At 32.3% G+C, this 72,089-nt stretch overlaps 2 protein-coding genes, 3 long non-coding RNA genes and 2 pseudogenes across 5 annotated transcripts; 1 reads left to right on the top strand and 6 right to left on the bottom strand.

Annotated features, from left to right (window-relative positions):
- Positions 1-11,593: 11,593 nt before the first annotated feature.
- LOC122281755 lies at positions 11,594-12,197 on the bottom strand. Its single transcript, XR_006230309.1, has 2 exons — positions 11,995-12,197; positions 11,594-11,889 (listed from the first exon to the last, which is right to left on the bottom strand). It is a non-coding gene; the product is annotated as an uncharacterized LOC122281755 (long non-coding RNA).
- Positions 12,198-14,155: 1,958 nt separating this feature from the next.
- On the bottom strand, positions 14,156-22,088 carry LOC122281716 (putative leucine-rich repeat receptor-like serine/threonine-protein kinase At2g19230). The gene is made up of 13 exons (XM_043093458.1): positions 21,827-22,088; positions 20,468-20,993; positions 19,389-19,876; positions 18,217-18,349; positions 17,914-17,985; positions 17,531-17,602; positions 17,364-17,444; positions 16,837-16,994; positions 15,853-16,058; positions 15,629-15,755; positions 15,458-15,520; positions 15,166-15,355; positions 14,156-14,807 (listed from the first exon to the last, which is right to left on the bottom strand). The coding sequence occupies exons 1-13, from the start codon at positions 21,999-22,001 to the stop codon at positions 14,381-14,383; spliced, it is 2,718 nt and encodes a 905-aa protein (XP_042949392.1). The 5' UTR covers positions 22,002-22,088; the 3' UTR covers positions 14,156-14,380.
- Positions 22,089-35,166: 13,078 nt separating this feature from the next.
- On the bottom strand, positions 35,167-36,213 carry LOC122300853 (annotated as a pseudogene).
- Positions 36,214-45,957: 9,744 nt separating this feature from the next.
- LOC122281701 lies at positions 45,958-54,933 on the bottom strand (annotated as a pseudogene).
- On the top strand, positions 47,721-50,486 carry LOC122281709. Its single transcript, XR_006230306.1, has 4 exons — positions 47,721-48,082; positions 48,188-48,236; positions 49,205-49,355; positions 49,674-50,486. It is a non-coding gene; the product is annotated as an uncharacterized LOC122281709 (long non-coding RNA).
- A 10,522-nt stretch (positions 54,934-65,455) lies between the features above and the next one.
- Positions 65,456-66,326, bottom strand: LOC122303291. Its single transcript, XR_006240648.1, has 2 exons — positions 65,861-66,326; positions 65,456-65,751 (listed from the first exon to the last, which is right to left on the bottom strand). It is a non-coding gene; the product is annotated as an uncharacterized LOC122303291 (long non-coding RNA).
- A 1,090-nt stretch (positions 66,327-67,416) lies between these two features.
- LOC122281692 (inositol oxygenase 1-like) lies at positions 67,417-71,115 on the bottom strand. Its single transcript, XM_043093429.1, has 11 exons — positions 70,754-71,115; positions 70,151-70,253; positions 69,284-69,365; positions 68,972-69,176; positions 68,717-68,776; positions 68,576-68,628; positions 68,321-68,443; positions 68,166-68,235; positions 68,006-68,084; positions 67,812-67,893; positions 67,417-67,706 (listed from the first exon to the last, which is right to left on the bottom strand). The coding sequence occupies exons 1-11, from the start codon at positions 70,782-70,784 to the stop codon at positions 67,680-67,682; spliced, it is 915 nt and encodes a 304-aa protein (XP_042949363.1). The 5' UTR covers positions 70,785-71,115; the 3' UTR covers positions 67,417-67,679.
- Positions 71,116-72,089: the final 974 nt, after the last annotated feature.

Here is a 72,089-nt window from a genome sequence, read left to right as displayed (position 1 = left end):
CGGGACTCCTCGTGCACCCCTGACATGGAAAGGTGAGATGAAACGGTTCGTTTCATTTATGAAATAAAATAATGATTAAACTTAAAACTGAAAGAGGTCTCAAACTGAAATCATAGCGCTTGCTTCATATTTCCTGTAAAAAGTACAGATGGCATTCAGCGAGCCTTCCTCCTCAGTTGGAAACGAGACTGTCGTCCCATTTCGTCCTCCCATTCTTTCTTCCTTAGCTAGAGACCATTGTTCCCTTCCCCAACTCGAGTTCGATGTTCCTTTCCTTAGCCCTAAATGCCTTTTTCTCTTAGGTATACATATTATATTCACTTTCACAATTTTTTTGTTCAGAATATATGTTTCTTGTGGTCATCTTTTTTGTTATTTATGTTGTATTTGAGTTTCTGGTTGGTTGCTTGGAAAATGGGGGTGGGGGGATGTTATGGTTACTGGAAATAATGATGTAATTTGTGTAGCATAATAGGGGAGCGAAAAAACATGATTTGGATTGTGGGTTTTTATTTTTGCTCACTAAATGTTTGATTTTAGGCTCACCTAGATTGGAATTGAGAAGAACAATGTGCCGGTGGTGGAGGAGATGAGCCCGACGCCGTTGGTGGTGACGACAAAAATATTTGGCTCACACGAAGTCAATGACAGCGGCAAAATCTTTCACTTTTGAATTTCTTAACTCTTCGTGAAGTGCAGAAATCATTTATTTGGAACGAGGTTAATTTGGTCATTCGGTTAAGCTGATATGGACAAAACGACAAAGAGAGGGGTGCACGGGGACTGCATTCACGGACTGTACCTAGCACGCCTCGATGTTGTAATAGTGGTATTCGTCCGCCTTAGTAGAGGTTATGAAAAAATTGGTAGGTCTGTTTAAAAAAAGAAAAAAAAAAAAGAAAAAGAAAAAGTTCTTATAAATAACTATAAAATTAAAAAAAATTAAGAGAGAGAGAGAGAGAGAGAGAGAGAGAGAGAGAGAGGCTTTTGAGGAAAAGCTTCTCCAGCCTTGCATCAGGTTTCGGCACGACATTTGCTTGGATATATGCAGCTTTGTTTGAATGGGAAAAAATTGATTTCCCACTCTCTAACAATAGCTTGATACATGCTAGCGTACAAATGGACACGATTGTGCTGATGACCATTAAACAAAGCAAAGTCAATGATCTAGTTTTGATTGTAATATGATTATCCGAGTCCTAGAAGTTTTGACTTGACTGGTCTAAGATCTGGATCATAGGTTCCCTCGGGCTCACAGACGTCGTCCGGTGGCCGATTATTTAAAATCAACTATAGGATTAAGATGAGCTGTGCACTGTTATTTTATTGCAGACAAGAGGCAAATCAATGGCTCACTAATTGAAGGGAAGAGTTGAGAAATGGGGAGTTCCATTTATATGATTTATGACTTGGAATGAACCTACCTAATTATGATCTTTCTCGACTGGATTGTGCTTGACTCGACAATTCATGACAATGTTCAATTTTGTTAACAAGAAAGGTCAGTTCATTAAAAATAGATACATCAAACAATACGAATGAAAACGATCAAATTCAAGATTAAGAACAGTCTTTCACATTTTCTCTATATTCATATTTATTTTATACATCCGGGGTGTGATTGGTGTTCGGGTCGGTTTACTTCCAAAAAATATGATGAACCAATCCCAACACAAGCCATACATTTTTCATTGCTTACTAACTTTCAGAGTAGCTTTGAAATATTAGAGAACCTTATTTAAATCAGGGAGAATTGAAATCTCATGCCAAACATTAACTATATATTTATTACATGCGGGATCACTACCTTCAAAGAAATGAAATAGTCAACTAAAACATAGAACGACATCTGATTTACTGTTTTCCACAACTGGCTATAAAACAGGCAAGCACTTCGTTGTATATATCAATTCGTCTAACTTCGAATCCATTGAGTTTTCACCAATTTGAATTTTCGTATGATCAAAAGAGAGTTCACTGTAATTCTAATAAATAAAATCAAGTTAACTGTCAAAGTTTTGACTGATATTACCATGGGGCAAACAAGTTATAATCCATATAAGTGGGATTAATGCCTCAACAAAAGTTTTGTAGAAAAGGGTGATTGTAAATATTTTTGTAATAGTTAATTGATCTATTCTAAGTAAACACTTTTAAGAGTGTTTTCTTTTAAGAGGGTTTTTTATTATAGGATTTCACTCGGTCACACTTTCTTCCTTCTACAATCAGAATTGTTTTCTTCTTTCGACTTTTGGAGGCCTGAAATGCTTTGCTTGCTTCTGTTGCTTCGTCCTGCTAGGCTACTAGCTTATATCCCATATACATTGTTGGAACGTTCTCTTCTTCATACTTGATTCTTAATGGGATGATGATAAACTAAAAGAAGAGGATCTTATTTCTCGAATTTACTTGAATTGATATTGATTTATTGGTCCCTTAACATTGTTGCATAAAATCTATTCAGCTTCCTCTGCATCATGTAGATTAGCATATATGGATTCTCAAACAGTGTTTTAGACACATCCGGATTACAAACTAGTAATTATTGTACTTTAAAAGTCCAACATAACCTAGAAAGCTGTTCAAATGCATAATAGTATTTGCTCTCATACTCGATTGAAAAAAAGATACACACATGAAACAAGGATGTAATAAACAAGGATACAATAAGGTCTTCAAACAAACCACTTGTCATATTGCATTGAAGGAACTTTTGAGCATAGTTTTCTGTAGAAGCTATCTAGCGATGGGAGCAATTTTTTATTCTAGCTCCACATAGAACGTGTTGTGTGGCATGCTTGAAGTTTTGCACCCAATTGTCATCCTTTGATTTCCTCCATGAGTTAATATCAGAGCCAAATATTTCTTTAATTCTGTCAATACCTGACTCATGTCTGGCCTTTGGATTGCAGCTGGCAGTCCGCAAGACATGGCTATTTCCACAGCTATCTAACTTTTATATCCAGCGACTTGACTGATGACTTGAATAAAGTCTTCAAGCATACTAGATCGTCCAGCCCTCCATATGTCCTATGTCTTTTCCTATGTCAGAAGTAGGGGTAAGAAATCGTGGTTTCCGCGTGATCCTTAAAAAAATAAAAAAAATGCTAAAGCCCTCGAAGAAGTCTCCTGAACCTTGCATCCTGACTGACGTGGCTAGAGCAACATGGCTTCTTTAATTATGAAAAAACCAAGTTGAATTTAAAACCTTAAAAAAAATTTGATTGGTTATAGATTATGTTTGGTTAGGAAAAATTTTAATCTCAAATATAAAATTTTTATCTTATTATTATAATTTTTTAAAATTTTTATATAAAATATGATAAATAATTTAATTTTTTTTTATTTTTTTAAATTTTAATATAATAATAATATCTTAAAAGTTAAAATTTTCATCTAATTAATCTATGTGGCAAGCACGGTAAAATACATTTGCGAAAAGAAAACTCCTTATTGGTATAAACATTATGTCGGTATGGATTTCTTTGGGTTAGGTTGTCTGTAGTGGGTTTCGGGAGAAGGATCCTATTTCAGATCAATTTTATCTTCTTTTTAAAAAAATAAAAATTAAATAAATTATGTGACATACCACGTGGTATAACACGTCATTCGGGATAACAGTTCGGAACGAAAGCTCGGTAATTGTAAAAGCACTCTAAAAAATATATATATTAATATTTTTAAAATTTTATAATAATCAATATTATAAATTATATATTAAAAAATATTATATAATAAATATGAATATAGATCTAAAATTATAATCTCAACAATTAAAAAAAATATAAGCATATTAAAAAATACTAATATTACAATTTAAGAATAATAAAATTTTAATTTTAAAATAAATTCTATACGAGTCAAAATAAATTAATTTCATTTTAAGTAGGTTGATCTATTATTATTCTATTTATAAATTATGTATTAATGGATCAATCTGTTTTAATTCAATCTCGTTACCATTAAATCTAAATTCGTTAATTTAGTATCGTGTTCATATTAAATTTACAGATCGTATCACGTATTACTACTCTAATTAAAGAAAAATTACTTTACTTTACTATTTTGTGTGAGAAAGGGCATGGTGCGTTGGTGCAATGCAACAAACCTCGTTCCCTACGGGCTTGTATTATTTGCTTCATTTTCCTTCCTATCTTATTTATACTTTCTATTTAAAAATGAAATCAAAATAAGGAAATATTTAGGTGACTTTGAGGTTTTCTTTTTTTTTATATCAACAATGTAAACTATTTTATTCTAAAATACCATAAAAATTACATCAAAGCATCGTACCATATGACTTGAGAAACTCTCTCAAGAAAAGAGTCCCACCAAATCACTAAATCATCTATATGCCATGAATGTTTTGCCAAACAATGGGCTACAATATTGGCCATGCGACCTCTATGCTGAACAGACACCTTAGCAAACCTCTGTAGCAGTCTCCTAATCTCAAAGACCAAATTCCCCCATATAAACATAGATTCTTGTTCTGTATTAAGCTCTTGGACCACCTATGAAGAGTCACTTTCCACTTCCAGCTTGTTGATTCCCAAAGGAAAGCATACTTGGAGACCCCTCAAAACTGTCAAGAATTCTATTTCCATAGGGTCACTCACCTCGTGTTCTGGTTTACTAACTATTAAAATCACATGACCCCTCTCATCTCGAAGAACCATACCTACACTAGATCTGCACTGGTCATGGAATATAGTACCATCGATGTTAAGCTTTAAGACCCCCAAGGGTGGAGGTTTCCAACTGCATTGAGGCACCACCCCTTTTCTCTACTCCTCTGTTTCAGATTTGTATTCTTGTTGAATTGAAAAGGCATGATCTAGCACTTGCTCAGGAGAAAACTTATTCTGTTCATACATAAATTTATTTCTTCTATAGCATAGTCCCCACGAACATAGAGCCAGTTGTTCCATCTCACATTCTCTATTCCTTGATGCCAACTGTGTCATAACCTGAACAAAATCCAACTAAACTTAAATATCCTGCAAGAATTTAAGCTGGGCTAGGAAGGCATCCTTGAAACTTGTACAATTGAGCAGAGCATGATTGATTTCCTCTTCTTCCACTTTACACCACTGACACAAAGCTTCTGTCACCACTTTTTTTGCTTGTAAATTCTTTACTGATGGTATCCCATTTTTACACACCCTCCACACAAAGATCTTTACTCGATTAGGAACCTGCAACTTCCATATTTTCCTCCACATTCTTTTATGCTCCTCTCAATATGATACCTCACCCTCTTGGCTATCTTCAGCAAAAGACATGAACAACCTGTAAGCACTTTTAACACTAAAATGTCTATTCTTTTCATGTTCCCAAACCAGATTATCAGGCCTACTATTAGAAGCTAACACCATATGTAGCACTTCTTCAGCTTCCCTTGGAGGTAGGCATCTTCTAACCTTATCCATATCCCACCTATTAGTGTTGTCATCTATCAACTTAGAGACCTTCCAATTCAACTGAGTTTGAGAAATTGAATCCGATACTGGGACCAACTTATGATTTGGCAACTAGTAGTCAGACTGAATATTAATTGCCTTACCATCTACTACCCTCCACCTGCACCCTTGTAGTAAGTATTTCTCAGCTTCCCATATGCCCCGCCACACAAAAGAAGGTGATGCTCCTAGCTTGGCCTGTTTGAAGCTGGTAGAAGGAAAGTATCTAGCTTTATAAACCTTATGTAACAGCAAGCCTTCCTCCTTTAGAATATGCCAACCCTACTTAGCCAAGAGGGCCATGTTAAAGGTCTTCAAGTCCTTAAAGCTCATTCCCCCATGCATCTTTGAATCACACATCTTCTTCCAACTAACCCAGTTTATTTTATTTTCCTCATTCTTTTGCCTCCACAAAAACTTTGCTATCAAACTCTCAAACTTAGAACATAAAGAACCATATAACTTAAAGCAACTCATAGTGTAAGTTGGGATAGAGAGGGTTGTTGCTTTAATGAGCACCTCTTTACCTCCTTGAGATAACAATTTCTCCTTCCATCCTTGTAACTTAGTCCACACCTTATTCTGCAACACAGAGAAAGCTTGATATTTTCCTCTACCCACCATAGGAGGAAGGCCAAATACTTGTCATAGTTTTGATGTTGTTGGACACCCAAAAAATGCATAATCTCAGCTTGAGTATTAGTAGAGTCATTTTTACTGAAAACCATAGAAGTAGATGACTCTGAGATTGCATTTGATAGATAAGATGAAATGAGAAATAAGGAAATTATATTCAATTTTTTTTAATTTTATAGTATTTTTTTTTCAACTTTTTTTTTCTCATTTATCAAAACCTAATAAAATATCTTAATTCAACTATTTCATTACTATTCACAATATTATGAGATACTCCAAGTGTCCAAATGAGTCCTAAGAGAAAAAATTGAACATTTGGAGTATTTCTAAATTTTATAAATAATAGTGAAATAGTTTAAATTACGATATTTTATTAAGTTTTGAAAGATGAGAGACAAAAAAATTAAATAAAAATATTATAAAATTAAAAAAATTGTTTGAATATAAAGTTTTAGTATAATTTTTTTCTTGAAATTTAAAAAAGTTATATTGATATTTGTGTTATATTTTGAAATTCGTAAAAATTGTTTTTATTTTTGTGTGTTAAATAATGATCAAGTAATGATTAAAAAATTATTCAAATTTTTAATGATTAGATGTAGAAGTTGAGTATTAGATGATCATATTTCTTTCTTATGTTTCCCTCTCCCACTTTACTTTTCATGATTTTCTATTGATTCTAGTTTCTTCATTAAAAATTTTAATTAAAGCAATCATGGAAATCAAGACACGGTACATGAAGGAGATCACTAGAAAGTGGCAAGGCGATCCATGTGTCCCAAGTGAATACTCATAGTCATGGGATGGTTTAAATTGCACTAACAACAATCCTAGCTCCAAGAATCATCTCAGTGTAAGTGCACCTTTTCGAAACATAAAACTTCTGTGGAGGCATGCATGATGCTGTGAAACTTTCATGTTGACGGAAACTACAAAGATAGTGGCTCCCTTGTTCATGGGGGCCAACTACAAAGATAATTTTTCTTATTGCAAGTACTCAATATTAAACAATGGCAATAACTTTTCCTTGTTTCATAATTACAAGGATGCAGGAACTTGAGCTCAAGCAAATTGACAGGATATTGCTAGTTAATCAATCGTTCTCAAAGTTCGAACCACTGCTGCAGTCATTCCATGTGAGTCTTTAATTTGAAATGTGATGGATATTTAAGCGTTGAGTTTCTAAACACCAGCAGGTTGAGCAACACAGCTTGCCAGCTTGAGATTACCAATTGGTAGATGGACGGACTCCTGATTGAATTTGCTTAGATGTTAATAATTATTAGAGAGTGTATATAAGTCATGTTATTTAATGTTGATTTTCAAGCACTGAAAACAACTTAACTCGCTAATATTCTTGTGCAAAATCTTTCTTTATTTTTCAAGGATTTATCATTTAACAACTTAATAGGGCCATCGCAACAAGTTTTTGAAACAGTTAAATAATGTTATTCATTATCTCATGACGTGATATTAAATGATTAAATACTATTTATTAGATTTTACTAATAAAATTATTATCTAATATCACATCATGAATGATAAGAAAATGATGAATAGATTTATATATATAGCTGATTTTGGACTTTCAAGAGCCTTTTGCCAATAAAAGTGATTCTCATGACGTAGCTCCAATGTTGATTCTGCGTGGTTCATTTTTTTTCTAGAGATGAGACAATATAAGATAAAATAAGATAAAATCTTTTGAGATATGTTGAGATGAGATGAGATAAAATGAGATTAGATGAAATATGTGTTTGTTTTTAAAGATGAGATGAGATAAAAATTTTTGAGATATTTTGAGATGAGATGAGATTAGATGAAATATGTGTTTGTTTTTAGAGATGAGATGAGATTAGTTTGACTTTGTCACAGTTAGTAATATGATGGGACCCACAAGTACTTGTAGTACTTTTTATAATATTTTATTTATTTACCAATGCTGCAATTTTTTTTTTCTACTTCTTTTTTTTTTTGCTTCCTTTGTTTATTTATTTACTAATGGTGTATTTTTTTTTGCTGATTCTTTTTTTTTAACTGTGAGAAACCATTTGGTCTTTTTTTTTTTTTTTTTTTTGGTTTGGTTGCTTCATTTGTTTATTTATTTACCAATTATACATTTTTTTTTGCTGCTTCCTTTTTTATTAACCATTTGGTCAATTTTTTTTTTCTGCTTATTTTGTTTATTTATTTACCAATGGTGATTTTTTTTTTTTTTGCTGTTTCCTTTTTTTTAACCATTTAGTCTTTTTTTTTGTTGCTTTATTTGTTTATTTATTTACCAATGGTGATTTTTTTTTCTGCTTCCTATTTTTTTTAACCATTGTCTTTTTTTTTGTTACTTTATTTATTTATTTATTTATCAATGGTGTAATTTTTTTTACCAAAGAAACTTGAGATCTTTTGAAATGAAAACTTGAGAAGAAACTTGAGATCTTTTGAGATGAAAACCTGAGAAGAAACTTGAGATCTTTTGAGATGAAAATTGATAGATTAAAATGTGTATTTATTTTTGTAAAATTTCTGACAGTACATAAATTTTGAGAAGTTTTCAAAGTTTTAGTTTTTAATTGTAAAAACAAATGAGACCTTATTCTAAGCCAAAAAAACCAAAACAAAACAAAACAAGAAGAACAAAATTAGGCTCTACAAAGCAACCGGTACATGTATAGAAATGTCATTTCCCACAAATTTAAGATTAAATACCTGGAATTTCACCAAGTTTTCTTCCACCTGCATGCAGATCGCTATCATTTCCTGCTGCGAGATTTCATGAGTTGCTTAGAACAGCACTCGCTAAAACAGTAAAGGGCCATAATTTCAAAGAGTGGTGCTACATCACTGAAGAATGATGCAGCCCGAAAACTCACTCAACAAGTAAACAAGTTTTTATTTTTATTTTTTTCATTCATTTTTTTTATATTTTTAATATTCACAATATCACTAAAAAATACTTCATTAATTACTAAATAAAACAATAAAAAATCAATTCGAGATCCAAATTGAGCCCGAAAGTATTTCTGAATTTCAAAACAAGAACCAATAGTACTAGTGCATGCTGCAGAAAAAGAAGGTACTACTATGAGAAATGATTTGTGCAGTCGGTAAATACAGTCGGCGTGCAGTCGCTTTAAAAAAAATGAATTAATATAAGACCTATATGAAAAAAAAAATTATTTTTATAACTTTTTTTTATTCATTCTGTACAGCCATGAAAAAAAATATTTTATAATATTTTTTTATTTATTTCGTACAGCTGACTGCATACCGACTGTATTTACCGACTGCGTTTAGCAAAGCCCTACTACTATTCGTGTCAATAACCACCGAACTACCTACGTACGTACGTACTCATAAATATTCTCTCCTGCTCAATCGATAGCACAATAGAAATTAGTAATTAGAAAGACCCAGATGGATGGTCAAGAAAAATTACTTTGATTATCGTAATATCTTGTACCCTTTTTTGTTTTTATGTTTAATATCAAATAATTACTTCGGATAAATGTTACTTATATAAAAAGAATCCTTTGTCTATGACTTCTAATCCTTTGTCTGCATCCGTGGGTACATAGTAGTACCCCATCGGCCATCACAGACCATAGAATTCAAGTCCCAATAAACGAAATGAACGCCACTTGTCATATACAATGACTTCTTTATCTTATTTTTCCAAGTCTATCATCAAAATTTATTTTTTTTACTTTTTATATTAATTTGTACAACATATCATATATTACAATATCTTTTTTTAATATTATTTTTTTATTTTTTTATTTATTTTAAATATTTTCTCTAACTACTAATAATAACTTCATATCTTTTCATATATATCTCTCATATATAATATGATGAGCAATACTACATACAGTCATTTTTGCATACTCTCTGCGCACTCCACTGATATGATTGGCTGGATTAATTTTTTTTTTAATATCCAACCAATTATATCATTGGAGTGCACAAAAGAGTGCATAAAAATGACTGCACATAGAATTTTTATAATATGATAGTCTAAATTAAAAAAATAGAGAAAAATTAAGAGAATCTATATATAAAAATATGGTACCTTCCAACGACTTTGGCTAGAATTTGTTTTTTGAACAATGAAATAATGCATGGTGTCTTGATCATTTTCACTTAAAGTAAATTTGACTTAAACCAAACAAAATCTAGTTTATTTTTTTATTTTTTTGAAAGTTTAGACAAATTGTAATGAGTAGTTTGAAAATGTTTATATTTAAATAATTTTTAAAAAATAAATGAAATAAGATGAGATGAAAAAAGAAGAAAGAATATGAGAATTATTTCCAATCATATCCTCAAACTTCTAGATGCATAAAAGTCAAAGGCATATAAACCAGAGTGCTAAAGAGTAAATAAGAGATAAGAGAGTGGTGCTTGTGAGAAAGTGATATAAAGGGCTAAAATGAAAAGAAGATAAAAATGAAAGGAGGATGAAATGAAAGAGAAATAATAATAAAAAAAAATTGTTTAGACAATGAACATTACCCTCTAATTTATATAGTTAATGGAAAATAGAAATAGAATAGACGATCCATTAGATGAGACTTTTGGTCATGACTCATCTTTCTTTATATTTTATAGAAAATTGTATTTTACAAAATCTATTGTCAATGGTATAAGCCTTACTAATATATTTTATTTTAGCAGGTAAATCCTGAATTTGTATTTCAAACACCTCTCTAAATCCTTTTACCATTTAAATGGATCTCTGGAAAATAAAAATAAAATTAAAATTAAGGGTAGACTGTTGTTACATGGATCCTAGGAGACCTTAAGTTATATGATTCAGTTTGGTCAAGTGCTGGTAGCTAGCAGGGCTGATTGTATGAAAAGCTGTTAAATTTTGGAGGTGAAAGAAGTGCTGGGTCGATCATAATTTATGCTAAGACCCCAACGGGCTCGATACTATCCAACCACCTTGAGTTTCATCTCCATGGATGGGCCCACCGTTTATAGACCAACGTAGTCACAAACTAGGCTCCGTTTGTGTTGAAAAATGATCTCAACTCATTTCATCTCATTATTAAAACTTATCATTTTCTTTTATTTTGTTTCTTAAAATATTATAAATTATACTAGATACAATCTAAGTTGTATAAAGGGCATACTTTTTTTTTTTTAAACTTAGTATTGCTTATTCAAAAAATAATTTTTTTTTATATGAGTTCTAGATTTATTTAATTTTTTTTAAAAAAAATACGTGAACTTACACATCACAGACTACATATTATTATAGAAAAATTTTATATACCATATTATCACCTCACTTATATCTTACTAAGTAAGATATAGCACATTTAGCACAATTGAATGATCATTTATTACATACTTCTTTATCATCAAATGATGATAAATGTATCACATCATATATAGTATGATTGAAGTGGGATGGTGGTGTGATATATAACATTATTCATTATTATATATATTATATATATCACAAACTGCAGAAATTCTTTTAAAGAAGATGGATCCACGAGGAATTTCTTTTATTCATGAATCATTTCATTTGATTTTAGCAAATAAATAGGCTAATTTATTCTCAGAAATCAAAGTGGTAAGTAAAGTGCAGAAATTCCCATTATTCATGATATATATGAATTATACTGCTGCCCGCATAGGTCTCGACAGCATCTGAAAGAGGGACATCAGTACTAAGCTTTGGGTGACCCATTCTCGGGAGGTGTCTCGATGGAAGCAGCGCAACACTGGCAACAAGACCCCGGTCGTTTAGGCGTGCAACATACACAAGTAGGACATACAACTGAAACCCAAAACAAAACGAGATTTGTTCAATTAAAATCTAAAAATCTTATAGTCATGATTGATAAAAGTATTATTTATGATCAGGCTATAATGGAGTTTTTACCTTCTTGAGCAAACTGAGCTGCATCGCATATTACCATTGGAAATAAGATGATTGCAAACATAAAGAGGGTCACGAAAGCGGGCCTCAAAGAGTTTCCAGCCATTTCCTTTTTTATTATGTAATAGATTTGCTTAGATGAACACAAATGAGGTTATATGATGAGGCAAATTTATACAGCTTCTCTAGCCTTGCTTCAATATGACAACAATATAGGACATCAATTTTGGGAAGGTAATCAAGCTACCGATTTTTTTGGCTCGCCAACGTGAAGAACGTGTAGATATGAGGATGGGAGGCAGCTACCTAGGCAGTTGAGAGGTTTACTTCGGTTGGACAAAATTGGCTTACCTATAATTAGACTTTAAATTGTTACGTTTTGGGTTATTTGTTGTTGGTTTGTGTTGGCTCGTTTTCCTTTTGTTTGGTGGTTAGACAGTTTGACGTTGTAATATTGATATTCCTCTGCCTTTGGGGAGGTTATAATTTATATATGAACAAAATGGGAGGTATAATTTTTTTTTTTTTTTTGAAAAAAAGAAAAAGTTATTTTATAATCATAAATAATAATAATAAAAAAAGTCGTTCTTTCATTTTTTTTTTTTAATTTTTTTTGGGAAAAGCTTCTCTAGCCTCGCATTAGGTTTCAGCACGACATTTGCTTAGATATCTTTAGCTTTGTTTGAACGGGAAAAAATTGATTTCCCTCTCTAAAAAGGCATTGATACATGCTACCGTACAAATCGACATGATTGTCCTGATGACCATTAAATAAAGCAAAATCAATGGTCTAGTTTTGATCATAATTTGATTATTTGAGCCCTCAGGAGTTTTGACTTGACTGGTCTGAGATTTAGATCATAGGTTCCCTCCGGCTCACAGACGCCATCCGGTGGCCGATCATTTAAAAACAAACAACTTTAGGATTAGGATGAGCGTTGCATTGTCATTTTCATTGTGGATAGCATGCAAATCAATGGCTCACTAATTGAAGGGAAGAGCTGACAAATAGGAGGTTCCATTTATGTGATTTATGACTTTGAATGAACCTACCTAACTATAATGTTTTTCAACCGGATTGTGCTTGACTTGACAATTCATGACAATGCTCAATTCTGTTAGCAAGAAAGGCTATTTCATTAAAAATGGATACATCAAACAATACGAATGAAAACGATGAAATTCAAGATTAAGAACAGTTTCACATTCTCTCTATATTCATATTTATTTTATACATACGAGGTGTGATTGGAGTTCGGGTCGGTTTACTTCCAAAAATTAAGACAAACCAATCTCGACACAAGCCATACAAATTTTCCCGGACTCTGCCGACTTGTTTTAGATGTCGAAGACATCAATATCCAAAATATATTTTTCATTACTTACTAACTTTCAGAATAGCTTTGAAATACAAGAGACCCTTATTTAAATAAGGGAGAATTGAAATCTCACGCAAAACATTAACCATAAGTTTATTACATATGTGATCACTACCATCAAAGAAATGAAAACTACAACTCGGAAAGACATCTGATTTACTGTTTTCCACAAGTGGCTATAAAACAGGCAAGCACCCTGATGTATATCTTTTCATCAAACTTCAAATCCACCGAGTTTCACCAATTTGAATTTTCGTATGATCTAAAGAGAGTTCAGCTACTGGAATTCTAATAAATAAAATCAAGTTAATTGTCAAAGTTTTGACTGATATTACAGTGAGGCAAACAAGTTGGTATACATATAAGAGGGATTATAGCCTCAACAACGATTTTGTGGAAAAGGGTGATTGTAAATATTTTTGTAATAGTTAATTGATTTATTCTAAGTAAACACTTTTAAGAGTGTTTTCTTTTTATTATAGGATTTCACTCAGTCACACTTTCTTCCTTCTACAACAAGCATTATTTTCTTCTTCCGACTTTTGGAGGCCTGAAACACTTTGCTTGCTTCTGCTGCTTCATCTTGCTAGGCTGCTAGCTTACATCCCATATTCATTGCTGGAAAGTTCTCTTCTTCTTACTTGATTCTTAATGGGATGATGATAAACTAAAAGAAGAGGATCTTATTTCTGAAAGTGACTTGAATTGATATTGATTTATTGGTCCCTTAACATGGTTGCATAAAATCTATTCAACTTCCTCTCCTTCATGTAGATTAGCATATATGGATTTTCAAACACTGTTTTAGACACATTCGAAATACAAACTAGTAATCATTGTACTTCATAAGTCCAACGGAACCTAGAAAGCTGTTGAAATGCATAACAGTATTCGGTCTCATACTCGATTGAAAAAAAGATACACATGAAACAAGGATATAATAAGGTCTTCAAACATATCACTTGTCATATTGCATTGAAGGAACTTTTGCGCATAGTTTTCTTTAGAAACTATCTAGCGATGGGAGCAATTTCTGATTCTAGCTCCACATGGAATGTGTTGTGTGGCATGCTTGAAGTTCTGCACTCAGTTGTCATCCTTTGATTTCTTCCACGAGTCAATACCAGAGCTAAACATTCCTTTAGTTCTGTCAATACCTGACTCATGTCTGGCCTTTGGATTGCAACCGGCAGTGCGCACGACATGGCTATTTCCACAATTTTCCAAGCAGAATGGGTGCTGAATTCTCCTTCAAGTCTTGGATCAACAATATTTTGAATATCTGCCCTTTCAATCAAAGGATTAACCCAATCAAGTATGTGATTGTTTCGCATAGGACCTCTTATTATTGCAGGGCGACCAGTTATAAGCTCCAACAAAATAATCCCAAAGCTATAGACGTCACTTTTTTTATTGGAGTTCCTAGCTGTAGGAATTCTGCAAGTAGAACACAGATGAGGGTCAATAGAACAGTATAAGAAACCCAAGTACTAATTTAAAGCTTCAAATTATTACTTATAATAATGCTTGATTTCTTGATCCTTACTTGAGTAATAGCAGGAGGCATTCTAAAAATTTAGACAACTTGCACTGGTGAATAAAGCGAGGGTGTCCAATTTACACAACTCGCACGTTGAATTAAGGGCAGGCCATACATTTTGGAGATTTTGGATTCTCAAGGGAAAAACATATTTTGGCAGTAGAAAATTTTGGTACAAGAACTTTGGACATGATAATTGATTCCAGTATAACTAAAAAAAGAGCTATGCAGAAATCAGTAGGTCTGAACACTTACTCTGGATCGACGTATCCCCAAGTGCCAGCTGGGCGAGTTGACACATGGAAATCACTTTCGGTGGTAAAGGCTCTAGAAAGCCCAAAATCAGCTATCTTGGCTTGCATGTATTCGTTTAGTAGGATGTTGGACGGTTTTAAATCTCTGTGGATGATAGGTGGCTTGCAACCATTATGTAGATACTCCAACCCTGTAACTCCACCAGTAAACAACGTGGACTTATTCAAGCAAAGAAAAAAGAAATACAAAGATGCTGAAGATGAATAATTATGTGGTTAATTTGTTTGCAAACCGTGTGCTGCGTCCACTGCAATACAAAGTCGCTCATTCCATGTTAAGACATTTGGGTTTGTCACTGCAGCAAAAACATTCCAATTTTGTCTAATTCAGTTTGGTTGTCATAAAAAAATACCCCAGGTTTTTGCAATCATGCGTCAGGTTGCAAAAACAAGATTGCAAATACCTGACAAATGTTGCTGCAGATTCCCGTTAGCCATGTACTCGTATACGAGCGCCTTGTTTTCACCGTCATCACAGTATCCAACAAGAGTAACCAAGTTTCTATGATGAACTACCATTAAGAGCTGTGCCTGCATTTTGAAAAGGACTTCCATTGTTTAGTTGCGCGAAATTGTAGTCATTGAAACTTTCAAGTAATTGCAAACACTGGCTTCTATTCCATCTAACCTCTGCTCTAAATTCCTTGTACCCTTGCTTTGATGAAGGAGAGAGAAACTTAACGGCAACTTGAATTTCATCTTTCAATTTTCCGAGGTACACGTTTCCAAATCCTCCTTGGCCAATGATGTTTTTAAAGTTATTGGTTATCTTGACAACCTCAGAGTAGCTATATTGTCGATTCTTTGATTTGATGCTGGGTTTGGTAACCGTGGCTACAGCAAGAAAGATTATCAAAATTGAATCATTCACCTCTGCTAAAAATAAGTTTGCAGCTTGCATTGTCATGTGCTTAGTTTATGTTTTAAATCTCTCATTTTTGTTATAACTACAATTAAATGCCGAGACCACTTATCCTAAAGGGGAATGCACATTAACCCTCATGCTTGGGTTTCTGCATTATAGTTTTGACAGTGAGTAATGCTAGAAGAAGTCCTGGATTTCATGCTTGGGATGTGTTAGATCCCTTTTCAAGGTCAGCCTCAAGATTTTGGGGATACTTGATTTTACAAAATAGCAGGGGATTGTGTTGCGATGGTTATATGGTATAGATAGTACAAACATGAATGGATAATGAATGGGAGGATGAAACTCTTTATTTTTAATATTACCTTAATGGTTGAGCAAGAAAGGGCATCAGGATGCCAATCTAAAGAAGGATACATATTGCCGACCTCTCAAAACTAGGTGTAAACATGAGTATGGGGAGAATTGAACCCAAGCATCAGGCGAGTAGAATGAGCACATTCATCGCTTTCACCTACCATGGTGTGCCGCTAATGTAATTCATTTATCGATCATTTGCAGTTTCCTTCCATGATCGTGTTCTTTTTTATATCTTTCTATAATTTTTTTTACGAATTAATTATAAAAGACTTCGGTTTATCACAAGAAAATAAGGTTAATTTCCATTGAGTGCTATATCTTTGTAAGCAAGCTCGCCTATATAAACTGGGATAACAACTATGCAGCAGAAAATAAAGAAGGAACTACCTGATCCTCTTTTCCTTCTATATATAGCAAGAGCACTAACGATGAAGAGAAGGATCGAGACTGCTGTTATAAACGATGCAAGAACTGGAATGACAAACTCCTTTTTCTTCTTTCCCTTACATGAGTTGTACAGACAAAGATCTGGACGTGCATCAACCCTTTTATAAAGTGCATCAAGGCATCAAGTAAAGATGTCAGGTCAGTTATTATATATTAGATGATGCCATCCGTCATGCAAAAAAAAAGGAATTACAATTGGAAATATACTTCTTCAAGCATTTGCAATGTACAGAAAAAAAGGATAAAGTGGTTATAACATTAATAAGGAAATTGAGAAATAGAAATATTGCGCACGACATGGCTATTTCCACATCTTTCCAGGCAAAAGTAGTGTTGAATTCTCCTTATTGGATTAACATTTTATTTATTTTATATATTAACATTTCTCATCGCGTGTGGGCCATACTCTCATTTAATGAATGGCCCAACAAGTGGAATATTTTATATAGGGAGGAAGATAATCTAACCTTAGGTCTAATTTTCCATTCCTAAAATGTTCCAGAAGAACCTCAGGAATTGAACCTGTGAACTTGTTCCCTCGTAAATCCCTGCAAAGATAGTGTTAGTAGATCACTTCAAATTCCTTTCCTGAAGATATTGTTTGCAACACCTAGATCAGAGTTCCACGACTTACAGAGTGTTTAAATTAGGTAGCTGTTCCAAAACTTGTGGCAGTGGCCCAGTTAAATTGTTAAATGACAAATCTCTGAAAAGGAAAAAAATATCTTGCATAAAAATCCTAGCAACTTAAACAATTGTTTTCAGTGCTTGAAAACCAATATTAAATAGCAGGACTTGCATATAAGTATAATTCTTTCCAAGTAAAAGTTCCTGGAATCAAATCCCACAAATTAATACACACTCTAATTATTAACATCTACAGAAATCATGGGTCCATCCACCAATTGGTAATCTCGAGCTGGCTGACTGTGTTGCTTAACCTGCTGGTGTTTGGCTAATACTGGTGTTTAGAAACTGAATGTTTAAATATTTGTCACATTTCAAATTAAAACTCACAAGGACTGCAGTAGTTCGAGCTTGGAGAATGAAGTAGTGATATCCCCTGTCAATTTGCTTGAGCTCAAGTTCCTGCTTGAAATTATGAAACGAGGAGGTTATTGCCATTGTTTAATGTTAAGATGCAATAAAAAACTAAATAATAAATAATAAATTAATTCAAGTAAAAAAAAAAAAAAAAAGAATCTCTTGTAGTTGGCCCCTGTGAACAAGGGAGCCACCATCTTCGTAGTTTCTGTCAAAATGAAAGTTTCACAGCATGAATGCCTCCACAGAAGTTTTATGTTTCGGAAGCGCACTTACAATGTGATGATCCTTGGAGGATTGTCGTTAGTGCAGTTTAAACCATCCCACAAGTATTCACTAGGGACACATGGATCGCCTTGCCAGTTTCTAGTCACGTTGTAGCGTGTCTTGATTTCCATGATAGCTTGAACTAAGATTATTAATGGCAAAACTAGAATCAACAGACAATCATTGAACAGTAATGTGGGAGAGAGGGGGAGGGAGAATTTTAGATACAAACCATCCCATGAGTAATATGAAATGTGACACTTTGAACCAAAATTTACAGCAGATGCACAGATGTGCCTTTTCCATGAGGCTAAATTTGCCTGAATGTTGTAGCATGTATGATACTTAAAGCGAATTAGAACTACCATTAACGGTTCATTTGTGGATTCTATGGTGACGGGTAAAATTGCCATCCATGATACTATGCCATTTCTAAGAACTCAAAAGTTTGCTTTGGCAGTTAATTGTATGACCACAGGGAAGATACCCAGATTTCAGTGATATATAAATTAAAAAAACTGTTGACAACAACAAAATTATTCTTCTGAAGATGTGTGGTTGTAATTACATCATAATAGTGTACACTCTAACCATGTTACATGTAATTCCCCTATGGTACTGATAGATTTCCCATGAGAGGATCGGTTCACAGTTCACACTAAACTGATGCAACTAAATTGGTACACATCTTGGACGATTTACACCCAGTGTGGGACACCCCTGCAAAAGGATGCAATGTTAGAGTATGTTGGGGGCTTTAGTCCTCCCAAGACTTCATATATAGGACCATCACCACTCACACGAGTGGTATGATGTTGGTTAAGGTTTAATCAAATTAGTATCACAGTCTTAGAATTTTTAGATTATTGTTTGGATATTTAATAATTAGTATCATAATAAGGTCCACATTATGGAGGTCAATGTCAATAGAGTAAACCTTCAAGGAAGTTGGATTCGGAAGAGTAGGGGAATAGTTAAAAAGTTGAGTTGATCAAATTAGTATCAACGGTTTTAAAACTTTTGAATCAATAGTTCAACCTTTAATAACGACATTGAGAACATAAATTATGTTTTGTTTTGTTGAGAAAAGACTCCTCCTTATATATACAGAGGACCATCACCAAACACCGAAATACTGCACTTAATCCGTACAAGAAAATAGAAAAGAGAAGAAGGCATACCGTCCTCTGTGGCAGTTGGTTCATTTGGTAGCTCTACCCACTCGAAAATCTCATAGGCATTGAGGATTGGAGGAAGATGAGTTCCCTGAGCCGCATTTATTGAGAAGTGCAAGCTCGACTCTCCGGTAATTGGCGGATTATCTTGGACTATTGTATGTGGATTTAGATAATCAAGTATGAGAGATTCAGTCAGATAGCGTTGACCATCCAAAGAAATTGTCAATTCCCGCTGCTGGCCAGGTTCAAGTTTCTCAACCTCAGCAAAGTGAAAGTAACAATAATATTTTAAAAGAGGATTTAGCGTGAAGTAATCTTTTAAGGGAATGCTCGCGTTCTGTGTTTTGGCAGCAGTCTTCATCACTTCAGCTGGCAATCCATAAGCTCCATCACTATTGGAGGCCGTGTTAATGGTCGAGCTGGAGGCAATTTCAATCCAATCATCTTTTAGAGAAGAGTGCCAGTACCGATCATACGTATCATTTGGATACCTAAATGGCAGCATTTTTTTTTCCCCAGATAGTGTCAGAACAAAATGATACGTACTTGAACAATCAAGCGCTAGCTTTTATATGAATTGATGAACGCGAGCCAAAGATGAATAAACGCATTGAAGATATGTTTTAGACGTAAAGAGATATAACTAAAAGTAAATATATAAAATTATTTTTATTATAAAATAAATCTAATATACAAATCAAAATTTTCGTTTATAAAATTCTAAACGCAATGTTATAATAAATTGTAATAATGCATGCAATCAAGATGTATGTAGAATCACCGGTACAAGAGATTAAAAAAAATTTAACAGTGAATATATAGAGCAGCTTGCTTAACAAAGTAGACTAGAGCACCGATGGTGGTAATGATAGTATAATTTTTGTTTTTCTTTTTTAAAGTATTTTTTTAAAAAACATAAAAAATACAATACTAAAATATAAAAAAACTCAAATGACAAATCTTAAAAAAAAAGAGGGAGAAAATCGATGCATGACTTTATTGGTAAGAATTATCTGTGGGAATCTTTTCCCTAACAAAATATAAATTGGATCCCTCATGAGGATGGTATGAAAATGATTCACCTGATTATGGAATTGTCTGTTCTGGGGCCAACATCGCTTCGCCAAAGCTTTGACAGTGCCCCGCTCTCGATGCGATACATGGAAGAGTCCAAATGCCGTAGCTCCAACGCTGAAATGAAGGGTACACCTTGGCTAATGTTCACAAGACAAACATCTATGTAATCCCTCGAAGCTACGTGAATTATCTCATGATAGGTTCCACTCGTATTGTCTACTGTTCTCCACTTATTAACCCCAAGATATAGGTCAAATACTGGGCCCTCGTCTTTGCCATCATAATTTCCATACGTGAATCTAGCTCTGATTAAGTACTTGTTGTTTTTGCCTTGCTTAGGTCGCAGGGTGTAACAATTTCTTTTTCCGCGAGGAAAGCTTCTGAGTGTCTTTCTCACCTGATCATGATATTTATTTCCAGACACCGTTCCAACTATTCCAGTATCTATAAATCTTTTATCTGACGTGAAAGGAATACCTCTCGGGTCAATGTAATTATCTTCATTGCTACCACAGTCAATGCTGATGAAACCTTGAAATTTTTTACACCAAAAAGAGAGTTAGAACAAAGCAATCGATTAATTTATTGCAGCTCTAATCAAATAAATTCAGCCAGATCATAATTATCAATCGGCGTCTTAATTTGTCGCGCACACACTAGAAATCCAGCTTGTAACATGTTCGAAATTAATTTCGAACAGCTCAACCTCCAAACACTGCTTACGGTAAGACTTGAGCCTTATGATCAATTAGCACAGCTTTTTGTCAAAGAACTCGCATGCCACCAAAAACCGTATGTGAGTTTATTTGTCAAATAAATCGTGGGTTTATTTGTTAAAAAGATACGTATTATTAGATCTTCATTTTTCTATTGGGACAAATGATGATTTTATATAGTTAAAGAACAAAAGTTTTGAGTTTGGATTCGAATTCTACACTTTATCTCACTTAGTTAAAAACTTAACAAAAATTCTAGTTTTTGAAGGACAAACATTTTGGTTTTGAAGTACTAAAAGATTAAAAAAAAAAAAAAAATCAAGTCCTGAAATATAATTGAATGTAAATAATACAAACATAAAACAGGGGTTAGTACTTCGTTTATCAACAATGTTAAGACTTTCTTTGATTTTTAAGTAATCAAATTAAGCAAATCTAATTGAAGAAATTATTATTCTTTAATTAAAGAATTATTCAAATCTTATTCATTGAGTTGGCGTCAGAGAAGATAATGTCATAATATAAATTTAATTGTTAAACTCTTTAATAGACGAATAGCTTTATTTATATTAATATATATACATATGCAGGATGTATCAAATTTGCGTCAGACGAAAACTTGCAACCAAACTTCAATAACTTAAATACCTGGAATTTCAGCAAGTTTTCTTCCACCATGACTAATATTGTTCCCTGAAGCAACGTTTTCTGAGTTGCTAACTCCAAGAACAGCACTCACTATAACCAAAAAGAGGCACCCTTTCAAAACCAAAAGAATTTCTGTAATTGCACGGCCAGTATCCATCTCTGTCTTTCTAACCATATTTTAGTGCCCTGCAGAGGAAGATCGGATTAGTAGCACTCCAAGGACGTGGGTGTTCCAGCAATAAATAATGGGACCACGGCTGGGGGGTGTTCCAGCAATAAGAATAATGCTAGATGGAAACTGGAAGATGATTATATGTGAAACCACGTGGGACCGCGTTAACTAAAACATGTCAAACCACGTGGAAACTCAAGAAAATAATACAAGAATAATAAGAATAAAGAAAAATATAGTTGCAAGTATAGTTGTGTATTAATCTGTGCACCAATGTGATGTGATTGATCAAAAAGTAAATTTTAGTGAAAATAGTGTTAATTTAAATTTTAAGTATGAATAAATCAGTATTGGTATACAAATTAGTGCGCAACTGTACTTGTATGTAACAAAACTCGGAATCGATGGTTCTCAAACCATTCGAGTGGTTTTCTTTTCTTCTCTTTTTTTTTTTTTTGAATATAAATTAAAATGTATTCAAAGGATAATAAATTGTAAAGTACCATTTGAACTGGTATGTTACGTTCGAATGGTACTTATACTACAATAAATTATAAATTCAAATATGTAAGCTTGAACTGTCATATTATTTATAATAACCATATATAAAGGGTTACACTATGAAAGCAAGATATCATATATAAAATTTTCTCCAAACTTTGGCATTTGACAACGATATTGTGCTTCCAATTACTTTGTGATTCATAAACTTTTTGTGAATGAAAAATAAAATATGTTTTTCTTTAAATAGGAACCAAAGTAGCGCTAATCTTCTTTTTCATTTTTTCTACCCCAGTATACACGCAGTGCGTAAATCTTGTAATTAATTGCAAGTTGGAGTAGACCGCATTATTTATGTCCCATTGAAAACGAGTTCGACCACTATATAGAAGATGGGCCCTTTGATATTGAAAAGACAGCATCATGAGAATAAAATTAAACAAATAAAAATTGATTTTCAATGACAGGGTGAATTCTAACAGCTTACGAATTCAATTTGTTTACACAACCTTACAAATTCCTAACATTTTCCTAAGCAAGATATCGATGATTTGGTAGAAAACATGCTCATTAATTGTGCTGATTTTTCTGGTCAATGACATCTTTTTATAAAAAGCTTATTATGAGCTAGAACTGTTATAAAATCATTGAAAAGAGAGAGTCATAACGTGTTATAAAACTTTCAAAAGAAGAGAGAAAAAGATAGAACTCAGAGAAGTTATGAAAACTTATAAATTCCTTAAAGGATACGACGATATATATAGGAGTACAAAAGAGACTATGCTTTTGACGACTAGCTCTATGCATTTGACGACTAGCACTATGCACTAGCACTATGTATTTGACGGCTAGCTAAATGTGGTCATACAATTCAAGATAGTTTATAACACTTCCCCTTTGGATGACCATATTTAAAGAATATGTCTCGTTAAAATCTTGCCAAGGAAAAATCCTGTGGAAAAAAACCAATGGCGAAGGAAAAAGAGTACAGTATTCATGTGTATCGCCGAGTGCTTTAGGATTGCCTCATTAAAACCTTGTAAAGGAAAACCCAATGGGATAAAACCTTAGCGAAGGAAAAAGAGTACAATCAGCACAAGTCTTCATGACATTACTTCCCCTGAAAAGTGCATGATAACAGGTTTTCAAACTTCCGCATTCCAATGTTCTGCATAATCTTCTTAAATGTTGCAGTTGGTAATGCTTTAGTGAATAAATCTGTCAAATTTTTACTTGACCGTACCTTCTTGATATCAATTTTAACTTTCTTCTCATGAATTGCAATGATCTTCTTGTGTGTATGTGAAAGATAACTCACATCTGTACATCCAACTAGCTGTGGACTTGATCCATGTTGATAAAATAATCACAACTGGATCTTTCTGCTCATCACTACTCTTCTGGAGTTGTACTCTTCTGGAGTTCTTGTAAATAACACAGTTAGTGGAGAATTCATCAATATTAAACCGCTAACCTCATTTTTTAATAAAAACGTTGGCCAGCCTTTTAAGATCAGACAAGCACCGCGGATTTTCAACTCCTCTGTAGGTGTCAGGCGTGCTGTCAGGCGCCGCAGCTGTCAGGCGCCGCAGAGCTATGAAGCTATATTTCATCTCTTTTGTCTTGCTTCACGAGAGATGTTATATCATAATTTTCTCTATAAAAGAGATATTCAGCTCATCTTCATTCGCATCTCATCTTCTTCACTTTTCTGTAATCATACTACATTTTTACTCTGCAATCTCTTTCTGCATTCTTATCCTACAATGGCTCAGCTATCTTCTCATGGCCAATATATAAGGTACTCTGCACCTCGTTCATCAGCTGTTCCTGCTTCTACCACAGGGGCTATCATGCAATATAATGATCTGACTCATAGGTCAGATAATGAAGCTATCTATGAGCTTGTGTGTCTCGGTACCCGATACTCATCATCTATTGTCGCATTTTCTCAGTGACTGCAATCCAGAACTTATGGAGTTGACAATCTCCACGAGAATATTAGTATACTTCAGCGACTTCTTCTGGAGTCCAACATGAAGATAGAATCAATAAAGTAAGAGAATAGGAATTTAAAATCCTTGCTTAAATCTTCTTTTCGATTGCTCACCCTTTTAGATAGGGATGCCATCCAGATTCTTGAAAAATAAGAGCGTTTGAAGAATGAAGCAAAGTGCCTCAAATTTCTGTAATTCTTGTTTCACGATAATAAAATAATATTTCACAAATATTCATATTTGTGTTTCTATCTTTTGGTAGATGTTCTGTGTGTTCCCTTTTATTTCTTCTTTAATAATGCACACTTCTTATCAAACCCATAATATGAATATGAAATACTAATTGTATTAAAAGATGGTATTTCATGACTAATAACATCATCCATCTTCCCCTTGAAGTCGCGAGGGTTTCAGATTTATATTTCAAATATGTACAGTTTTCATGAGCTTTTCTGGAACCTCAATGACAGTTAAATCATATATATAAACTGCAATAATAGTTTGTTTCTATTTGCGTTTGGATTGCTTTAGATTATATAAGGATCTTTGAAACTTGATAAAATACATATTTCCAGATGTATTCATATTAGAAGTTTCAGACATTTTCTATCCTTCAGGGATTTTCATATATATATCATGATCCAATGATCCATATAAATATGCAGTTAATCATGCATATCCAAACTCTCGGTAACTTTCAAGCTAATAAAAATCTCAATATGATTTCAACCACTTTAAAATCATATCAATATTGTTTCTTCGAGAAACTAACTTGTGATTTCTATATCACATTTTCATATTAAAAGTTTCAGGCTTTTTATATCATGTATATAAATATCCACTGATATTTAACAAAAATCACCTCTTTAGGTATTTGGATTTCAAGTCCATATTTATCACATTTTACTTAGTAATATCAATTCTGCTGGAATTGAGAAACTGACTCGTGATTTATATATCACATTTTTATTTCCTTTCCATAAATACCCACTGACATTCAACAAGCATTACCTCTTTAGGTGTTTGGACTATAAGTCCCGATGCATCATATTTTACTAGTGAATCAATTCTGCAGGAATTATTTCTTTCAAATTTAGCCAATATTTTACGTCGTATTCTTCCACGATTCTTGATTCACTTTCATCATTATTTCTGGTAATGTCAATTGCCATCTCATATGGAAATACATTGTCGATAACGATTTTATTTCTATCCATAATTTTCTATTATTCATGAAATGTAATGAGATCTCGCTATTTTCAGGTACCTGTCCCTCTTCAAGGGAAGACATTTTCATAAAAAACCTTTTCAGGAGGCACTTTTCAAGAGTTTATATAGGAGAATTTTATACAGAGAATTTGGATGGACTTTATTACTTGTTTTGTGGGTATGGCCTCTTCAGGAGCACCAAATTATTTGTGCCTTTCTCTTTTGAGATGCAGTACCTTTTGTATCAATAGGTCTCACATGCTTTCAGACTGCTGAATTTCTTAATTGTCCTACAGGGACTTCAATCCTCGCTATGATTTTAGCAGCTAGAATATGAGACTTTTTTATCTTATTACATCCAAATTTAATTATCATCTAAACTTCTGGTTCACATATAATAATTAAGATAACGTCGAATAATTTCATCTTATTTGTTTCAAACAAATTTTTCTTTCCACTTTTGGTGGTAAGACTTTATAATAAAAGAATTTTCTGGTTTTTTTGTGGACGTCCATATGAAAATTATTCGACTTATCGTAATTGATTTTGGATGATCAAGATAACCATGAAAAGATACAAATATTTTGAATCATATCACCTATTGATGCATCATAATATTTGATTCAATAATTTGTATAATATCATCTTAAAGAGAAAGCTTACAACTTTTTCAATACGAACTTCTGGCCCGAAAAGATATTTATTATCACGTCCAATCTCTTAGTTTCTTTGAATGAAACACATCATTCTTTTCACTTCAGGGAATAGAATGATATAAATTCATTATCATTCACTTTAGGGAATGATATAGATCTAGTAAGACGTGACTAATGATTCTTATCAAAAGCTCATTATTTTACTCAGTCACTGAAAGACCTGATACAAATTTAGAATACATTGTGAACGTTTGCATTTCGTATTGCTACTTCAGGAGCATACTCGATATTGCTATTTCAGGAGCACATTCGAGATGTTCATTCAAATATATATTCTTTCCACAATTTCAATTATGCAACTTCAGGTGCATAAATCATATTGAGCTTTTGGTACAAGTATCACTCATATGAGATACTCAATAAAATTATTGATTTAGGGCGATCCTTCAGGGATGCTCCATTTACATTCTCAGATAAATCATATCATCAATAATTTATAACAAGTATAAAAGAATAAATAAAACTTTCATTACTACAAAACATTGCAGAATATAAAAATATTTTATAATAAGATAAAGGAAATACATTAATTAAAAAGGAACACTTCCATGATCAACTCTACTACTAGAATCCTCAAAGAAATTAGAAATATCAAGGCTTGTAATATCTTCTCCATCTATAGAATCTAAAGAATATGATGGTTCAGCAAAATTTATTTCAAATTTCTTTATTTTTTCTTTTATAGAAGATTGGTATAAGTCAACCAAGTGCTTATCTGTACGACAGACACGAGCCCAATGTCCAGTCATACCACATCTATGGCATCCATCTTCATTTTTCTTTAAAAATTTATTTTGAGGACCTTTGCCCTTCTCTGAGTTGAACTACTTCTGGTGGTACGGTGTATATCTATTATTGTCCCTTTTAGTGTGGTCACTTCTAAGACCTCCACTTCTATAGTTTTTCCTATCACGTCTACGCCCTCGTTTTTTTTGAAAAGATGCACCATTTGCTTTTGGAAATGATGTAAATCTAGTACCATTCACTTTAGGGAATGATATAGAACCAGGAGGATGTGACTGATGATTTCTTAACAAAAGCTCATTATTTTGCTCAGCTAATAGAAGACAAGATAAAAGTTCAGAATATTTTTTGAACTTTCACTCTCGATACTACTGCTGCAGGAGCACATTCGAGGCATGAAAAGTAGCACATGTCTTCTCTAACAAGTTATCATCAGTGACTTTTTCACCACATAATTTCAATAGCGAGCTAAGTTTAAAGAATGTAGAGTTATACTCACTAACACTCTTGAAATCTTGCAACCTCATGTGCATCCAATCATGACGAGTTTTTGAGAGGATTACAGTTTTCTGGTGTTCATATCTCTCCCTTAAATCATTCCACAAAATAAGTGGATCTTTCACCGTTAGATACTCAGTTTTTAATTCTTCATGAAAATGGTGCTGAAGGAAAATTATTGTCTTAGCACGGTCCTGCAGGGACCCTTGATTTCTTTCTTTAATTGTATTTTCCAGGTTCATCGCATCCAGATGGATCTCAGCATCAAGGATCCAAGATAAATAATTTTTCCTAGAAATGTCAAGAGCAACGAATTCCAATTTTGTAAGATTTGACATTTTTTATATATATAAATCAGGAACATAAGTATAGAGTTTTCATTAAGTAATGTAACATTTCATATTCATTTTGGAAACTACAAAAATATATTGAAAAATTTACTTGGAGTAGAGGACTACTAGTTTCAAAATCGTCAGAACTTTCGTGCTGATAACGTGTTATGAAATCATTGAAAAGAGAGAGTCATAACGTGTTATAAAACTCTCAAAAAGAGAGAGAAAGAGATAGAGCTCAGAGAGGTTATGAAAACTTATGAATTCCTTAAAAGATACGGCGATATATATAGGAGTATAAAAAAGACTATACTTTTGACGACTAGCACTATGCATTTGACGACTAGCACTATGCACTAGTACTATGTATTTGACGACTAGCACTATACATTTGATGGCTAGCTAAATGTGGTCATACAATTTAAAATAGTTTATAACAGGAACAACTTTTTTTCTATTTTTGTATCAATTACAAATGTATATCATTGATCGTCGCCTAATTAAAAACACCTACCTAATTTTTGAATATTGCACTCTACGTGAACGTTCACTGAACCTCTAAAAGAGATTGTTCTGTCACATGATGATCATCATGATAATCTGGGACATTATCTGCAAACTGGTGAATTTTGTTCTATTGATATTGTGGATTTTTTAAAAAAAAATATTTAAAGATATAATAAATAAATAAAAAGAAGACATAAAATATATTTAAAAGTGTTAAAATATATATGTGAAAAAACAAAAAAAAAAAACACATAAAATGCATCAGTTGGAGTCTCTAGTGGTGGCTGTAGAGCCATTCAATTTTTTAACTTTATAATTTTTTTCTTTAATTTATTTTCTTTCCTTTTTTAAAATTAAATAAAATATTTTTAATTTAAACTATTTTAATATTATTTATAATAACATAAATTACTTCAATTCACATATGTTATGAAATATTCTAATATCCGAATCATCCACAGGACCACAAGTCAAAATATGGAGTTTTCTTCCTGTCAAGTTGGTCAGCGTTGGCGGCGTGGGACGTAACCCCACAGGAAAGACATGTTTTTATTTTATTTGAGAGGCCACAGGAAAGATTTGTATTTTAGTGCTTGACCGAGATATAAATCGTTTTCTTTAAGATAAAGATAATAGTTATAACTTTTGATTGGACTAAAATCGATTTTGAATAAGTATTTAACACAATGGTTGGACTTGGTCTAAACCTGAGAAAGATATTTAATTTTAGCAGCTAAATCTTTATTTTTGTACTTCAAAGTTCAAACACTTCTATAAGAAATGCGGTTTAGATATGGAAATGAGGTAACATACTATCTTAACGTCTAAACATTATTTAAATATAATATTATTTTATTTTTAATTTTTTATTAAATCATTTTAATTTTTTTAAATTTTTAAAAAAAAATTAACTTTTTTTAAATCCTAAAATAAAAATAATTATAAAAAATACATTCTAATAATATTTTAATTTTATAATATTTTAATTTAATATTTTCTCTATTTTTTTTCAAAATTAAAAAAATATTTTAATTCAAACTATTTTATTATTATTTACAAATTATTTCACTACTATTCATAAATTTTTAATCTCATCTCAACAGCAAAACGAGAAATAAATCTTTTTACCATTTAAATGGATCTTTGGAAGAAAATAAAAAATAAAATTTGTAAATGGATCTTTTTACCATTTAAAATCTTTTTTCTTCCTTGAGTGAAATATTTGGAAATACAATAGTATTTTTATATTATTTTATTATTATTTATAAATTATTTATTATTATTTATAAACTATTTTATTTTTATATTCTGACATAATCTTCTCATTCCAAGATTTACGTGGATGTTGGGAGACCTTTAATTAAAGTTGTGATTTGATTCTGTCAAGTGATGGCAGCGAGCAGGGTTGACTGCATGAAAAGATCTTGAGTTTCTAGAGAGAGGAGAGCTTGGTCAACCATAATTTATGATAGGGCCCGAACGGACTCGATGCTGATCCAACCACGAGTTTCATCCCCATGGATGGATCCGTCATATATAGCCCAATGTATGTCCATTATCTTCCTTACCTTTTCTTTTGCTCTATTTTTTAAAAATTACATACAAATAAATGTACAAATCAACGATATTTTATTATCAAGCAATTAAATTTTTTCATTGGCAAGAGGTCATGACAGTAGAATTATTTGCTCTTAAAAAAATAATACATAGGTTTTCACTGACTTACCTCCTGATAAACATCTCATTGGTTGTAAATAAGTATATAAAATTAAATATAAATAAGATGGGACCATTGAATGTTATAAAGCTAAGTTTGTAGCTAAGGAGTACACTCAACAAGAAGGGTTGGATTTTTTTGACAATTTTTCTCCTGTAGCTAAGCTTACAAATGTAAGCTATTTACTAGTTGCCTATTCTTAGAATTGGTATTTACATCATTTGGATATAAATTGTGATTGCTCGTATTTACATATATTTTAATTAAATAATTATTTTATTTATTAAGATTATGGGCTTCCTTCTTTTAAATTTTAGATGAATTACATCGTAATATTTTACGATTTCTAATTGTAAAATTTAATTCAATGTATTTTTATTGTTATTAATTATTGTTCATTATTCAAAATGCTCTTTATTTTAAATTAGTTTATTGTTAGATTTTATTATTTTATTTTACTTAGTTATTGCGTTTAAATTATTCTATTTAAACTTTCCGTTTCAAAATTCTTTTCATTCGATCAGTTTTGAGATCCAAGATGAAAATGCTAAATGTCATTTCTTTCTCTTCCATTTTCTTTTTCCTTTTTTTTTTTTCTTTTTCTTTTTTCTCTTTTTCTTCTTTTCTTCCTTTCCTCCATTGCCTTCCCCATGCGAGACCCCTCTCCCTTTTCTCTTCTCCTCCGTGTGTTCCCTCTCCCCTAGCCCAATGCCGCCATGCACCCTAGTCGTCACCACCCCTCTCGAAGACCTGCCCTCACGATGGTGACCGCCACCCACCGTTTCCAGCCTCCACCTCGCTGCCATCTCTCCCACACACGCACGCAAAGCCTAAGGGTCTTAAGACCCATGCTGTCGTCCACGATTTTCTGGCCGCCGCACCACCACTAACCACCTCCTCTCTCACCGTTGACCTCCCCCTAGCCTCCCCATGCCAGCTCGAAACCCCTAGCTGTCACACTCTCCCCCAACTCTCTCATACTCCCTCTCTCTCACACAGCCTAAGTATGCCGCTAGGCCCATCGTGGTCTGCCTCCTCAGGCTGCCATCGAGCTCCATGAACCCCTAGCAACTTCTCCCCCCCCCCCCCCCGGCAACCCCTTCCCCCTCCACCACGCACAATCCAAAATGGGTTTTTCTTCTCACAAGGCCTTAACGCCACCGTGAGCTAGCCCGTTGCCGCACTGGACCACCCATGATCCCCTAGGTCCTCAATGCCCAACCGTGACCTCCTCGTAGCTACCCCACAATTTTTCCAATTCTGTGACACTCGGCCAACTCCTGTAAAATCATTGTCCGCCGTTGCTCCATCACTGTTGGCATGACATTTGATCTTCTAGAGTTACCTTCCGTCATTGTAAGTAATTTTTCAAAAAACTTTTGAGATTTAAGTATCTTTTTACACTAACATGTTTTCTACAGTCTGGTTGGTTATGTCGGGTCTTGTGTCTGAGGAGTATGAAGGCTGGGTTTGATAGGAGGATGGGTTTGTTTGTGAAATGGAAATACGCTGGAGAGTTTTACGTTGTGTTTAGTGTCATGATATTCATCGCATTATTGCATGCATGCTCATGTGTGGTAATTGAAAATTGAATTTTTGTGTGAGAAAGAATTTTTGCGTTCGTGCATATCACGACTCCAAGCTGAGATGTGTCATTATCTCTGTGGAACTGATTTGGTCAGTCGAGAGCGTAATATACTAAGTGACGTCCCTTGGGTTGTCGTTAGGTGACAACGGTATTAGACGGAATGATAACGTTTTAGTGCCAACTTTGTGTCCCCTCTTGCTGACGGAGGTTAGAGGATGCTTGGTCATGAAAGCGCTGGGCGCGGAATTGAGCATCACTCCTTACAAAGTCACACTCACAGTCATTACCTGTGGTGTGAAACGACCGTGAGTGTGATGAAGGAAGTCAAGGTGTGCAGATGGTCCTTAGGGGAGATCATGATACATACGAATAATTGGAGAATAGGTCATTTTCTGAAAAATTGACAGTTTTTTATAAATGGATATGTGGATCATTTTATAAGAAAATTGTGGTTTTATACTCGGGCCGTTTTATGGAAAAATGACAGTTTATTTTAATAAAATGGTTTTGGGCCAAATAAGAATTTTGGCATGTGTTGGAAAAATATTCATTTTTGAAAAAATAATGATTTTGAGTCTCATGCATATTTCAACATGTGCACACATATATGTTGGTTACATTAATGTATTTTTATCTCGTTGGTTGTTTGGTTGGTCATTTACTGAGATTCACAATATCACGTGGTATTCAAACCCTACAGTTCCATTTTATGAAATCATAAATTTTGATGCAGAAGAGGACGCAGAGCGTGGAGTTTCAACTTTGTCGGAGGAGTGACCTGGGGTCACTTTTTGTGTCTTGGGATTTGTTTCTCACTTTTGATATATATTTTGATTTGTATTATATTTTTATTGGATCACTACATAAATTTTTTAAAGGCATTTTATTTCGCAGCTATGTATTGAAAATTCTGGTACTTAGTTGACTATCCTTTAATTATTCGCTGTGATTTTTGTTTTACATTTTTTACTTGTTGCACACACTTTGAGCACTTATCGTTGGGGTGCGTGAGCTATGTTGTCAGCATTCCGATGTCATGATTCTCGTATTTCCGTATGTGGGAGTCGGGGCGTCACATAAATAATACATTTTTGCATGGAGATTTGGATGAGGTGTATATGACCCTACCTCAAGGGTATGGAAATAAAGGGGAGACTCGGGTATACAAGTTAACTAAGTCATTATATGGCTTAAAACGGGCATAAAGGCAGTGGTATTGTAAACTCACTAATTGCTTTTTACAGTATGGTTTTAAACAATCTAAATGCGACTATTCTTTGTTCATTAAAGTTTCTGGTTCTATTTTTCTTGCCCTCTTGGTATATGTTTATGATGTAATTATGGCCAGCAATGATCTTAAAGCTATCCAAGACATAAAATCCATTCTCCATAGTGCCTTTTAGATTAAAGATCTTAGAGATTTTAAATTTTTTCTTAGTTTATAAGTGGTCATAACTTCTAAATGAATTTCACTTTGTCAAAGGCATTATACCTTGAAAATTTTGGTTGATTCTGGTTTTCTTGGCTATAAACCAGCCAAAGTTCCAATGAGTTCTAACCTACGATTGACAAAAACTGATTCTTCATTCTTGGAAGATCCCACAGTTTATAGAAGATTGGTGAGGAGGTTGCTCTACTTGACAATCACAAGACCAGATTTGGCTTATTCTGTACAAACTTTAAGTCAATTAATGTATAAACTTGCTCAAACACACTTGGATGCTCCACATCATGTCTTGCAGTACATCAAAAGTACACCTGGTCAGGGAATTTTTCTGCCATCTTCTTTAGGGGTGTAACCGGTCTAGTTCGGTTCGGTTTTGGACAAAATCTAGGACCGAATTGGTAGGTACCGGTTTTGCATTTTTCAAAACCGATTACGCACTAATTTTTCTCCTAAACCGGTATTCCGGTCCGGTTTGGCCCGGTTTTTCGATTTTAATAAAATACAAATTTGTCATAAAAATTCTGTTTAAAAAAAAAAACTGATTCAAAAAATTCTGTTTTATTAAAAATCTATTACCATTTACAAAAATCTGCTTTACAAAAAAAATCTGCTATAAAAAATTTACTTTATAAAAAAAAAAAAATCTGTTATGTAAAAAAATTTTGATATAAAAAATATGCTTTATAAAAATAATCTGTTATATAAATAAAATTCTGCTATATAAAAAACTGCTATAAAAAAAAACTAAAATAAAAAATCTAGTGTAAAAAAAAAATCTGCTATAATCCCATATTAGACAATTAGTATTAGTATATATATATTAGTATTAGTTATAGCTATATAATATATTAGACAATATAATAGTATTAATATTAGATTATTAGTATAGTTATATATTAGTATTAGTTTTGATGATTTAGTATAACTATATTAGTATGAGTATAACTATAGTCTATATTGAAATATTAGTATTAGTATATATGTGATTATTTTTTATATGATTAAAAATTATCTATAATATAAAACATATTATATATAATATTAATATATAAATAGTACCGGTTTGGTCCGATCTAAAACTAACCGGAACTGAAACCGGACCGGTTTCGGCCGATTTTTCATTTATGGAAACCGATTTCGGACCGAACCGGTCCAAAACCGGCACAACCGGTCCGGTCCAGTTCGGTCCAGGCTGGTTTGCCGGGTTTTTTTTACACGCTTAATCTTCTTCTTCTCTACACTTGAAGGCTTTTTCAAATTCTAACTGGGCAACTTGTCCAAACACTAGAAAATCAGTGATTGGATTTTTTGTGTTTTTGGGTGATTCTTTGATTTCTTGGAAATCAAAGAAACATAATACTATTTTCAGATCTTCAGCTGAAGCTATATATAAAGCCTTGGCTTCCTCTGTTTGTGAATTAACTTGGTTAATTGATTTACTTCAAGATTTTGGGATTACTCATGATTTTTCAGCTTTGTTATTTTGTAATTCACATAGCGGCAAACCCTATTTTTTACAAGAGAACTAAGTACATAGAAATTGACTGTCACTTGGTTTGAGAGAAGATACAATCTGGTATGCTTAGAACTCTACATGTTAGCTCTCAGCATCAGCTAACAGATATATTCACCAAAGCCTTGTCTCTTAATCAGTTTCTATATCTTCTTTCCAATATGAGAGTTCTTGATATTTACAGTCCATCTTGAGGGAGAATATTGAAGTATTTAAATAGTTATTGTAAATAGTTAGTCTTACAAACCTTTAATTGTAAATTTACTTTATTGCACGTGTGTTGCACATGTATTCATTCCTTGTATGTATAGTTGGACTACTCTGTGCATTGCTTTTTACGCACTTCACTTTTACAGAAGATTGAGTTTCTCTTCATTTTGTGTTCTTGAACTTTCTTGGTCATTCTTGAGTTTCTTGAACTGTTTGGGTGATTGGATCATCCCAGATTAATTCTCCTACATGATATCTGATGATAAAAATAGCTACAGAAGGTAGAGTGGTTTTATTCTCCTCTGCCACCTGAAAAAGACATTCCAAAGTTGTAGATTTTCTCGTTGCAGTTAAAGAAATTTAAATGATTTGTTTAGGGTTTAAAAGATGTTCCAAATACATTTAGTCATCGTGTCCCCAGGACATCATTACGTTGTTGAGTCCGCAGCCCCGTAATAAACTCCATATTTAGAGTTGTAAGCAGGATTTCTGTAGTCTGGATTTTCCTTGAAATGATGTGGTCGGAATTTTAATATTAGATTAGATTTGATTGACCAACAGCATTCGGTCACTAGCTACATGCATTGCAATCATGTGTTTCTTATTGCTTAAAATTCGCGGACAGAATTACCCTGTGATGGACAATTGATTCATCAAAAGAACAGCCAACTGGGAATGTGTCACCTGCATTAAGGTTCATGATTCAGCAATTTGAAAATGTACCAATGAGAAAGGCAAAAGGAGATGCTACCGTTTATTTTCTGTAACTCACCTACAACAGCCCATTGAGGAAATTCCCCAAAGCTAGGAAGAAGGAGCACCTTCCCAAGGTCTAAAACAAATCATAGAAACCATATCAGCTAATTATGAAATGGGAAAATTTACAATACTTGCTGAGATTCTATCCATTAGCATGATGACTTTATGAGTAACACAAATACAAGTGTCTAATCAGGAAAGGGGCAACCTTCCAATCAATTTCCCGGCCATAATCAGGGAAAAAAGAAAAAGGAGTTTACCTTTACCATGAATAAGGCCAGTTAGGTGCAGCCAATCTTCATTGGGATAGTCCTCTCTAATTGCTTCAGCCGTTTGCAACAGGTGCTCGATTTGGGGCTCGTCCAAGTCCGGATCACTCTCATCAACAACTTCATTGAGAAGTTCACAACATTCCCATTTGCTCATCTCCACCCTGTTCAATTTTCCATATTCTTCCCTCATCTTTTTCACCTGCATTTAATTCAACTTATTGACAGAATATATGTGCTTAATACATTAACGGCTGGTTTGGATTTAGAGATGAGTTGGTTTTAGATTAAAGTTAAAAGTTGAATAAGATATTTTTTTTAATATTATTATTATTTTAAGATTTGATAAAATTGAATTAAGATTTTAAAAAGTTAAATTATTTATTATATTTTGTGTAAAAATTTAAAAAAATTATAATGATGAGATACGAATAAATGAAACACTCAGAATTCAAACCATAATAGTTAATATTAATAGAAAATAATATATTTTAAAATGAGTTATAATGTCGCTTTCTTTATAAAGTTATTAGTATCTTTACTAGCTAGCAATGTTATCCACATAGTTACAAGAGTATTTAAATACATTTTAGGATAGAGAGAATTTTTTTTATTTTTTATTTTTTAATTTTTAAGTTAAATGGTCTATTTATAACTAAAGGACATCGACGAGTTATAACTTTTCGTTGGACTAAAATCGGTTTTGAGTAAGTAGACGCACCTTTGCAAAACGGTTGGCACCATTCAAATCCCAGCAGGTGTGCCCTTTGGGTCAATTAATGGCACCAATGCCACCTTTTCAATAAATCTAAAAAATAATATCAATAATAAATATAATATATAATTATTTTTGAAATATTTCCAATAAATTTCATGCCAGTTTATTATCAATATATATATATATATATCTTGTACTATTTTCATACCATTTTTTATTGAATTAGTCCATATGGTTTGTCTCAAAATGAAAAATATTGCTCTGCATTTTTTGATCTGACTTTAGTCCCCATGATTGTTAGATTGATTATGTTGATCTCTTTGTAAAAACTCCATTAATAAATTGTTAGAGACATCACATCACAGCATCCCTAATGCTTCCTTAATGTATGAAATTATAAATTAAATGAAAAATAATTCAAAAATTAACAGAGGGAAAAAGTTTTCCATACCTCCACAAGGATCAAAATGATCTATTTTGGAGTATGTAAACCACAAGAAAACAATTTGAATTTTCGTATGATATAATGAGAGTTCAGCTACTGGAATTCTAATAAATAAAATCAAGTTAATTGTCAGAGTTTTGACTGATATTACAGTAGTACAGTAATGGGGTGAACAAGTTAGCATCCATATAAGTGGGATTATAGCCTCAACAAAGGTTTTGTAATAAAAAAAAAAATAGATAAGAAACTTTTCAAATAATTAATTTTTTAATATTATTTTTATTTTAAAATTTTAAAAAATTGAATTATTTGTTAAAATTTCTGTGTATCTTCCAGTGAAATTTTCAATCTCCCTCTCTCTCCAACGTAAAAAAAAAACTTCGACTTCGATTATCTTGAGTTTTTTATGTTATATTTAATGATAGATTAAGGGGATGTTTACGTTAAGATAAGAATTTTCAAAACTTCTTGTAATTTCATTTACAATCATCATTTGAATACAAAACATTTTTTCAGTTTCAAATTTTTAAATTATTTATTTAATTATTACTAAATTATTATTTAAACACAAAAGTCAATACAACTTTAAAAAGATTCAAAACAAAACACAAAAATTAATATAAATTTTATAAAATTTAAAATAAAAATCATATGCAAATAAATTTTTAATTTTATAATATTTTTATTCAACTTTTTATCTTATTTTTCTAAAACTAATAAAATATTGTCACTCAAACTATTTCACTGATATTCACAAAATTAAGAAATTTTAAGCATCCAAGCATTCCTTAAACACCTAAAGAAATATATGAACATCCTGATAATGACTTGATAATTATATTTTAATAATATTTTATTTAACTTTTATGTCAAATCATCTCATTTCATATGCAAAAACAAACGAAACCCGCTAAGAGTTTAAACGAACCCGCTAAGAGTTTATGAAAAATAGGCTAACATAGCCTTACTTGAATATCCCAGACGTTAAATTATGAGATGGGACCTTAACAAGAAAACAACAAAAAAGAACGGATTGGCCTAAGAATTTATGAAAAATATGCTCTAATCGTGGATGCCTAGCTACCACATGCAAAACGTTGGTCTTCTGAAGCTTTAACATCTCTGTAAGGTACGACGATGTTTTAATTTTAAACCAATGGTTTCAACAATTTATTTGATTGAAGTACAACCGTGGTTTTCTTACCCTTTTTATTTGATTAGTCCATATGGTTTGTCTCAAAATGAAATTGCTCTGTATTTTTTAACCGAACTTTAATCCCCATGATTGTAAGATTGATTATGTTGATCTCCTGGTAAAAACTCCATTAATAAAATATTGTTAGAGACATCGCATCACAGTATCTCCCTAAACCTATGAAAAAAAAAAAAAAAATTAAAAAAAATCCAAAAATTAAAAATTAAGAGCTGAAAAATAAAAACAAAAAACAATAATAATGGTCGACACATGCATAGCATTGGCAACATTTTGTAAGAGTATCAAATCGTGTTAACGGATCTTGTTCGTATCATGTCAAAGCATGTATATAATACTATATAAGTAAACTCTAACCCGACCCGTTAAGTTTATCGTGTCAAAATCTCAAATCCTAACATGACCTATTAACATAACGTGTAGTGTTGTATCAACCCATTTTGATTCATTAATGAATATTACTAAATAGGTTGACACGAAACAATATAACTCGTTTCAAACTATTTATGTAAATTGATTGAATATGTCTGAAATTAACTTGTTTGACTTGATTAAATTTAACATAATTTTGCTATAAATGTTAAAATCACAATATCTATAAAAATTATAAAACTAACTACAAGTCTAAAATTACCATCTAAACAATAAAAATATTGAAATTAAAATTCTAACAATTTTACTTTTGGGTAGAAGGGTATAATTGTAACTTTAACTTTCTTAATGTGTCATAACGGGTCAAAACGGGTTGACCTGTTATCAACCCGTTAAGCAATCGTGTTTTAACGGGTCAACCCATTTTGACCTGAACCCGTTAAGACTAAACCCTAACCCGCTATTATCGTGTCGTGTTCGTATTGGATTAACGGATCGTGTAACATATTACCACATTTTGTATGCATTTGTCGATGACCAGTGTTAAGCAAATATATGACTTTTTACATGGCTCGATGAACGAGCAAAAAGAAAATCTAAATGTAATCCGGTCTAACAATTTTATACCGCACTTGGGGCACCCCGTCATGGTTCTCAATTTGTTAAAAATCTCGATGCTGCCTTTAAGCTCCATCCTGCCAAGCTGTTATTATTAATTCTTTATGTTGGTTGATGTTATGAACTAAACATGAAAGGGCAGCAAAGCAGAGAAAATAGCATAACAAAGAGAAAGATACAGAGGAAGAGGAAAATTGAAAGAAGATGAGGATGAAAAGACCTCGATTTCCTAGACAAGAAGGTCGTGAGCTTGTCCCATATGGCAAACACGTCCTGCAGTTCCCTCATTCTCTCTCTTAGTGAAGCCTACGTATCTCTCTCTCCTCTTTTAGTATCAAATGTATGCTTTAATGCTTGCATAATTTTGAATTGCTATGGATACAAGTGATACAGGAGGATCCTAGTCAGATGATGCTGAGTAGTCAGATTACACATTGATGGCTCTGAACTACCTCGAGACGGCATATGGCATACATACAGCAGGAAACAGCGATCTTTCCGAGATTTGGGACAGTTTTGGGTACGTGTAAGTACTTTGGCCATAGTTTTAAATTTTGTGCCATATTGGCTTGTACGGCCGCTATTTCTTTTATCAGAATAGTGACCGATACAGGAAATGTATATGTTTCATATCGGGTCAAATATCGGCCATACCAGTGCGTTTCGATCAATATCAGCCGGTTTTCTGTCTATCTGCATAAATTAGTGAATTTTTATAGTTAATGTTAAACTTCTAATTTTTTTCATAATTTTCACTCTAATTAGGGGTGCAACTGGTCCTATTTGGTCCGGATTTGTATAAATTTTGGGACGAAATTAGTATACACCAGTTTTGTATTTTCAAAAACAGATTCCTGACCCGTTACCCTCCTAAATCAGTACTTTCGGTTTTACTAGTTCTGATCCAGTTCGGTCCGATTTTTCGATTTCAATCAAGTGTCAATGTAATTATATTATATATATATAAATTCTATATATTTAATATTAAAATTTTATGTTATAAATTATAATATAAAATTATTTCATATATAATTATATATTATATATCAAAATTTTATATACATATATAAAATATTTAATATAATATTAAAAATTAATTTTTATATATTTTATAAACTGGTCCGGTGCCAAAAAACCAAGAACTTATTTCGAACCGGATTTAATTGGTTTTTAAAATATAGGAACCGATTCCAGACTAGACCAATTCAAAACCAAACCAACTAGACCAATCCGGTCCAATATAGGCCGGTTCTCCTATTTTCTGGTTTAAACTTTCACCCCTAATTCTAATTCTCATATCTGAAGTCTATTTTCTTAACTTTTTTTAATCTCATTTTTCTTGAGGACCAAAAATCAAATCCTTACTCCCCTTTTTGTAAAGAAGATTAGTGATTATTTTTTTAAATAGTTGGATTAAGAACTTAGAAGTATTATTGAGTTTTGTAAATATGTGTTTTAACTTTTTAAAACTTGCATTGATATTATTTTAAAATATAATGTGTATATATAATTAATTTATTATATATAAACTATCCCAAAACGGTATATGTATCAAAATATTTTGTTTAAGTGACTTAACAGAAACGGCCATCGAAACGGTATTCAAAACTTTGATTTTGGCCATAACTTTGGTTACGAGTATCGGCATTGCACATATAACTCCAACTCGGAAAGCTCTTTTTGGCATGCACGCGGTGTTCTTCTAGGTATGCTCAATGTGCATCATTTTCGAGGTCAAAATCAGCAATTTTTTTCTTCGAATCTATATTTTTGGATTTTTTTTTGCCTTTTATGGTAAGATTTCATTTCTTGTTTAGAAAATGATTTTGAACTCGATTTTTGCCAGATTTTTGTCAAATTACTTCTTTAATTATATATTTATTTTTGGTGTGTTTATTAGAATTTTGCTATTTTTGATAAATTCTTATATTCTCGATTTTGCAGCTATTTCAACCTGTGGGCAAATTTCGACATTCTTGAGTTTTGATAATTTCAAATTGAATATTAGAGTCATTTTCTCTGTATTTTTTGGTGAATCTCTTGTCTTCTCTATGATAATCATCTCTTGGAACTAGCCACCATAATTAATCTAAATTATGTCTGGCATCAGCAAGTCTCTAAGAATGTGAAAGGTGGAAACCCTGCCCGCGGCAATGCGAATTCCTTCTTCATTATCTAGAATTGGAAAGACTTTTAAAAGTGGTACTGAGAGGAAAAAAAAAAGTTTTCAAAAAGTGTCTATTCTCATCTCATTTCATCTAATCATTACAATTTTTCCAAACTTTCAAGCAAAATATAATAAATAATTTAACATTTTCAAATCTTAAAATAAAAATAATATTTTAATAATATTTTATTCAATTTTCATCTCAACTCACAATCTAAACTGGGCCTTAATATCATCTTCCGTTGCACGGATGATTGAAGATTACAAACAAAATGATATAGTAATTAGAAAGAAAAGTGTTACACCTAAAAAATAAATAAATTTATAAGTTAGTGTAGGTTCATGTGATATTTTAAATATAATTTATAATAAAAATAAATTTATAATTTAATATACTAGATCAAATCATGTCAATTTATAAGTTTGTATTTAAGATTTTCTTTTATCTCTAAATCATTTTTCAATTAGGAATAGAGAACCAAAAAATTCATGGAGAATGGTCAAAGCTAGAAAATTTCAACAATTTATTGTCTATTTGCGTTCCTTATACTCAAATTTAGGGCTAAAGAATTTTTGGTCTGGATAGGAAAAATTGACCAGATTGAATGGTTTGGTCCAAACCAAACCGAATAATTCTTTTGGTCAGTTTCGGTCCATCATTTGTGGGACTGAAAAGCCATTTTGGCCCGATGTCGGGGTCTGTGATTTTTTAACAGGATCAGACTGAAACGAACCAAATTAGCATATATAATATTTTTTAATATAATCATTCTATAAATTAATTATGTAATTTTTATCTAATATATTATTATTGACCGTACAGTGCGGAGGTTAGAAGGAAAGCAATTGAAAATGATTAGATAAATTCATTCTTTTAAGGAGAGAGAATTTTCCTTTTTTTATTTGTAAGCTAAATAGTCTCTTTTTTTCTTAAACAGCCTCTTTTCATTTCATTTAACAAATTCATTATCCATTAAGAATGCTTATCAAACTGTACATATCTATCAATAATCATAGGTCCCTCTTCTAATCATACCACCCCATCGTCACATTGTAATGCCAATTTGGCAACTTGATGAGCTAATTAATTTACTGCTCTCTCTAGGCGTGTACTGCAACCTCCAACTCCCTCTTTCCCTGAATGATTTAAAGAAATTATAACTTTTGGTTTGACTAAAATCGATTTTGAATAAGTATTGCCAAATGACTAAATGGTTGGACTTGGTCTAAGCCTGACTAAGATATTTTCTTTTAGCAGCTAAGTGCATTTAATAGATTCTTTATTTTCATATTCAAAATTATATCTTTTGAAGATTGATTTTAAATATAAAGAAAAATTCTCACATTGGATTATATATTTTTTGATCAAATAATAATAAAATAATAAAGAGAGAGAAGAGAAAAAAGAAAAGAGAGAAAAAGAGAGAAGAAAGAGTTGGGATGAGAGAGAAAAAATAATAAAATATAATTTGAAGAAGAAAAATGAAGTCTTCATTTTTAAATAAGCACTATATATAGTTATTTATAATTATAGATATGAATAAATCAATATAGATCATTTTAAGGAAATATTCTTTAAATTCAAAGATAAAGATAAAGATAAATAACTCATTGCCAATACTCTTAGAGGATTAGATTTACATGGATGGTGAGAAACGAGTGCTGGCAGCGAGGAGGGCTGGGTCAACCATAAGTCAATGTGGGTGTTTTATTTGTATAGTAAATTAGATCTCTAAAAAATATGAGTTTATACATGCATATAGACAAACTGATGCTGTTAGGTCACGGGCAATATAGACAACATGATTTGAATTTGATGATAATGAATTCGGGTCAAAATTATAGAGGCAATAATAGATCAATATGCTTAATACGAAATCAACATGTTTTGACAGTTTATAATTTATTTCAAAATTAAAATTTTATTATTAGTAAGTTGTAATATTGGTATTTCTCAGTATGCCTATATTTTTATTATTTTTATTGTTGAGATTATAATTTTAGACCTATGATCATATTTGTTATTGTATAGTTTTTAATATTGATTTTATTATATGCTAAAATTTTAAAAATATTGATATATATTTTTAAAAATATTGTGGTCATTAATAAATATAGATTTTAAATTTTATATAAAATTATATTAATCAGATCAAATAAGTTATACGTTTTAATTTAACCCATTTACATGAAACAAGTAAGTTTGAATGAATCGTGTCATGTTAACATATTTTTAATTAATTATTATATGAATCAAAATGAGTGATACTAAATAACTTTTATCTAAATAAGTTGGATTTAATATCTCGTTTGTTTTCATAGATAAAATGAGTTGAGATAAAAGTTGAATAAAATATTATTAGAATATTTTTTATTTTAAAATTTGAAAAAATTAAAATTTTTATTTTATTTTTTGTGAAAATTTAAAAATATTGTAATAATTAAATGAAATGAGATAAAAATTTTTATAAAAAGAAAATATTTTAGCCATAAAGGGATTAGACACAAGTAAACTCACAAACTGATTAGTTTCTATATCAGATTGTAAAGTTGCATTTATTACAAAATAGATCAAATAGGTTTTATAAAATCACATCAATTTATAAATTTATTTTATATAATCTTTTTATTTATGTAACAGTTTTCTTTATAAAAATATGAACAAAACCTTAAATTTAAAATTTTAACAAGATTAAAATGACATTGCTATGCATTATTGAGTATCCGTTACTTAACAAAACGAAGACTTAGAGCACTCCCAATGGGTTGTATAAAACTCATTTTTATGTAAAATTTGAATAAAAATAACTTAAACTTACTTCCGACGGATCATGTATTTGAAAATGTATTTTCTATTTTGGTACAGTATTCAGCTACATATAGCATGAATCGTATACAAATGTAAAAATATTTTATCTATTTATTCTCTTTTCATGTACTTTGTTGCCCAAACTAATTTCTTTCTCTTTGTATTTTTTTTCAAACAAACTATTAAATAATATAATATTTAAATGATATAAAAAAAATAATAAGTTGATATATAATATATTATAAAAATTAATATTTAAAATAAAAAAATTAAATTTTAATGATATAGTTTAAAGTACATGATAGATAAACTGAAAGTGCTCTTCCTTGAAGTCATCAGTCAAGGCACTGGATCTAGCTTCTAGGTAGCTGTCGTCGGCACTCGGGTCACCTCAATTTATTTCTTAACTTTGAAAGTAAAGGTATGATTTATTTTTGAGCCGTGCTCGAGACTCAATCTCGAGAAGAGTAAAAGAAATTATTATTATTTTTATTTATTTATTTTAATATTTTTAAATATACTTTTAAAAAATACTTCGAAAAAAAAAATCGAGATTTAATTAAGATTCATATTTAGGTAGGCCTAACATTTTTGTTTATTTTTAGAGGTTATGAACACTTTTCATAAGATATGGAGGATTATAATTTTAAATCTATACTCATATTCGTTATTATGTTATTTATAATTTTAATTTTATTATATATTAAAATTTTGAAAATATTGATATATATTTTAAAATATTGTAGTTATTAATAAATATAAATTTTAAATTTTATATAAAATTATATTAATCAAATTAAATAAAATATATGTTTTAATTTAACTTATTTACATAAAATAAATAAATTATATTGTGTGAATATATTTTTAATTAATTATTAAGGATCAAAACGAGAGAAACAACCTAACCTTTATCTAAATAAGTTAGTTTAATTTAAAATTTTGACACGTTTGAATTGATATTGCCCTATATTATTGAGTGTTCGTTACCTAACAAAACGGAGACGTCATCAGTAAAGGTTATCAACTTTTTCACTAGGGTGGTGGGAAGAAAAAAATAAGTAAAAGAAATTTTTTTCAAAAAAAATAATAATAAAATAATAGTGAAAAGATAGTAAAGTATATTATTATTCTTTTAGAATATAATTTCGTAAAATATTGTCGAAAATATCCTGTGCTCAGTGGGCTGTGAGGTCGCGTCCTGTACCGTACACCTTTATAACATGCTTGTTTTGGAGAGAAATTTAGGAGAAACAAGGTTCTTAGTACGTACTTTTTTATCAAAGTAATCTAGCTTCTAAACCAAAGAGGCGTGCCCTTTGGGTCAATTAATTAAGGCCACCAATGCCACTAGGCCAGAATAATTTCTTTGTACTTTCTCTATTTTCAAAATAACTCATAAATTTCCAATAAATCTAAAAAATAATATCAATAATAAATATAATATATAATTATTTTAAAAATATTTCCAACAAAATTCATGCCAGGTTATTATCAATATATGTGTGTGTGTTGTACTATTTTCTTACCATTTTTATTTGATTAGTCGATAGGGTTTGTCTCAAAATGAAATTGCTCTATATTTTTTAATCTAGCTTTAGTCCCCATGATTGTCAGATGATTAGGTTGATCTCTTTATAAAAACTCCATCAATAAATTGTTAGAGACATCACATCACAGCATCCCTAATTCTCCCTTAATGTATAAAATTAAAAATAAAATATAAAAAATTCAAAAATTCAAACAGACTTGTCATATTGCATACAAGGAACTTTTGGGCGTAGCTTGTTCAGTAACTATCTAGCGACGGGAGCAATTTCTGATTCTAGCTCCAAATGGAACGTGTTGTGTGGCATGCTTGAAGTTCTGCACTCAATTGTCATCGATTGACTTCTCCCATGAGTCATTTCCAGAGCCAAACATTCCTTTAGTTCTGCCAATACTCGACTCACGTCTGGCCTTTCGATAGCAACCGGCAGTGCGCACGACATGGCTATTTCCACAACTTTCCAGGCAGAATTGGTGTTGAATTCTCCTTCTAGTCTTGGATCAACAATGTTTTGGATATCTGCCCTTTCAATCAAAGGATAAACCCAGTCAAATATGTGTATGTTTTGCACAGGACCTCTTATTATTGCAGGGCGACCAGTTATAAGCTCAAACAAAATAATCCCAAAGCTATAGATGTCACTTTTCTTGTTGAAGTTCCCAAATGTTGCAAATCTGCAAGTAGAAAACAGATGAGGGTCATTTGAACAGCAATTATACAACTCGAACCAGTGAATAAAGCAAGGCATGTCCACTTTCTAATAGAGGGTACTTGTAAAAACCAGATACTTTAGCATTCTTTGCGCATTGAATTAAGAGCGGGAAATAAGTTTTGGAGATTTTGGATGCATTGGGAAGTTGGAACATGGGATTTCGTGTGGCGATCCTCAAGGGCAAAATTTCAGAACATGTTTAGGCAGAAGAGAAAAAGTTTAGGAAATGTTTAGTAATGTTTTTCATCTCATCTCATCTTCTTTTAAATATATAAATATTTTTAAACTAATTATTACAACTTTTTAAGACTAATCTTTACAACTTTTCCAAACTTTCAAATAAAATACAAAAAACAATTTACCTTTCTCAAATCTAAAAATAAATATATTATTAAAAAAATTTATTCTAACGATATTTTAACTTTATAATATTTTTATTCAACTTTTTCTCTTTTTTTTTTTTCCTAAAATCTCATAAAACATCATAACTCAAATTATTTTACTATTATTCACAAACCATTTCACTATTATTCACATATTTCTCATTCTATCTTATTCCTCAAGCATCCAATAATGTTATAGATAGCTATGCAGAAGTCATTAGGTCTAAACACTTACTCCGGATCGACATATCCAAATGTGCCAGCTGGGGAAGTTGACACATGGGTATCATTTTCGGTGGCAAAGGATCTAGAAAGCCCAAAATCAGCTATCTTGGCTTGCATTTGTTCGTTTAGTAGGATGTTGGCTGGTTTTAAATCTCTGTGGATGATAGGTGGCTTGCAACCATCATGTAGATACTCTAACCCTGTAACTCCACCAGTAAAAAATATTGACTTATTCAAGAAAACGAAAAAAGAAATCCAAAGATGCTGAAAATGAAGAATTATGTGGTTAATTTGTTTTCAAACCGTGTGCTGCGTCCACTGCAATACAGAGTCGCTCATTCCATGTTAAGACATTAGGGTTTGTCACTGCAGCAAAAACATTCCAATTTTGTCTCATTCAGGTTGGTTGTCAAAAAAGAATTGCCTAGGTTTTCACAATCATGCAAGAAAATAATAATTTCTGTTGGATTTCTATGAAACATGCAGATTCAATATCCTCATTGTATAAACTTATGGGACTGCCTATGGGAAATAACTTGATAAGGATTCAGGATGATATGTACTGTGTCAGGTGGTTGCTCTAACTAGAAGCCAACCAGGTGCAGAGATGGGACTGTATCTAAGCTATGTACTTTTGATTTGATAAAGGTAACATATAGATAGCGACTCATAGAATGAGAGGAGACTTTGAAAATGAGATTGCAAATACCTAATAAATGCTGTTGAAGATTCCCATTAGCCATGTACTCATATATGAGTGCCTTTTTTTTGCCATCATCACAGTATCCAACAAGAGTAACCAAGTTTCCATGATGAAGTACCATTAAGAGCTGTGCCTGTGTTTCGAAATGGAGTTCCATTGTTTAGTTGAGTGAAATTGTAATCTTTGAAACTTTCAAGTAATTTCAAACTCTATCTTCTATTCTGTCTAACCTCTGCTTTAAATTCCTTGTACCCTTGGTTTGATGAAGGAGAGAGAAGCTTGACAGCAACTTGAAATCCATCTTTCAATTTGCCGAGGTACACGTTTCCAAATCCTCCTTTGCCAATGATGGTTCTGAAGTTATTAGTTATCTTAACAACCTCAGAGTAGCTATACTTTTGATTCTTTGATTTGATGCTGGGTTTGGTAACCATGTCTACAGCAAGAAAGACTATCAAAATTGAAACATTTACACGTCTGCTAAAAATATATTTGCAGCTTGCATTGTCATATGCTTAGTTTATATTTTAAATCTCTCATGCTTGTTACTATAATTAAAAATCCAGAGTCCACTGATCCTAAAGGGGACTGCAGATTAACCCTCAGGCTTGTACAACCAAATTCCATAAACAATTATGTTATAGATGTGCTGAGCTTAGATTTCTGCATTATAGTTGGACAGAGAGTAATGCTAGAAGAAGTCTAGGATTTCATGCTTGTCTATGTTAGGATGTGTTATCTCCCTTTTCAAGGTCAGCCTCAGGAGGGTACAAAGAGGTGTCCCACTTATTGAAGGGTTTGGGTCTACTTGATTTTACAAAATAGCAGGGGATTGAGACGCCATGGTTGTACAGTATAGACAGTAATGAGATTCTCAACTATGTCGAACTCCAGGGTGAATGGATAATGAATGGCAGGATGAAACTCTTTATTTTTAATATTATCTTAATGATTGAGCAATAAAGTGCATGAGGAAGCCAATCTAAAGAAGGATACATTTTGCTGACCTCTCAAAACTAGCCGTAAACATAAGTGTGTGAGAATTGAACCAAAACACTTGGTGAGGAGAATGAGCGCGTTCATCACTTTCACCTACCATGGTGTTCCACTAATGTAATTCATTTATCGATCATTTGCAATTTCCTTCCATAATCATGTTCTTTTTTTATTTTCCATTGATTGCTATATCTTTGTAAGCAAGCTCGCATATATAAACTGTGCTAACAACTACAGAAAAAGAAAATATAGAACGAACTACCTGATCCTCTTTTCCTTCTATATATAGCAAGAGCAATAATGATGAAGAGAAGGATCAAGACTGCTGTTATAGACGATGCAAGAACTGGAATGAAAAATTCCTTTTTCTTCTTTCCCTTACATGGAGTGTACAGACAAAGATCTGGATGTGCATCAACCCTTGTATGAAGTGCATCAAGGTAAGATGACAGGGTCAGTTATTATATATTACAGTTCGAAATATAATTTTTCCTTACAATGAAGAAATGAACATAGACTTTTTCTTGCATTTATTATGTACAAAAAAAAAAAAAAAAAAGAGCAAAACGAAATTAACATTAATAAGGAGAGAGAAAAATAATATTGGAGGTAGGAAGATAAGAGTACTAACCTCAGGTCCAATTTTCCATTCCTAAACTGCTCCAGAAGAGCCTCAGGAACTGGACCTGTGAGCTTGTTTCCTCTTAAATCCCTGCAAAGAAGTTCTAAGTATATTATTTCAATTTCCTTCTCTGAAGGTTATGTTTGCAACACCCAGATGAGAGCTCCACAACTTACAGGGTCTTCAATTTAGGTATTTGTCCCAGAACTTCTGGCAGTGGCCCAGTTAAGTCATTAAATGACAAGTCCCTGAAAAAGAAAGAAAATATTGGGTAAGAAGAATATTAGTGAGTTCTAAGGGTAGGTTTGGATAATGAGTTGAAATGAGATGAGTTGAGATGAAAGTTGAATAAAATATTGTTAGAAAATTATTATTGTTTTGGAATTCAAAAATTTTGAATTATTTATTATATTTTGTGTGGAAATTTGAAAAAGTTATAATGACTAAATGAAATGAGTCGGGGGAATTTCTTAATCCAAACTGGGCCTAAGCTAAACAATTGTTTTCTGTCGTTGAAAATCAAATATTAAATAACATGACTTGCATAAAAATATAATTCCTTCCAAGTAAAAGTTCCTGGTATCAAATCTCAGAAAATACACCCTCCAATTATTAACGTCTACAGCAATAGGCAATCTCAAGTTGGCAGATTGTCTTGCTCAACCTGTGCTGGTATCTGGCAAGCACTGGTGTTAAGAAACTGAATGCTAATTTAAGACTCACAAGGACTGGATTAGTTCGAGCTTAGAGAATGAAGTTGCAATTTCCCCTGTCAATTTGCTTGAGCTCAAGTTCCAGTTTGTAATTATGAAACAAGGAAAAGTTATTGCCATTGATTAAAGATAAATTGCAATCCAGAAAAAAATACTCTCATGCAATAAGCAGGGAGTCACTATCTGTTTGAAGTTTCGGTCAAAATGAAAGTTTCACAGCGTGATTGAAATTTCACAGCATGCATCCACAGAAGTCTAATGTTTCGGAAGTGCACTCACAATGAGATGATCCTTGGAGGACTGTCATTATTGCAGTTTAAACCATCCCATGAGTAATTACTTGGGACACATGGATCGCCTTGCCAGTTTCTAGTCACGCTGTACTGGGCCTTGATCTCCAGCATTGCAGTAACTTAAGTTTTTAATGAAAAAACAAGAATTAATAGAAAATGATTGAAACATAAAGTGGGAAAGACAGAGGAGGGAGAAGTTGAGATGGAAAAAAACCCATAAAGAAGTACCAAAAAAGCATAATAGTGTGCAAAGCAGGCACGTGATTCTCCCATGGCTATAAGTTTCCCATGGGAGGAGTTGAAACTATTTTAGTTGCAAACACTAAATTTAAGGCCGTGATCTAAGAAGAGTTGCACCGCACCCATCATGAAGGGACACCAAATGGATACAGTGGTGGTGGTGCATTTCGTGTACTTATTGAACCAACTCTGCGGGCCATGCCTCATATACGCACAGCACATGATATATATAATCCAGACAATTAGGAAAATAAAAAGAGAAGAAAGAAAAAGCATACCATCGTCTTGGGCAGTCGGTTTATTTGGTAGCTCTACTAACCGATAAATCTCATAGGCGTTGAGGATTGGAGGAATAGTAGTTCCTTGAGCCGCATTTATTAAGACGTAAAGTGTCCCGCCACCGCTAATTGGCGGATCATCTTGGGCAATGGTGAGTGGTTTTAGATACTCAAGTTTAAAAGAGTCCAAGAGACTGCGCTCACCGTTCAAGTCAATTGTCAATTCCCTCTGCTGGCCAGGTTCAAATTTCTCTATCTCAGCAAAGTGAAGGTAAACATAATACTTAGAAACTGTGTCTAGCGCGGTCCAGGAAACTTTCAATGCAACGCTCGCGTTCTTTGTTTTGGAAGCCGTCTTTAACACTTGAGCTGGTAATTCATAAGCGTTATCAGTGCTGTTGGTGTATATGGTCGAGACGGAGGAAACTGGGATCAAATCTTGACCAACTTGTTCAGCATACCAGTAGCGATCATATACATCGTCTCGATACCTAATTCGCAGAAACATTTTTACACTGTAAATACTAAGAACAAAATGATATTTGAACAACACGTCTGTTTAACTACTCAAACCTAGTACAATTTCATGAACGTACATATATACGTGAAGACCAAGCAAGTCTTGCCCAATCTATAATTAATTAGACAATGATACAGCACCAACTATATTACAACTTAATTCCTACTATATATTAAAATATTAATATTTTTTACTTTAATTCAAGATTTCTGTACTTGCAACAGTTTAAAGTATATAAAATAATAAATTTTTTATAACTAGTTGTAAACAAATTGTAATATAGTTGTTCTTATATCATTTTCCTAATTATAATTAGCATCATACTCATGATTCACCTGATTGTTCCTGGTACAGTACTAGTATTAGCAATACCAACGTCCCAACGGTCATCGTTTTGAAGTGCCCCGCCCGCAGTGATCGGATATATGGAATTGTCCAAACGTCTTAGTTCCAATGCTGAAATGAAGGGTACTCCTTGGCCAGTGTTATGAAGACAAACATCTATGTAATCCGTTGAGAGTAGGTGAATAATCTCAATAATTTTTTGCATCCGTCCTTTTCACTGTTGTCCATTTATTGACCCCAAGATATAGGTCGAATTCCGGGCCTTGATTTTTGCCATCGTAATTTCCATACAGGAATCTAGCTCTGATCAGGAACTTATTGTTTTTACCTTGATCCGGTTTCAGGCTATAACAATTCCTTTTTCCTTGAGGAAAACTTCTCAAGTTCTTCAGCGGCCGTACATATGTTTTAGATAAATCAGGGGATGCAGTCTTAGCTATTCCAGTATCTATAAATCCTTCATCTGTCACGTAGCGAATACCTGTTCTATTTTCAAAGTAATCTTCATTGCTCCCACAATCAATGCTGATGAAACCTTGAAAGTTTTGAAAAGAAATTAAGAGAGAATTATACAAAAGGAATTGTTATATATTCGGCCTCCTCAGATAAATTCAGCCAGATTAAAGTGGCTAGTATAAATTTCAATGTCAACTTGCAACAGATAAAAAAGTAGCTAGCGATGTATACTTCATGTCAACTTGTAAATAAAACCATTCAAAAAAATATTAGGTTTCAAAGTAAAAGATAAAAAAATGAAATAAGCTATTAAAACAGAATTGACTATAAGGCTATGTTTTCATAATCACTCCACTATTATTTAATATTTTATTATTACTTTTTTATTATTTTTTTCATTATTATTAACAAATCACCTGAGATCATCTTACTATCCAAACATATCCTGAATCTCAGGTACATCATCTAAAAATTTCCTTATTTTGATTTCATTTTTTAAAAATAAAAAGCATAAATAAGCTAGGTATTTAGGGAACAATGCATTTTCTCATCAATGAATAGAAATAATTTAGGATTAACAAAAATTTCAAGATCAATATATGTACTCAAATACCTGCTGGAATTTCAGCAAGCTTTCTTCCATCATGACGAATATTAATGTTCCCGGCAGCAGCGTGTTCTGAGTTGCCAACTCCAAGAACAGCAGTCGCTACAACAAAAAAGAGGCACGCTTTCAAAACCAAAGGTATTTCTGTAATTGCACCAATATCAGCCATGATCTCTGTCTTTCTCAGTAAATATAATTTTAGTGCCCTGCCGAGGAAGACGTAGGGGATGAGTAGCACTCCAAAGACTTGGGTGTTCCAGCAATAAATAATGGGACCTTCAGTTCCTTTCAATTTCTCTCTCTTTTTCTGCCTCTCACCACCTTAGAAGAAAAACTTCGACTTTGATTATCTTGAATTTTTGTTGTTATATTAGTGATAGATTAAGAACCGAAAGAAATATTCGATCCTTTGACGATGACTTTGACTAATTAAAGTCCAAATATATTAACGTGTTATTTGGGAGGAAAGAGTAAAGACTTGCATTTTAGTTCTTGACTGAGACTATTTCATGTGTCAGACTGAGCAAAATGATTGAAATAAAGTTAGACAAGGAAGAGGATTGAACAATCTCTCCCGACCATTCGATCGTGGATTATTTATTATGTACGTTTGATATTTATCTCCGGTCTTCCATTGCGCCGATGATTGAACATTAAAAACAAAAACAAAACGAGTCCAGCAAGAAAGTTCTAATAGTTTATTGTCTATTTGATGTCACTTCGATGCCTCATCCCATCGTGTATTAAGGGCTGGATAGTTCTCAAGGCTCGGGCTTTTTACCGTCTGACCTACCGCACCATGCAGATGCGGTGCCCCGTGGTCCTAAATTTTCAAAAAGTTAAAATTATTTTTTTATTTTAAACTTTTAATTTTTTTATTTAACCATTAAATTTTTTTTAAACTTTTAAACAAAACATACAAAATAAAAATATTTTTTCAAGTTTCAAAATACAAATTCTATATTAATAATATTTTAAATTTATAATATTTTTTATCCACTTTTTATCTTTTATTTTCTATATTAATAATATTTTAAATTTATAATATTTTTTATTCACTTTTTATCTTTTATTTTTTAAAACTTAATAAAATATTTTAATTCAAACAATTTTCCTGCTATTTATAAAATTTTCATTTTCTTCTCGTAATCCCAATATTCTACTCCCGATCAATATATCCAACCCAATGTGCCAGCTGGAAAAGTTGAAACATGGGAATCAATCACTTGGGTCGGATAATTAAGCTTCAATTGTTTAGACCTACGCACTTTACGGATGCGGTACCGCATGGTCCAAGGGACGTGATATTACGATTAGATATAAAATTCTTAATTTTTTTTTTAAATTTTATTCTTAAATATTAGTAGAATAAAAAATAGTTTTTAATTTTTAATTTTTAATTTTTAATTTTTTTCATTTAATTATTACTTCATCATTATTCAAACATAAAAACTAATCAATTTTTTTAAACTTCTAAATAAAACAAAAAAATAATAATACAATTTTTTCAAATTTTAAAATAAAAATAATATGAAAAATATATTCAAATAAATTTGTTAACTTTATAATATTTTTTTACTTTTTCTTGCACATTTTTTAAATTTTTTTATTACTTTATAATATTTTTTTATTTTTTATTTTACATATTTTTTAAATTTTTTTATTAAGTGGTACACTTGAACGGTACGGCCAAGCATACAAGCTTTTATTTTATAAATATATGTATAACTTAAATACCTGGAATTTCGGCAAGTTTTCTTCCACCATGACGAATATTGTTCCCTGCAGCAGCGGGATCTGAGTTGCCAACTCCAAGAACGGCAGTCGCTAAAACCCAAAAGTGGCACCCTTTCAAAGCCGAAAGCATTTCTGTTCTTGCTTGGCCAATATCCACCTTTCTTTCTAACTGTATTTTGGTGCCCTGCAGAGGAAGACGGGATTAACAGCACTTCCAAGGAGGTGGGTGTTCCAGCAATAAATATTGAGACCAGGGGTGGGTGTTCCAGCAGTAAATAATGGGACCGAGGGCTGGTTTGGATAGCAACTTAGAATAAGATAATTTATAAATAATAGTGAGATATTTGAATTAAGATGAGATGAATTAGACATAATTTGAGTTAAAATAGTATAAAATTAAACTATTATCATAATATAAAATTTTATTTTTAGTTTTTAAATTTGAAAAATTGAACTATTCATTAAAAATTAGATGTTTTGTAAAGATGAGAATCTTCAAAACTTCTTATAATTTCATTCTCAATCATCACTCAAACATATAATATTTTTTATTTTTAAATTTTTAAATTTATTATTTAATCATTACTTAATTATTATTCAAACATAAAAGTCAACACAACTTTAAAAAAATTCAAAACAAAATATAAAAATTAATATAATTTTTATAAGCTTCAAAATGAAAATCATATTTAAACAAATTTTTAACTTTATAATATTTTTATTAATTCAACTTTTTATCTTATTTTTCTAAAACTCAATAAAATATTACCACTCAAATTATTTTACTGTTATTCACAACATTATGACATTTTAAGCATATATCCAAGCATTCCTTGAACACCTAAAGAAATATTTGATCGTCCTGATGACTGGACAAATCATATAAACAAGTACTATTAATGTGTTGATGAATTCTTCCATATTGAACAGTTTTGGTCAGGGTTGGGCGGCCTGGGACATAACCCCACTAGAAAGACTTGCATTTAGTTCTTGAATGAGATAATTTCACGTCAGGTTATTATTAATATATGGAGAAATATTTTTTACAGTCGGGAGATGAAGTCGGCGTGCAGTCGGCTATAAAAAAAAAATTAATACGGGACCTATATCAAAAAAAAAATTTATTTTTATAATTTTTTATAATTCATGTAGGTCCCCTTGAATATAAAAATATTTTTTTATAATTTTTTTTTATTTATTCTGTACAGCTGACTGCACGCCAACTGCGTGTGGCGACTGTATATAGCAAAGCTGTAATATATGTATATATATGCTAGCTGTGGAGTAACGTCCAAGTCACGTTTATCTAGTTTGAAGAAAATCTTTTCTAGGGATTTCTAATGTCCACAAGGGCAAAAATAATATGATTTTTTAAATAAAATTGATTAGGAAAAAAGCTAAAGGCAGTCACTTTGTGTAAGCAGTTGCAAACGTTGGTTGATGTGGCAAAAAATAGAATAGAAATGATTTGTGCAGTCGGGAAATGCAGTCGGCGTACAGTCGGCTGTAAAAAAAAAAATTAATACGGGACCTACATGAAAAAAAAAAATTATTTTTATAACTTTTTATAATTCATGTAGGTCCTCCTGAATATAAAATAATTTTTTTATAATTTTTTTTATTCATTCCGTACAGCCGACTGCACGCCGACTGCACGCCGACTGCATTTTTGGACTGTATGTAGCAAAGCCCAAAATAGAAATGTCCCGTTCAGTGATCCCTCCTTCCATTTCCCTCCCCATCTTTCATTCAGCTTTGCTACATACAGTCGCCACATGCAGTCGGCGTGCAGTCGGCTGTACGGAATGAATAAAAAAAAATTATAAAAATTTTTTTTTATATTCAAGGGGACCTACATGAAAAAAAAAAATTATTTTTATAATTTTTTTTTTCATGTAGGTCCCGTATTAATTTTTTTTTTTACAACCGACTACACGCCGACTGCATCTGCCGACTGCAAAAAATATTTCTCTCTTTCATTACCCTCGAGTTATTAGCTCTTTAACGATGAAACGAAAAGAGAAAATATAGAACCAATGGAGTTCTTACCTCTCTAAAGACAATCATGGAAGATTTCAAGGTCTCTACTACATAACCAATGGAGGCCAAAAATACCGTAGCTTGCTCTGATTCTTCCAAAATCCTCCATCTGTTTCGTAGGTTCCTTGCAATACAGCAGCACCGAGCTGAAGCCTACACCAATGCTCAAAAGGTACGTCTCTTTTTCCCCGTTGATTTATTTCTGAGTTATCAGAAATTAGGTTCTGATTATTAACTTTTTTTTCCTTCATTTCAATGTTTGTTTGATTTTTGGTAGTAGGTTTTCTGGGTTTTCATTCATTTCCATTTTGGTGCCTCCTCTACCAGCTGCAAAAAACTTGAAGACTCGAAACTTGGAACCAGGTCAGCTGGAAGCCAGATCCCAAAAAAAAGTAACCAAATACAACCTCCAATAGACATATATCCTAAAATATTGTCTGTTAATGAAAAAATCCATGTCACTAGCTCCTGAAAAGATTATTCAGTTTGCGAGAAAAGCTCCTTCTAAAGATTTGCCAAAATTAGCTAAGCCACCAAGGGAAGATTTAAGAATGGAAGCAAAAAATACAAATCAAGTTGGCAACTGAAAATCCAGACAAGCAGGAAGACAAAGATCAAGAGGAACACGAGCTCTATTTCGGTGTTTTTGTTTGGATTTTTTCTTTCTCACTTCGGTTTCACGAGGGTGTGATCTTTTGTCTTCTCTTTATTTTATTTTATTTTATTTTATTTTATTTGACGTGGCCTTAGCAACTCTGCACCGTTTGCATGAACCGACTGTACATAAAATTGATTGATTAGTCAATATTCTATTGCATAGGGGGAGAAAAGCAAATTTTAACAAGCATCTATAGGTAACAATAACTAAAACGTAACGATACCATGAGTAATATGGAAACTAAAAGACTTTGGATATTCTAGTAATAGTTTTCTCAGCATAACATATGAATAAACTTAAAAAGTCAGATCAGCTGTATTACATAAGCTAGCTTGTCCTGATATTCCTTCTATAAAGCGCTCTCCACCCTAAGAAAACTCGTTTTGCGCCATCATCATCTCTCTGGTTTCCTCCCTCTCGGGAGCAGGCTAAATTGGCATCCATGAACATCAGGATGAGGCAGGAGATCAATAGACAAAGGTTCCGGTTCAAGTTTCTGGTAAGGATTTTAGCACTATTAGATACTCTCATGCAAACATCAGCATTTAGCATCTTTCATAAATGAAAATAATGAAATAGGTGCACAAAAAGCATCTTTTGCCCCCAAATCTAAATTATAATCATTAAAAGAATAACTTGTGAAATAGTGGATCAATTCAAATTCAAACGAAGGGAGCGGAAATCCCTCCCCCGACCCCCAAACCCTGAAAAATGAAATAAAGAAGAATAAAAAGCCACCCAATGCACACAGTGATATACGTGTCAGTATTGACGTTATTGATAATCAACATATTACTTTGAATACATATATGTACTTCTTGTTTTTGGACAAGTCCCACGCTTCTTTAAGAGTGACAACATGGTAGGAAATTAGCTATTGTAAGAGGAAAAGTATAGTTGCAAACATAATTGTATACTAATCTGTATATTAATTGATGTGATTGGTCAAAAAGTAGATTTTATTGAAAACAATGTTAATTTAAATTTTAAGTATGAATAAATCAGTGTTGGTACATAGATTAGTCCGCAACTATGCTTGTATGTAGCAAAACTCATTGTAAGAAGAAACAAATCGTACCAGAGAACACAAATAAATAATGGGACCACGGGTTGGTGTTCCGACAATAAATAATGGCTTCGACGACTAGTTTGGATAACGAGTTGAGATAAAAAGGTGTGTGAATAGTATGATCAAATATTTGATTTAAGTTGTGATGAGTGGAAAATAGTTTGAGTTAAAATGTTTTATAGAGTTTTAGGAAAGAAGAGAAAAAAAAAATTTGAATAAAAATATTATAAAGTTAAACTATTGTTATAATATAATTTTTATTTTAAAATTTTAAAAAATTGAATTATTTGTTAAAATTTCTTTGTATCTTCTTCCTTTCAAATTTTCAATCTCTCTCTCTCTCTCTCTCTCTCTCTCTCTCTCTCTCTCTCTCCAACGTAAAATAAAAACTTCGACTTCGATTATCTTGAATTTTTTATGTTATATTTAATGATAGATTAAGGAGATGTTTACCTAAAGATAAGAATTTTCAAAATTTCTTGTAATTTCATTTCCAATAATCATTTAAATACAAAATAATTTTTTAGTTTCAAATTATTTATTTAATTATTACTAAATTATTATTCAAACACAAAAGTCAGTACAACTTTTAAAAAATTCAAAACAAAACACAAAAATTAATATAGCTTAAAAATTAATATAACTTTTATATATAAACTTTAAAATAAAAATCATATGCAAATAAATTTTTAATTTTATAATATTTTTATTTAATTTTTTATCTTATGTTTCTAAAACTCAATAAAATATTGTCACTCAAACTATTTCACTGTTATTTACAAAATTACAACATTTTAAGCATCCAAGTATTCCTTGAACACCTAAAGAAATATATGAAAATCTTGATAATGACTTGATAATTATATTTTAATAATATTTTATTTAACTTTTATCTTAATTCATCTCATTTCATATGCAAAAACAAACAAAGTCCCGCTAAGAGTTTATGAAAAATAGGCTAACATAGCCAAACTTGAATACCCCAGACGTTAAATTATGAGATGGGACCTTAACAAGAAAACATCAAAAAAAACGGATTGGCCCAAGAATTTATGAAAAATATGCTCTCATCGTGGATGCCTAGCCACGACATGCAAAACATTGGTATTCTGAAGCTTTAACATCTCTGTAAGGTACGACGATGTTTTAATTTTAAACCAATGGTTTCAACAATTTATTTGATTGAAGTACAACCGTGGTTTTCTTACCCTTTTTATTTGATTAGTCCATATGGTTTGTCTCAAAATGAAATTGCTCTGTATTTTTTAATCGAACTTTAGTCCCCCTGATTGTAAGATTGATTATGTTGATCTCTTTGTAAAAACTCCATTAATAAAATATTGTTAGAGACATCGCATCACAGTATCTCCCTAAACCTATGAAATAAAAAACAAAATTAAAAAAATCCAAAAATAAAAAATTAAGAGCTGAAAAATAATAACAATAATAATGGTCGACACGTGCATAGCATTGGCAACATTTTGTATGCATTTGTTGATGACCAGTGTTAAGCAAATTTACGACTTTTTACATAGCTCGATGAACGAGTAAAAAGAAAATCTAAACGTAATCCGGTCTAACAATTTTATACCGCACCTGGGGCATCCCGTCACGGTTCTCAATTTGTCGAAAATCTCGATGCCGCCTTTAAGCTCGATCCTGCCAAGCTGTTATTATTAATTCTTTACGTTGGTTGATGTTATGAACTAAACATGAAAGGGCAGCAGAACAGAGAAGATAGCACAACAAAGGGAAAGATAAAGAGTGTTGGACTTTTTGCTCCTTTGATTAGTCCCACATGGATGAGAAATGAGAAGGAGCAAGCTCTCAAGGCTTATAAATAAGAGGCTTAGCCTCTTAGTTTAAGTGCACCAGTCAAATGCTTAGCTAGTAACTTTTGACTCTAGTTAAATTTCTCTATTGTCCATTTTTATAAAATGGGAAAAGGTGTGAGTTAAAGTTTTGCTAGTGGGAAAAGTTTTATGGGTGTGTTTGGGGTGAGGAGAAAAATTGTGTGATTGTAACAATTTTTCACATATTGTATTTTCTTTTCTGGGTCTGGTGGTTTTTTTCCTGTTTTAGAGTTTCCACGTAAATTTCTTGTGTTGTTATTATTTATCTATTTTTCTTGTTACTCCTGCAAAGGGTAGATCCTAGGGGGGTGAATTTGGGAGGTTCAAATTTCCAACAATTGATATCAGAGCCACTAGGTTCTTTTTGTGGAGTGGAGTTTTTGTGTGGTAGTGTGGATACGTATAGTCTAAGGAGGTTCTGTCTAGGAGATTGAAAATTTTAAGTGTATCCATTGTGACCCTCCAATCTTTCCTGGGAACTTACTTAGTGAGGTACTATTCATTTCTACGGTAAAAATTCATCAAAATGATGTTAGGAATGAGGTGGAGAAATTGGTTTACACAAGGTGTGGAAGGACAGATCAACCCCTGAAGTCAGCAGTGATTCTAGCAACTGGTGAAACAGCTGGTACAAGAAGCTGGTTCGGCAAGTAGCTCCAAGTTAGTAAATGGAGATACTGGTATTGATGCTAATGTTGTGTCTCTCTCCATGAAAAATGAGACATGTACATACTTATGGCATGTTGCTAATTCCCAAAGTTGCCATGATAGAGGATGTGTTAATATTAGCAGGTCCATAAGTTTGCACACGGGCATTAGTTTGGCATTAATGCAGGGTGTATGGTGGAAATTCATGTCGATGGCTGATGAACTTCCAGGAGAGCCAAACGTGGAAGTTACACCATAATTTTCAGCAAGGTTGTTTTTGACATGGGTCGAAGTAAAATGCTTGGAATTGGTTTATTCTAAATGGGTATGCTTTTATGGTGAAGCATGATAGTGGAAGCTATGAAGATCTTCATTGAGATGGAGCTTGACTGTGGGACCAGTCAAAGTCGCAAGGTGGAGATTGTTGGACTTTTTACTCCTTTGGTTAGTCCCACATGGGTGGAAAATGGGAAGGAGCAAGCTCTCAAGGCTTATAAATAAGAGACTTAGCCTCTTAGTTTAAGTGCACCAGTCAAATGCTTAGTTAGTAACTTTTGACTCTAGTTAAATTCCTCTATTGTCCATTTTTGTAAAATGAGAAGAGGTGTGAGTTAAAATTTTGCTAGTGGGGAAAGTTTTGTGGGTGTGTTTGGGGTGAGGAGAAAAATTGTGTGATTGTAACAATTTTTCACATAGCGTATTTTCTTCTCTGGGTCTGGTAATTTTTCTCCTGTTTTGGAGTTTTCACGTAAATTTCTTGTGTTGTTATTATTTCTCTATTTTTCTTTTTACTCCTGCAAAGGGTAGATCTTAGGAAGGGTGAATTTGAGAGGTCCAAATTCCCAACACAAAGGAAGAGAAAAATTTGAAAGAAGATGAGGATGAAAAGACCTCGATTTCCTAGACAAGAAGGTCGTGAGCTTGTCCCATTTGGAAAAAACGTCATGTAGTTCCCTCATTCTCTCTCTTAGTGAAGCCTACATATCTCTCTCTCCTCATTTAGTCTCAAATGTATGCTTTAATGCTTGCATAATTTGAATTGCTGTGGACACAAGTGATACAGGAGGATCTTAGTCAGATGATGCTAAGCTGTCAGATTGCACATTAATGGCTTTGAACTATCTCGAGATGGCATATGGCATAAATACAGCAAGAAACAGCGATCTTTCCTAGATTTGGAACAGTTTTGAGTACATGTAGGTACTTACTTTGGCCAGAATTTTAAATTTCGTGCCGTATTGGCTTGTACAGCCACTATTTCTTTTATCGAAATAGTGACCAATACAATAGATGTATATGTTTCATATCGGGTCAAATATCAGCCATATCAGTGCATTTCGGTCAATATCAACCGGTTTTCAGTATATCTATCAAAATTAGTGAATTTTTGTAATTAATGTAAAACTTCTAAATTTTTTCATAATTTGCACTCTAATTAGAGATGAACCGGTCCCGTTTAGTCCAGATTTGTATAAATTTTGGGACCAAACTAATATACATCAGTTTTGCATTTTCAAAAACCGGTCTCGGACCCATTACCCTCCTAAATTGGTACTTTCGATTTTACCAGTTCTGATCCAGTTCAGTCCGATTTTTCGATTTCAATCAAGTGTCAATGTAATTATATATATTATATATAAAAATTACATATATTTAATATTAAAATTTTATGTTATAAATTATAATATAAAATTATTTCATATATAATTATATATTATATATAAAAATTATATATACATATATAAAATAATTAATATAATATTAAAAATTAATTTATATAAATTTTATAAACTAGTTCGGTGCCAAAAAGTCAAGAACTGATTTCGAACCGGATTTAATTGGCTTTTAAAATGTAAGAACCGATTCCAGACCGGACCAATTTAAAACCAAACCAACTAGTCCAATTTAGGCCAGTTCTCCTATTTTTCGATTTAAACTTTCACCCCTAATTCTAATTCTTACATCTGAAGTCTATTTTCTTAACTTTTTTTAATCTCATTTTCTTGAAGACCAAAAATCAAATCCTTACTCCCCTTTTTGTAAAGAAGATTAGTGATTATTTTTTTAAATAGTTGGATTGAGAACTTAGAAGTATTATTGAGTTTTGTAAATATGTATTTTAACTTTTTAAGACTTGCATTGATATTATTTTGAAATATAATGTGTATATATAATTAATTTATTATATATAAACTATCCCAAAATAGTATTTGTATCAAAATATTTCGTTTCGGTGGCTTAACCGAAACGGTCACCTAAATGGTGTTCAAAACTTTGATTTTGGTCATAACTTTGGTTACAAGTATCGGGATTGCACATATGACTCCAACTCGGAAAGTTCTTTTTGGCACGCACGCGGTGTTCTTCTAGTTATGCTCAATGTGCATCATTTTCGAGGCCAAAATCAGCAATTTTTTCCTTCAAATCTATATTTTTGGATTTTTTTTTTTTTAGAAAATGATTTTGAACTCGATTTTTGCTAGATTTTTGTCAAATTATTTCTTTAATTATATATTTATTTTTGGTGTGTTTATTAGAATTTTGCTATTTTTGGTAAATTCTTATATTCTCGATTTTGCATCTATTTCAACTTGTGGGCAGATTTCAACATTCTTGAGTTTTGATAATTTCAAATTGAATATTAGATTCATTTTCTTTGTATTTTTGGGCAAATTTCTTATCTTCTCTATAATGATTATCTGTTGAAACTAGCCGCCATAATTAATCTAAATTATGTCCAACATCAGCAAGTCTCTAAGAATGTGAAAGGTGGAAACCCTGCCCGCGGCAATGCAAATTCCTTCGTCATTATACAGAATTGGAAAGACTTTTAAAAGAGGTATAAAGAGGAAAAAAAAAAGTTTTCAAAAAATGTCTATTCTCATCTCATTTCATCTAATCATTACAACTTTTCCAAACTTCCAAACAAAATACAATAAGAAATTTAACATTTTCAAATCTTAAAATAAAAATAATATTTTAATAATATTTTATTCAATTTGTATCTCAACTCACAATCTAAACTAGGCCTTAATATCGTCTTCTGTTGCACGGATGATTGAAGATTACAAACAAAATGATATAGTAATTAGAAAGAGAAGTGTTACATGTAAAAAATAAATAAATTTATAAGTTAGTGTAGGTTCATGTGATATTTTAAATATAATTTATAATAAAAATAAGTTTATAATTTAATATACTAAATCAAATCATGTCAATTTATAAATTTGTATTTAAAATTTTCTTTTATCTCTATATCATTTTTCAATTAGGAATAGAGAACCGAAAAATTCATGGAGAATGGTCACAGCTAGAAAATTTCAACAATGTATTGTCTATTTGCATTCCTTATATGCAAATCTAGGGCTAAAGAATTTTCGGTCTGAATAGGAAAAATCGACCAGATTGAATGGTTTGGGCCAAACCGAACCGAAAATTCTTGTGGTCGGTTTCAATCCATCATTTATGGGACCGAAAAGCCATTTTGGTCCGACGTTGGGGTCTGTGATTTTTTAACAGGATCAGACTGAAACAAACCAAATTAGCATATATATTTTATATATAATATTTTTTAATATAATCAATCTATAAATTAATTATGTAATTTTTATCTAACATATTATTATTGACCGTACAGTGCGGAGGTTAGAAGGAAAGCAATTGAAAATGATTAGATAAATTCATTCATCTAATAGTTGCTCTCGCTAATAGCCGTATGTATCCAGACGATTACAAGTGTATTTGAATACTTTTATAAGGAGAGAGAATTATCCTTTTTTTATTTGTAAGCTAAATAGTCTCTTTTTAAAATTATTAAAAAAAACAAAACAAAACAAAACTTTTTTCATTTCATTCATCAAAATCATTATCCATTAAGAATGCTTATCAAACTGTACATATCTATCAATAATCATAGGTCCCTCTTCTAATCATACTACCTCATCGTCACATTGTAATGCCAATTTGGCAACTTGATGAGCTTATTAATTTATTGCTGCTCTCTAGGCGTGTACTGCAACTTCCAACTCCCTCTTTCCCTGAATCACTTTTGGTTTGACTCAAATCGATTTTGAGTAGGTATTAATGCCAAATGAGTACTAAATGGTTGGGTTTAGAAAAAAAAAAAAAGAGTACTAAATGGTTGGACTTAGTCTAAGCCTGACTAGGATATTTTCTTTGAGCAGCTAAGAGGCTTAGATTTACGTGGATGTTGAGAGACGAGTGCTGGCAGCGAGCAGGGCTGGGTCAACCATAATTTATGTTTTGATTTGATTTGATTTGATTTGCATGAGAAGATCTTGAATTTCTGGAGGTGAGAGACAACTTCGTCAACCATAATTTATGTTAGGGCCCGATCGGACTCAATGCTGATCCATGATGCACAAACTCAATTCCATAGCATGCGTAAACCTCGTTACATCATATAACCTCGTTCATTGGATTAGAGAGAAGATGGATCCATTAGAAAGCCCTTTTTATTCATGAATCATTTCATTTGATTACAGAAAACAAACAGTAATTTATTTTCAGAACTAATTAAAGTGGTGTGTAGACTGCAGAAATACATTTTACTCACGATATATCTATATCTTGCTGCCCGCACAGGTCTCGACAGCATCTGAAAGATAGATATCGGTACTAAGCTTAGGGAGGCCCATTCTCGGATTGTGTCTCGATGGGAGTAGCGCAACATTGGCAACAAGACCCCGGTGGTGCAGGTCTGCAACATACACAAGCAGGACATATGGGTCCTGTAACTGAAACCCAAAACAAAACGAGATTTGTTTAGTAAAATCTAAAACTTTTGTAGTCATGATCGATAAGTAATATTTATAATCAAGCGATATTAATTCATGGGACTTTTACCTTCTTGAGTGAACCGAGCTGCATCGCATGTTACTATTGGATATAAGATGAACGCAAATGGGGTTATATGGGGAGGTATATTTATACAGGTTCTCTGGCCTTACATCAAGATTCAGCACGACATTTGATTAGATAACTGCAGCTTTGTTTGAATGGGAAAATATTGATTTCCCACTCTCTAGCAATTCTATTAGGTTACACTCTGACTTTGATGCATGCTAGCTTGTACAGACGGTAAGATCGTACAAATGGCGATTAAACAAATCAAAGTCAATGGTCTAACTTTGATTATCTGGCCCCAGGTAGGGGTGTAAAAAAAAGTTGATAAACCAGTCAATCGGACCGGACAAGACCAAACCGGTGGGATCGGTTCAGTCTCGAGTTTGGTTCAATCTGGTACCGGTTTATTTTTCTTAAAACCGGTCAAAATCGATCCAGTTCTAATTTTTTTATTTTTAAAATCGGACCGGACCGATATATATATATATATATTTTAATTTTTTATATTATATATAATATTTATAAATAATATATAACTATATATAAAATAGTTTTGTATTATATGATAAATTATTAATTAATATAATATTAAATTTTAAAATCTTATATCATTTTGTTTATTGTATTAATAATTATACTAATATTATATAGTGCATATTAATAGTTATTACTAATACTATATCATTATATTTTATAAAAAAAAAATACTATATCACTATATATTATAATATACTATAATATATTATTATATTATATATTATGATATATCATTATAGTCTATAATATAATTATATTATCATTATAGTATTATATATTATATATATCATAGTCTATAATATAATTATAATATACTACAATATATTATCATTATAGTATATATATAATATATAATATAATACATTAAAACCGGTAAAATCAGACCGAACCGGATCAGAAACCGATAAAACCAGAGTACCGATTTAGGAGGATAACCGATGCGTAATCGGTTTTGAAAAATACAAAACTACCTGTTTAGTTTTAAATTTTATCTAAAACTGGACTGGTTATAGCGCCAGGAGTCTTGACTTTACTGGTTTGAGATCTGGACCGAAGATTCCCTTGGCTCCCGGACATCGTCTGGATGATCATTTAAAATCAACTGTAGGATTAGGATGAGCCGTGCACTGTCATTTTCATTTTGGATAGGATGCAAACCAATTGCTCACTAATTGAAGGGAAGAGTTGACAATTAGGAGGTTCCATTTATGTGATTTATGACTTGGAATGAGCCTACCTAACTATGATCTTTTTTCAATTGGATTGTGCTTGACTTGACAATTCATGACAATGCCCAATTTTGTTGACAAGAACGGCTATTTCATTAAAAATGGAAACATCAAACAATATGAATGAAAACAATAAAATTCAAGATTAAGGACAGTCTTTCACTCTCTCTCTATATTCATATTCTTTTATACATCCGGGGTGTGATTGGAGTCAGGCTGGTTTACTTCTAAAAAATATAAGCCAATTCACCATGAGTCCTGCCGACTTCTTTTAGATGTCGGAGATATCAATATCCAAAATACATTTTTCATTGCTTATTAACTTTCAGAATAGCTTTGAAATACAAGAGAACCTTATTTAAATGAGGGAGAATTGAAATTTCACGCGAAACATAACTATAACCTTAATACATGATCACTACCATCAAAGAAAAGGAAATAGTCAACAACTAGGAAAGACATCTGATTTACTGTTTTCCACAACTAGCTATAAAACAGACAAGCAGTACTCTGATGTATATCTCGATTCGCCAAACTTCAAATCCACTGAGTTTTCACCATTTTAGCTTCGAGGGGAAGTACTGTAACAGCATAAAAATGCTTGTGTCAAGAGTAAATTCCAACCAATAATGCAGGTTATAAAGGGCAGAACAATTAGCTTGATGATGCCCCCCCATGGTGCTTACCTTTTCAATGAGGGAAAGATAGTATGGCTTAACCTTTTCAACATCGATCCGAACCTTACTCTTGCTATAAAGGTCATATTTGCTGCATGAAAAACGCAACCAAAAAATGACATTTACTATTTACTGTGAACACGGCACACTCAATTTGAAATGAAACATGCATAATCACCAACCAAAGAAGCATATTTTCTTACTTGAATATCTGGAGCCATTTCAGATTCTCAACATCCTCCTCATTCATCAAGTGCTTGTATGCCTCTGATCTATGTAATGCTGCAATACCAAATATGTCCATTAAAACGAAACGGGCATGATTGGATACAAGTTATGGCATTTCTTTGTTTTCTTACTCACCGTAGAAGGAGTGATATCTGATGATAAAAAGAGCTGCAGAAGGTAGAGTGGTTTTATTCTCCTTTGCCACCTGAAAAAGACATTCCAAGGTTGTAGATTTTCTCGTTGCAGTTAAAGAAATGATTTGTTTAGAGTTAAGAGTTTAAAAGATGTACCAAATACATGTAGTCATCGTGCCCCCACGACATCATCACGTTGTTGAGTCCGCAGCCCTCAGAATAAACTCCATATTTAGTGTTGTAAGCAGGATTGCTGTAGTCTGGATTTTCCTTGAAATACTGTGGTCAGAATTTTAATATTAGATTAGATTTGATTGACCAACATCAATATTTTTAAACAATACTCTGTCACTAGCTAGATGCATTGTAATCATGTGTTTCTTATGGAGTAAAATTCGCAAAAAGAATTACCTTGTGATGGACAACTGATTCATCAAAAGAACAGCCGACTGGGAATGTGTCACCTACATTAAGGTTCATAATTCAGCAATTTGAAAATGTACCACTGAGAAAGGCAAAAGGAGATGCTACAGTTTATTTTCTCGAACTCACCTACAACAGCCCATTGAGGAAGTTCCCCAAAGCTAGGAAGAAGAAGCACCTTCCCAAGGTCTAAAACAAATCATAGAAACCATATCAGCTAAGAACTCCTAAAAATAAGATCATATCAAATTTACCATACTTGCAGAGAGTCTCTCCATTAGGATGATGCCTTTATGAGTAACGCAGGTACAACTGTCTAATCATGAAATGGGCAACCTTCTAATCAATTTCCTGGCCAAAATCAGGAAAAAGAAAGGAGTTTACCATGAATAAGGCCAGTTAGGTGCAGCCAATCTTCATTGGGATAGTCCTTTCTAATTGCTTCAGCCGTTTGTAACAAGTGCTCGATTTGGGGCTCGTCCAAGTCCGGATCACTCTCATCAACAACTTCATTGAGAAGTTCACAACATTCCCATATGCTCATCTCCACCCTGTCCAATTTTCCATACTCTTCCCTCATCTTTTTCACCTGCATTTAATTCAACTTATTGACAGAATATATGTATTTGATACATTAAATTTTCAGTCGCCAATGAAAGAAATGAAGTAAATGCACTGGCAAGAATATTTGCTTACAAATCCATAAGTCTGGTTAATGTGATTAGTTCTGTAGAAGCTTTCGACGCCTTCTCTTCTCTGACTTTCAGCATCATAGTCCCTGTTTTTGAGTTTTTGGTACAGGTTATTCTAATCAAAAATGCTATGTGCAGTCTTTTTTGTGCACTCTTTTGTGCACTCCAGTGATATGATTGGTTGGATATTAAAAAAAAATTAATCCAGCCAATCATATCAGTGGAGTGCGCAGAAGTACGCAAAAGTGACTGTATGTAACATTGCTTTATTATAATAACTAAATAGTGTCACCGCTTCTGCTTAACGGAAAAAGCTGTTATAACAGGGGCATTGGGCCGAATGTTGCTTGGACCTAATGTGCTGCCTGTGTAGTTGGGCCTTTGGCCCACTACTAGATAGACCAAGAGTTTAAGCTTCACCAATCATTTGTGATGTGTTATAATCATAACAACTTGGGGAAATAACATCATCTTTGGGTTGGACCGTTTGGGAAAAAAAAGAAAAGGAAAGCAAATGACTACATCTGCCAGATCTAAGTCTTGAAAATCAAAAGGAAAAAAAATATATTTTATTTGGCAGGATGTTGAAGTTCAATAATTGGTCTTGACAGATCTTGAGCTTAGCCACACAGATTAAGCAAGTTTTGTATAAAACCATATTAACGCTTTTCTACAAAAAGACCTCTTTGTGATGGTTTTGCTCATAAACATGACGTTTGCAGATCATCAAACACGATCCACTGCATATTTTCATTTTTCAGTGCTGAAATCATAGCCTTAAGAGGCCCAAAATGTAACAGAAACAGTGCACTTCCATTTATGGATATTGTTAAGTTTCGAAACGACAAATTTATGCAAAAAAAATGCAGACCTAAAGGTTTGGCCGAATGAATTGATCTGTGGCACAACAAATCCACCGTCCAACACCAACTCTTTCTCGTCAGCAGGGACCTTTGTTTCCTCTTCCTCAACTCCTGTAATTTAACAAAATAAAATTCAAAAATAAAACAAAAAACGATTTATGGAATTAAATCTACTTTTTCTAGCCAATCGATTTTTCTTTTTTATTAAAAGCACGGCTGACGAAAAAGGGTTTAAGAATATTAAATTAAAAAATCTTGAGAATGTATATTTAGATCAGTAAACCAAAACTAACAAGAAAAAAAAAAAAGAAACCAGAATAAATATTTAGAGATTTAAATATTAATTTAAAAATTAGAAGAAAATACGGCCTAAAATAGATGATCTGAACACTGATCAGATCAGAAAAAGAGTTGCAAATTTTCCAAACTCAAGTTGCTCGATGAGGATAGTCATCCAGATTAATAAACCAAAAAAAAAAAAAATGATCAGATGGGCATATTTAGAGATTAATTTTATAAATATATATATATAATATAAAGATATAACGAAAATCTAAACGAAAAAAAATTGAACGAAAAAAAAAAAAGGGAAAGGAGTACAAAAAAATTACCAAACTCAGGCTGCTCAACGAGGATAGTCATCCCGAATCAAAACAAAACCACACAACCTCAACAAAACGAAAGAAAAAGGCAGAAAACCTAATATATATGATGAAGAGTTTGAGTTGTTGTTGCATTGTGAGTTTGATAAATGGTTGGTATTTATAATTGGCCGGAGAGCCCTTCCCTGAGAATTCGCAGGTCCCGAGTCCTTACCTGAAAATCTCAGTTTTCCTACTTTCCTTCTATTTCCATTTTCCACATATTAAATCATATTTTTATATTATTTACGACAAAGTAAAATAGAAATAAAAATATCAAAGAACTAGAGATAGATAGAGGCAGAGAGATAAAGTTGGAAACTGAAGGGACTCCCATGCAAGTTGGCAATGGGGAGAGAGAGAGAGAGGGAGAGATCATGCTGTGGTGATTAGCTGGCTAATCACGTATCCGTCTGTTTTTATTGATAATTATCTTTCTGTCATGGGACCCACGGAGCAATATCTTTGTCACGGATGAGTCAGCTTACTGTTGGACGTCACAATCGCTTCAGGGTCACGCTCTGCTCTGTGGGGCTCACCTGACGTGGCATCCAGTCATATTTTGAGCATGCATGCGGTTGTTGTTTCCCGCCACCTGCTGCTTCTCGTAACGCCACCGCGCTTTGTTTCCTTCCTCCAACCCTCTCTCCTCCGACGATGTACGACACTACGATATCCATGGTCTAGCCACGTTTCCTACAGTGGCACAGCCCAGGGACTACACGTGTCTAATTAGACCTCTGAACCACAAAATTGTAGGGTATTGGACTGGCCTTATTGTAAAGAAAATTTGTATTGGCCACAAAGAGAAATAGTCGAATGTACTTTGTGGTACAATTAACTTCGATGTTTTCGGCCAATAATGTATTGACACGTCACAAAGTAAGATCACTCTGGAGATCTATTGGATTTTGGGAGGACAAGCCATCCTTTGAAGTCATGCGGACTGTGGTATAATAGTCAAAATGCATAGATCATAAAACTTCCCTCAGAAAATAAAAAATGCCTATAAGGACCTGTTTATTTATATAAAATTAGACTTTTTTTTATTTTATATAATTATTATATATATTTTTAAATTTTCATATAAAATATAATAAAAATTTAATTTTTTTAAATCTTAAAATAAAATTAATATTAATAAATTATATTATAATAATATTTTATTAAGCTTTCAACAAAATATCTCATTTTAATAATTTTATTTCATTTAAACTATATAACCAAATGAAGTAGATAAGAGAAATAGTATGCAAACCTTACCTTGGTAGGATAATTTTTATCAGCCTCTTACCAAATTAAAGAA

The sequence above is a fragment of the Carya illinoinensis genome, chromosome 1 (assembly GCF_018687715.1).
Source record: "Carya illinoinensis cultivar Pawnee chromosome 1, C.illinoinensisPawnee_v1, whole genome shotgun sequence".
Taxonomy (NCBI): Eukaryota; Viridiplantae; Streptophyta; class Magnoliopsida; order Fagales; family Juglandaceae; genus Carya; species Carya illinoinensis.
The sequence above is the reverse complement of the archived record's forward strand: the minus strand, read 5'-3'. Positions and strand labels throughout refer to the sequence as shown.

Coding starts and splice junctions, on each gene's coding strand:
- LOC122281716 (XM_043093458.1), bottom strand. CDS start 22,001: ATGGTTAGAAAGACAGAGATGGATACTGGCCGTGCAATTACAGAAATT. Junction 16,059..16,836: donor TAGAAGGAAAAGAGGATCAG/GTAGTTCCTTCT, acceptor TTCTTGCTGTAG/CCACGGTTACCAAACCCAGC. Junction 15,356..15,457: donor TGCAGTGGACGCAGCACACG/GTTTGCAAACAA, acceptor GTGGAGTTACAG/GGTTGGAGTATCTACATAAT.
- LOC122281692 (XM_043093429.1), bottom strand. CDS start 70,784: ATGACTATCCTCGTTGAGCAGCCTGAGTTTG. Junction 68,629..68,716: donor TCCTCAATGGGCTGTTGTAG/GTGAGTTCGAGA, acceptor ACCTTAATGTAG/GTGACACATTCCCAGTCGGC. Junction 68,085..68,165: donor CAGATATCACTCCTTCTACG/GTGAGTAAGAAA, acceptor TTGGTATTGCAG/CATTACATAGATCAGAGGCA.